Raw genomic sequence first — 71,157 nt, forward strand, 5'->3', positions numbered from 1 at the left:
GTGCTGGGACCCTTCGCTTTTAATTAAAGCAGCCCTGCTAATGCAAAGTGAACTGAGCTTTAGAGCCTGAATTAACAGTATTTGTAACGGGCCCCGGGTCATAAATAATGGCTGCGTGCTGTCATGAGGAACTTGGGAAAGCCATTAAAAGATAGTAAGAGGTATATCTGCACATGTGTGGCAGCAGGCAGACAGACAGACAGAAGGGATGAGCCGTGGTGGTCTCGGATCTGCCAGGAGTAACCTTGGCAAAGCCGAGTCTCACACAAATCATCCGGCTGGCCTCACCCCCCACCCCCGTTTTACCTCGTTCACCTCCTCCCCTTCACATCCGAGGGATTCCCGCTGACCTTTGGCTTCTCTGGAGGTCCCTTCTGGCCACGGTGCTTTGATTCCCAGCTCCAGCATTGATAGCAGGGGAAAGATTCACTATTGATCTTTTTGATCTTCGTTTTGAATATAGCAGAGCACAATGTTGAGGTTTTGCTCTATTTTCGTCACCCTCTTATCTATTATCGATGCCGCTTGTCGCCAGGAAAGGGAATATAACTGCTGTAACAAGAGTAACAAGACCAAACTTGAATTCATGTTGTTGCCTCTGGATGTTATTATAATGTCAGCAATAAAGCCCTGGAAAAGACATGAGTGAGGAAGACACCCCACTAAAACATTGTGTGTGTGGGACAATGCCAATGAACGTTCCAAAGTAGTTTCCAAAATAAACAGCTGCAGCTTACTTGTTATTAAAATAGCTCCTATAACTCAACCTTGTATATGGGTCTAATCTCGCTAAAATAAACTACAATACATACTTATTTGCCTATTTGGCATTGAAACCAGCTGGCCAACAGCAGTGCTGCTGAACAATGATGGAGATGTGTACCGCTTTAAACTGCCCACACTGCAGATAAGGGATAAGGAGTGGTGCTATAGGCTTCAGTGCAGATGGAGAGCACCTTGTGTTTTCTCCTCTTGCCTGCTCCATCACCAGCACGGCTCTTGGTATGCACAGCAGTGTCCGAATGCAGGTTCCACTATATAACATTTAAACACCATGCAGCGGCCACTGCTGACTGCTACAGAAATATGTTTCACCCAGAAGTCTTTCACCGGAAGAAAAAAAACAACCTCTCTCACCTCCTGCCGAGCAGAGACCATGCAGGATCAATAAAAGAACACTTTATATTCGTGTGTGTGTGTGTGTGTGTGTGTGTGTGTGTGTGTGTGTGTGTGTGTGTGTGTGTGTGTGTGTGTGTGCGCGCGCGCGCGCGCGCGCGCTGGGTTCTGGCTCTGGCTCACTGTTATTGCGCATTCTCGTAGCCCCCTATACGTTGGGCGATTCTTTCATGCATGTCGTTTCAAGTCAGTGTCTGAAGACGCCGCTCTGTTCACCGTGTCGGCTATTAGGATACTCTCAGAACTGTGTCCGCGTGCTCTAAACGTTTGGACGCACTCGCACGAGCGTATATCTGCGGCGCACACACGGGAGTCTTGATGGTGATTCACGTGGCATGCCTAAATAAGAAATAAACATGTAAATTGGTGATTGCAGATTTATTCTCACGCCGACATGAAAAGATTAACTCATTGTTGATGCACGTGTCCCAGAACGCGTCTAATTATTAAATCCTGGTCATAAGATTAGATAGCCCTCTTTTTTTTTTTGAAGCCCTCTCCCTCCTCCGCGCCTTGCTTTGTCCTCCCTCCCTTTGCAGATGTTGCCTCTCCGAGCACCTCATCAGGACCATTTACCTTTGCGGCTGTCTGCAGCCACAGCTCGTGACAGTCACGCTGGCGCGGAGGGCAACAGCGGAGGCAAATCATTCTGCTGATCCCAGCACCTTTTGGTTAGTAAGGGAAGCACCAGCACCTCCTTGATCGGTTCCCTCCGCCCTTTTTTTTTTTCTTTCTTTTTTTTTTTGCCAATCGCCATCCCACAACAGCCTACCCGGAGGAAAGGAGTCTGGGAGGGGAAAGCGAGGACACACCCGCACATACTGTACCCGGTGTACACTGCAAGGATGCTGCAGACAACATGAGGTGACTATCATCGACTGCCCCACATTGGATTTTTTTTTTTACCCACTTTGGAGACCTGATTGTCGCAGCTGGTTATTCACCTTCCTGGTACCGGGAGCATCAACTCCCACCAGATATGAAAAAGATGCCTGCAGGTATGTTGAAGATCAAGATAAAGCAGCTTATCATCTCTGATTTCAAATATATATAAATATATATTTTAAAGTCTTGGCATTTTGTGATATTAGGCCATAAGCAGTTATAGATTTGTTGTATGTTTCATAAGGATGTTATTTTGGAAAACGGTGCTGCCACTCTGTGAGTGGAGATGATGCAGGCAAGAGATACATTTTTTTTTTTCTCTTGGATAAATTATTTATAGATGTTTTTGAATATTTCAGAGACGGGCACCATTTCAAGACTAAAATGCTCCAACAAAACAAAACTGAAGTCAGTTAGTATGAGGTGTGTGTGTGTGTGTTTTGTTTGGTACAGCAGTACATCTCGAAAGCGTCTCATACATTTGGTGTTCAGACCGCAGTGGATTTCTATGATATTCTAGACAGGATGCTGTCTGTATGAATTCGGTGCCTGCTGCATTGCCATATCCATGCATGGCTTTACTGCAGAAAAGCTAGTTCCATTCATTTCAGTGGGTTTTGTCCATTGCAGCAGATCAGTGTCCTAATTTACGAGTGTCCGTATGCTTTTATGTGCCAGTTAGCCCCAGAGTTTACCTGCATTGAAGCAATTTATATGCAAGGCGGATGGCTTATTTGCATATTCATTAGCCCGAGTAAGGAGCAGGACTGTCAGCCTCAAGTTTCCATGAGCTGATTCATTGTTGCATCGATTGCCTTCTCAGGACAGTATAACTTTACATAAGTCATATCAAATCTACTGACATTGTTTCAGAGGGCGGCTTCATTTGCACCTATTTTCAGTTGTTAAAAGCATTCCTGACATCTCCGGACTTAATGGCAGAAGTATTGAGTGCTGAATCATGTCTCCGGTTTACCTGACCTTGTTGTCTGTCTTTGCTTTATCTGTCCTGCATGCAGTCAGGTCCTAGGTGACATCCTGTGGCCGTCAGGTCTTTACGGTGTCGAGCCCCCTCCCTCTCCTGGCCCCTGCCTGCAGCTCTCCAGGCTGCAAGACCCAGACTCACTGAAAAGTGCAGGCCCCCCCCCCCCCGCAGAATGACTGTAGCCACCGGCGACACCTCTGACGAGGCGGCTGCACACCCGCAGGACTACGACCCGGAGGCCGACCATGAGTGTTGTCAGAGGGTGGTCATCAACATCTCAGGGCTGCGCTTTGAGACTCAACTCAAGACCCTCTCCCAGTTCCCTGAGACTCTGCTGGGGGACCCCAAAAAGAGGATGCGGTACTTTGACCCGCTGAGGAACGAGTACTTTTTCGACAGGAACAGACTCAGCTTTGACGCCATATTGTATTATTACCAGTCAGGGGGCCGGCTAAGAAGGCCGGTCAACGTCACCCTTGATATTTTCTCAGAGGAGATTCGGTTCTACGAGCTCGGCGACGAAGCCATCGAGATATTCAGAGAAGACGAGGGGTTCGTCAAGGAGGAGGAGCGGCCTCTTCCAGATAATGAGTTTCAGAGACAGGTATGGCTGCTGTTTGAGTATCCAGAGAGCTCAGGTCCTGCTAGGATTATTGCCATAATCTCTGTCATGGTTATCCTGATATCTATTGTCAGTTTCTGCTTGGAGACCCTCCCCATTTTTCGCAATGACGATGACGATTTGCACAAGTCTCACACGAAAGTCTATTCACCCGAGACCAACACCACAATCTTCACCTATAATTCCACCTACTTCACTGACCCCTTCTTTATCCTGGAGACTCTCTGCATCATATGGTTCTCCTTTGAGTTTCTAGTGCGCTTCTTTGCCTGCCCCAGCAAAGCGGGCTTTTTTGGTAATATAATGAACATAATTGATATTGTTGCCATCATCCCATACTTCATCACTCTTGGCACAGAGCTCGCAGAAAAGCCAGACGATGGTCAGGCGGGTCAGCAAGCCATGTCTTTAGCCATTCTCAGGGTCATCCGCTTGGTGCGAGTCTTCAGAATTTTCAAGCTCTCCCGTCACTCCAAGGGACTTCAGATTTTGGGTCAGACCCTGAAAGCCAGCATGAGAGAGCTGGGCCTGCTCATTTTCTTCCTCTTCATAGGGGTCATACTTTTCTCGAGCGCCGTCTTTTTCGCCGAAGCAGACGAGCCCGAGTCACACTTCGAAAGCATCCCGCATGCGTTCTGGTGGGCGGTGGTGTCCATGACAACAGTCGGCTACGGCGACATGGTCCCAACGACGATCGGTGGCAAGATCGTGGGCTCCCTCTGTGCCATTGCAGGTGTGCTGACCATTGCCTTGCCCGTGCCTGTCATTGTGTCCAACTTCAACTACTTCTATCACCGCGAGACTGAAGGCGAAGAACAGGCGCAGTACCTGCAGGTCAACGTGCCCAAAGCCGATTCGGCCGAGGAGCTGCAGAAGAGCCGGAGCGGCTCCACCATTAGTAAATCGGACTATATGGAGATCCAGGAGGCGGTGAACAACAGCCGCGAGGACATTCAGGAGGAGAACCTTAAGACGGCCAACTGCACGCTGGCCAACACAAACTATGTAAACATCACCAAAATGCTCACAGACGTGTAGTCTTCTGCTTTTTTCCTCCCCGTCACAGCGGGAAATGTGGAGCTGAGCAACTGGACGGGACAGGCTCCCATCTCACGTGTGCTGGAAAAAAATAAAGGCAATAGAATTTAGGATGTTGATGATGATGATGATAGACAGTGAAAAAAAATGCAAAGACCATCCGCTCACTCCTTGCTCATCCTGTCTTCCCTCCTCACAACTTGCCCTTAAAACTCCTGATAACTGTCAAACAGAGTGAAATTTCTAATTTTACATTTCTGCATGGAGTTTGCTTTTTTGTGTGTGTGTGTGTGTGGCTGTTTTGAAAAAAATAACAATGCCTAAAAATGTCCTGCTCACAACAGTAGCTAATAGTAGTGCACAAAAAGAAAAGAAAAAGGGAGAACAAGGCAAGAAAAAAAAAAAAGAAGTATTGCTTTCAAAAAGAAAGAAAAAAAGCCACACCAGCCCTGCTTTCGTCCCCCGTCCCTCGGCCTCTCATTTCCCAAGGCAAGCTGCTCTGCCATGCGCTTTCTGAAGAGCCCTACTTGTGCGCTACATATGCTGCTTCCTGGAGCCAATGAAACGAGAACTGTCTTACGCTACCATTTAGAAATAAGAGGATGTGTGAGCATAAAGCAAGCTCCCTTCAGCGCTGATATAGCCTGTGAGCGACTTGTGACGAGGTTGGTGGTTAAGCACACCACGTTATTTCAAGGATGAATGACAGCCATCAGCGCGTAGCTTATGGTTCGACACCTTTTTTTCCCAGCAGACATCAGTATCTGATGAATGACTGAGAATGGCCTTGACTTTTCACTGCTTTGGTCTTACTGTATGTATTGCAATGCAAGCTTTCCTCCCTTCCATTCACCCTAAACTGGTCTTACTGCAGAGCTTTGAGGACAACTTGAATGTTTCTTCTTGTTTTGTTTGTTTTTCACAGTTTCACACACGCACACAGTACGTATTCAAATAGTAGGTTAACTGTGACTTAACTGATAGCCGGTAGATAGGTGCTGTTAGTAGTAAACAGTTAGTCAGTAGATTATTGCATGACATTTTTATCTGAATGAGAATTTCCACTTGTTTCTCGACTGCCACTTGCTTCATCACACCACTGTGTATTTGTCTGTACACTGCCTTCTATACAAATCCACACTTTAAAAAAAGGCCGACTGCAGGTAGCGGTCACGCATAAAGCTGTATGTTAGAGGATTTCTTAAGGAATAATCATAAGTCGAAATACCCCCCTAAACAGGATGCGGTATCCTCGCCTTGCGTTAAACTTTCAGCCGCAAACTCACACTCTAGTTTTTGACATCAATCCCAGTTGCACCTGTGATAGACTTGCAGTGCTCTCTTTTTCACAGGTTTGTCACACGATCGTGTCCTCATGATGAAAATAGCAACTTTTTAGGATTTGTGTATAGAACAAAGCTCCCCCCCCCCGAACTGCCTTTTTATCTGGGTTTACGCTAATCTCCTAGTGTTGCATGACCTCAAAAACATTCCTAGAAGCATGCAATTAAGATCAAAGAAGAAGCCACACAAAAAAATGTGTAATTAATACAATAGAAATATTTATTGCTTATATGAAATATATGTATACAGACAAGACACATATAACAGTACACATATACTTTTATCGGAGAAATAAAAAACTTAAAATAGCAATGTTTAAGAGAAAGCAAGAGCCTTTCCACAATGCGCAGATCATTGCCATGTTTTTATTTTCGATGACAATAATAATTGTTCTGAGCACAGTTTCTATGTTCTCCTGTTTCAGAGCCTGTTCAGAGTGCCAGAGACACACTCTTACTCGCCAATTTAAAAGCATATTCTTTGCTAGCGGGTTTTCCAGCAAACCTGACATACGTTTAGATACTAAACGTTTGCTTTACTCTGTATAAAAATGCCTTCTGTGAATGAATTGTTGAAAGGCAGGTCGGTGTCCAAAACGGTATCACCCCATACCAGAGTCAGAGATTTTGTATTGGCGTTAAATTGTTCAGAATTGAAATGGAGACTGGCTGTCCTCTAAGAAGTCTTATGATGCCAGAAGCTCAATCTGTCTGTAAAAGTTGGCATCGAATGTGAACTAGGTACTGAGTCTAGGATTGTGTCCAGCTGAGATTCATCCACCGTTCGCTCAACACTGCCAAGGTAACAGTCAAAGGCAGTAACGTCAATATGGGAAATGATAATTAGCAGCAGTGTAGCAGGTATTGGCTAACCGAGGGGGTCCTCTGACTTCACTCGCGAGTCTCTTGCCTTTCTTCATCTTTTCACAGACGTGTCCTAGGGAATGAGAAAGGTGATGGATTAGGAGAAGGCCTGTAGCAACAACTGTCTAAACAAATTCTGTCATGCCAGGATGTACATCTTTAGTCTTAGGGTTTCATTCTGCTCTCTAGGGTCTATAACCTGCAGTAGCAAAATGTTTTGACACCATCGCTGTCAATATGTGCTCATGATGCCTCGTCCAACTGCCTGACATGAGGCTGCTGACGTCTACTGTCATGTATGTTGAAAGGGTTGTGGAGCACTTCTGTTTGTTACTTTCCCGAGAGTGGCATGAAGGTGGATTGAGATGTTAAAATGGTCTGTGACTCGAGGTAGGACCAGATTAGATAGTTATTTAGCAATATTCCTATAATCCTTTGGGTGGATGGGTCTGTGTGGAGAACAAAGATGTTGTTGTTTTTTTAAAAGAATGAACCTTATCGGACCTCCACCGTCCAACCAAGATCTGGTTGATCATCAGTTGAGTATTGTTGTGGGTATGTGGATGCACAGCTCTGTAGGAGTTGTCTGTGGGTGGGCATGGGTGAGTGTGTGTATGTGTACAAGTGTGTATGGGCGAGAAAGAGAGAGAGAACCACTGAATGTCAGCGTCTTAGCCTGGTTGTACAGCTGCATTTATGAAACAGCCATTTGCATATACTTGTTTATGTGGGGAAAAACAACCACTCACAGTCTGACCAAAAATATTTGTCTATGCATGCAAATGCATTGTATCTTTATTGTCTGCATTCCATTTGTTTTGTTTTTCTTTACATATATTAATGATAAATGTTACGGATACATGCGACATTTATCTGTTACGTTTGAAATTGGGCACGTCACTATACCTCAGCCAAATTCATTGTAGCAACTCGCACACGGGAGCCCACGAGTTGTGTATCGACGGTCATTTCTGCTTAAAACACAAAGACGAGTAGAATCATCCTCATCTGTAGACCTGCAGATTTAATCTGTGAAATGTTTTTATTCAGTGAAAACAAAGTCCATCCAAAAGATGTTGTATCGCTTTAGAAGGAGCACCACAGCCTCTAAAAAAAACTAAAATACAATAAAAATAAAAAAATCATCTCTCACCTGCTGAGGGACCCACCAGCAAATCCACTCCATGAGAAGGGTGCCCAATAGTGAATACACTGAGACATCTATGCAGAGTATGCTAGCTGGTAGCTGAGAAGGTTCAAATACTGAATGTTTTATGTTTTATTACACAGCCGACCCTGAGAGCTGACGCCGCATTTGAAAAACGAACCACAAGAGAAACGCTTTGCAATATTCTGCTGCTGGACGTCAAACACTCACACGTTGGCTGAATGTGAATGTGAGCTTTTCTGACCTTCTGTTTGTTGAAACTGCGATGTCAGCTCTTTGAGACAACTCACACATAGAAAAAAACTCATACATGTGGGGAAACAAGAAGATCAATATGCAATCTGTATGCATGTGTGCGTTTGAGGACGAACGTTTTTTTGCTGTTGTTGTTGTTTTCATTTGACCCCTCCAGAGCCTGGTAGTGAGGCATCCACTGAAACAATATGTACAGTTCTTCACCCTTCCCCACCCCATCCCCCCCATATCATAGAGGCCTGAAAACATCCATCAACAATGGTACAGTGGATAATGGATTTTCTTTCTATGAAATGAAATGTGAGAGAATAATGTAAATAAGAACCAATGGATGATGAAGCAAAAACCATGTACTATATACTGTATGTGAAGTCTGGATTTAAAAAGTAGTATTATCTGCACTTTACAAGACAAAAAGGACAATCTATGGACAAGAAAAACATGTGAAATCTAAGATGCATATACTCCTTCCAAATGATCATAACCCTGACAAAGTAATATCGGTAATAAAGCCAATAATAATTCAACTGAAATGTTGTGGTCAGTGTGTTTATTGTGTGTCACCTTTTACTGCTCAAGTGATCTTCACTATGAAGAGGATGCACATGAGAGGTGTTCATCAAATGTTTCTGCAGCCTTCTTCACATTTTTTCGCGAGGCATTTATTTAGTCAGCCAAATGATCTGAGGAGCTAATTTTAGCCTGAAGAACGTCTGCGCTGATGCAAAATGCCACGAATCGATTAAAGGGCCCCTTTGTTGTTATTTTTAGGACACCCAGAGCTTTGTAGCCACGGGTAGTGTGGTGGACATTTTCAAAACGTCTCCTGGTATCTTCAGCTCCTTCCTCCCTTTAAGTGCACGGTGTGTGCTCCTTGCAGTTTAAAAGAGAGAGCAGGGTGTTCTATTAATAGCGTTTTTGTTAGAGAAAGAGAGAGGAGCAGGAGGATGAACGTGAGCGGAGGTGGAGACGGGGTGGAAAGGAGATGGCAGAGGAAAATAAATCCTTCACAGTGAACTCTTCATGGCAGCACAGTTACATCCATGTGTAACAAGCCACAATGGGGGGGGGAAATGTTTATTTCTTTAAGATCCATACATTCTGCAATTGCAATTTGGAGATACAAGCAGACGTCTCTTGTGATCTTCTGCTTTCTTCCTATGGTTTCTTTTTCGCCTCTCCTCACCTCACGGTCACATCCACACCTGCACGGTTTTGCGAGGTGACTGCCGTCATGTTCTGTGCTTCCTGCTATCTTTAGTCCGCCCGTGGTTTAACTACAGCTCTGCATTGCGAGCGGGAACACTCGGGGCCTCGGTGCTGTAGCTACATCTCTGCTGTAGTCATTATTCTTGCTTTGATCTGCCGATGCAGTGCAGCACTCTGCAGCTCGGGGAGAGAGGCAGGCGGGATGGAGCAGCCCAAACCAAGGACAGGGGCCGCAGGAACACAGGCCTGCTGCAGGTGGCTTCTGATGCCTGTGGTGAAACATGTATCTTATTCATTTCCCTGTGATAGGAAACACACTTATCACTGCACAGAAAAGAACTAAATGATAAATGGCCACAACAATGCCTGTTGTTGTTGTTATTGTTACGGAGGAGTGTGAGTGTGTGTGTATGTGTATGTGTATGTGTGTGTGTGTGTGTGTGTGTGTGTGTGTGTGTGTGTGTGTGTGTGTGTGTGTGTGTGTGTGTGTGTGTGTGTGTGTGTGTGTGTGTTTTGTTTGTCAGGGATGGTAGCATGCCCACATCGGGGGAACGGTTGAGCAGACATACAGGCTTGCACTGTGCTCACCAGCCGGTAATTAGGAGCCAAGCGCAGTGGGACTTGCTGCTAATCCACAGGGCTGCCCCGTCACCGGACCACACCTCGTTATTAGGAGGTGTTCAGATGTTTACACTCGTTAACTTCTGCCATGATATCAGCCACCAGTCATCACCCGAGGAGCCCTGCAGCCAGTTGAAATGGTTGCTTCTTTAGCAGACTAGCTGTGACTGGGCCCTAGTCGTTTGGCTCGAGGTGAAGATTAAAGTAATGGAGATGGATGTTCAGTTGTATGTGGAACCTTGTTTGTGCAGTGATGAGGAAAAATGGAGAGAGCAACAATACTGCCCTCTAGGGGAGTTGTTGCAGAAAAGCCACAATGTACCTCAGTCGTCCATCAGTTAAACTAAGAGAGGTTATTTTTGTTCAAAGGCAAATTTAAATTGTATCTTTACCAATAGAATGATCCACAAATACTCAATTACAAGTAAAAGTCCTTACTTAAGTTAAGGTACAGAAGTATTATCAAAGAATACTTCAAGTGATAAAAGTAAAAGTACTCATTATGCAAATAAATGCCCCCCTCTGAGTATATATGAATATATTAATGGATACTATTATACTAGATTGTTAATATGATGCATCAATGTGTAAGTATAGCAATTTTCTGTTGAAGCTGCCCGAGGTGGAGCAAGTTTTAACTACTATATATCTTTTTGTACAATTTCTCTAATCTTTTCTACTTTTGTGAAATGCTCGATAAATATATCTCTTTGGGCTTCAAACTCTTACATAAAACAGAGAAGGTTTATTGGGAAAACAACTCATAGATATCTGAAATGTGATAAGAGGCCCCCGACTAGACACTGCAGGGTTTTTTTGTAAGAAGCCAAAAGAAAGAGAGAGGTTGGGAATCACTGGATCAATCTGAAAAGTATAAAAGCTGCAGATGTCAAATAAACATATTAGAGTAAAAAAGTAAAACTATATATATTTTAAAAAGGGTGGAATTATAGTCAAATAGAATTGCAATGAAAACTGCAATATTTTACATATACTATAGGATTGCCTTCTACAATCAGGATTTATTCTGCATAATCACTGCATGTTTTCATGGGTCTGACCAGTAATTGAGTCTCTTCTAGTGGAGAGATAAGTAACAGTAGTGTTGGGTTTCCAGACACAATGGGACACATGTCCACGCCTGCTCCCTCCAGAGTCATACGGAGGATCGATACACTCACATAGTGTGATGCCCCCATTGAGAACTAACACACACACACACACACACACACACACACACACACTAATGACCAATGGGCTGGGTTAAGGTCAGCCAACATGCATCCTTTCTCATAGGGGATGGTGAACTTGTGAGAGCACAAACTGGACAGATGCTCCCAAGCTCATAAGCACACACAAAACCAGGAGACATGGCGTTATATGAAACACCAGACCAGTATGTCGAGTAGAGAAAATCCTCTTTTACATAATGACAAGGTGGGCTGAATAAACAAAGTGGGGAATGGTCACAGGAAACCCGGTGATTATCAGGCGGCAGGACTTCGATAAGCTTCACTAGCAGGTGTCAACGTGTGGTGTTTGTGCGGTACACACAGAGATGGGCAGTATTTCTATTACTTGTATTTGAAATACGTATTTCAATTACTTTTGAGTATTTTGTAATTTGTATTTGATAGGGCCGATAAAAATCGAACGTAATTTGTAACAAAATACTTTAGAGTGGAGTAATTTTGTATTTAAAATACTCAAAATATTGTCTCCACGAATCAAAAAACAGTTCACGAGTTCCGTCTTCAGATCTTCAAGTTCAACGGATTGTCTGTCAAGGTAAATAGTTTATCTGAGTGCTAGCTTGATGTATAATGTATGTCTGGGTCTGGCTACATAGCCTATTGTATATACATGGTGATGGTTATAATATCAAGCTCGATGCTAACATGCTAATGACACTAGCATGCTGTCTTGGCTAGTGCATAGCCAGTGTTTAGCAAGTTAACTTATCAGTCGAGTAGCTAGCTATAGGAGGAGGGAGATTGGGAGCTTGTGTGTTCATGATAACCTTATCAAGAGACGTCTGACCATCTAATCTTGCACTGTATTACAAGTTATGCTGTATCTTCTCAATGTGAATGTCATAATGCCATATCAATTACTGGCAGATAGTATAGTTCAGAGTTAGCCAGGCTATGACAGTAGATGTTAAACAAAAAAACATTAAATATCCAATTTATTTTATTTAAAAGGCATATTATGAAAGTATTCTTAGTTTTATTATTTCATACATTCTACAGTTGGCCAAGTGGACAACATGTCCCAGCAAGATGATGTTCAAGAAGGACCATCAACAAGCACAGATGTGCTTAGTTACACTGACATTCTGTGAATGCTCTTCCTTTTTGTGGGCTTCACCAGAGCTTTGTGTACATTATAGCCCAAACCTGAATGCTCTGCTATACCAAATTGTGAGAAAACGGAAAATCCAGAAAAAAAATAGTTCCTATATTTTAAATACAAAATACATGTTTTGTATTTTGTTACATTTTCTGGCACCAGTATTTTGTATTTTATTTTGATACATTTATTTGAGGGGTATTTTGTATTTTGTATCAAAATACATTTTGATGTATCTTTGCCCATCTCTGGGTACACGGCGGCCTTCCTCGTGGTAGAAGTTTAATCTCAGTGATGGAGGTGAGGTTTGGCAATCCTCTGTCATCTGAGGCAGCGACATATGAAGTACAAATGAAGCGAGTTCATGTTTAGGAGCCCCGGGCTGTTTGTGCCACTGTTGGAGGGTTAGAGAGATTATAATGAATGGACAACAATACAATACAACAACCACCTCCTGGGGCTGTAAAAGTGGAACAGGGTGTAACTCTGTTACTTGCTTTCTAAATTGCAGGGAATGGCTTTGTTCGTGGTAAATTACTCATTTTTGGGTTGTGAAAAGTCCTTCTAGCTGGTGTTCATCCTCCTACAGCATTACACTTGACTTTCTTTTCAGATAGTTCTTTACTTCTTCTTCAGGACGTTGAACAGTGTCTGGACTAAAATCCATTTCGTCCAGACAACGTGATGAAGGAAAAAGTAATACATTTTTGGAAATATGTGCTTTCTTGTTGAGAAGATCAATACCACTCTTGTGTCAGTGTGTTCAGTATGAAGCCACTACACTATCACCAAATATAAACAACAGCGATAGGGAAACCTCTAAGTGTATAAAGTATTAGCAGCTTATTTAGTAACTAACGATAAAGCCACTAGTTACATTAACACTTAACAAATGGTTCTTATGAGAAAGTGGTTCGAAAAATTCTAAATAATATGAAAAATGAACTTGCATTAATTAAATGAAATACCACTGTAGTCACAAGGACTTCCACATTGTGTCTTGACCAAGAATACAGCGCCTAGAAATGGCATTTACACCACGAACATAAAACATTCATGAATAGAGGCAATTTAGTGAATATCCATGAAACCGGAGAGGAGACGTGAAAGCCCCTGAAAGCATTAAAGAAAACGCTCGTCAGCTCTCTATTGTATTCAAAATGACAGATATTAATGTGACGGCCAAAAGACACTTATCAAGTTACATTTTAAACTGTACAAACATTGAACTTGCAGTCACCCCAATCTGTGATGAAGTGAGGGAAAATGACTGGAGTAAATCTTTGATCAGGGTCATTTATTTTCTTGATCACTAATTATCTTGAGGTGAAAACTGCATCCTTGCTGCTGGCTACATCTGGTGGAGGCCATTTCTAACATGTCGACCAGGGAGAGAATGTCAGAGGCTTTAAATATCCTGTGTGAGTTAATATTTTATCAACATCTCAGTCCCAGGGCCTCCCCCCTCTTACATTCCACTTCCACTTCTGAGATTGTGCACAGAGAACAAACGGGAAATCTTTACCACCTCAACTGCATTTTGTTTAACTTCCCTATCCACCTCGTCCTACCTCATGTATGCTGCTTGTTATGCAAATAACTTGGCTTCTTTCTGCTTATCAGTTCAGTACTGCATGTTCCCCTTTTATAGAAAACGCCACGGCTAATGTGAAAAACTGTCTTATCGGAACGATTAGAACAGAGAGGAATCGTTTAGAGAAAAATGAAATCCTAATGAAACGAGGACATTCAAATGTGCTCGATAAGCAGTCCAATTTAAAATGACAAACAGAAAATGAGCTCAGCAGCAGAAGGAAGGTAGCGTCTCCTCGTGTGTGTGTGATGGTGTGTGTGTGTGTGTGTGTGTGTGTGTGTGTGTGTGTGTGTGTAAGGGGGTGTTATGGTGAATGTGTCCCACTCCGCTCACGAAGCTTATTCATTATGTATGCAGTGATCTCTTGATGAAGAGTCAGCCGCTTGCCTCAGAGTCGTCATCACTGTGTGGATGACGCTGATTTTGTTCCTTCGCCCAAATCCACAAAGATAGAAGACCAGCTGTGAGTGTGTGTGTTTCTAATCCATTTTGGGTTTGGAGGAAAACCTGCATCCGAGGCCCTAGAAAGGCACACGCCTTAAAGGGGACATATCATACTCATTTTCAGGTTCATATACTTGTATTTTGGGTTTCTACTACAATATGTTCACATGCTTTAATGCTCAAAAAACACATAATTTTTCTCATACCATCGGTCTGAATATACACCTGTATTCACCCTCTGTCTGAAACCTCCCTGAACTATGTCATCTGTAAACATCCAACAGCAGAACAAGCTGCATTGTAAAATAAACACTGGCTTATTATCACTGCATAATGTTGTTACGGCGAAAGGGTTGGCTAACAGTTGCCTTCTACACTTCCAGAAGATACAGAGTAAATTTAGCATTCATTGGAGGAAATTTTTTACGACCTGTCAAATGTCCAGTATTCCATCTCCTTTTTTAGCTCTGTTTTGGTCTCCACCAAAACCAGGTAAAAATCTGGCTCTTTAGCTGTTAAATACCGCACTGTGTTCACCAGCTGGTTGCTAACTGTTGCCGCTGTCAATGAGGTTGTTGAGAACGGAGAATGAACCAAAACTGTGACAGGCCGTAAAACTAAAACACCAGACTCTAAAACACTCGATAGAGGGGAACTGCCAAGTTTATTCTTGCGACTCCTCTTACATTACATTTGACCCATTGTTGATATGAATTCTTGCAATGCAGCTAAATATTTTCTGTACTGCCTGACCCTTAAATATAATAATAAAAAGTGAACGTCTGTATCATGATGTAAGAAATTGGAGCCGGTTGCCTGCTGGCATAATGGGGTTCCTGGGTGGAGCGTTCATGTCAGGTGCAAGCAACAGGGAGGAGAGATAGTGAAGGAGGTTTAGCAGCTTGCTTTCATTTATTATTCATGTTTGATCAAAGAGAGTGATGCAGTAGAAACCTCCTGGAGGTGAACAAAGCCCTTAAGTGGCAATCCTTAGCATTTCAGTCCTGGTTGATTTAGGATTTCTATGTGAGTGAAAACAAAGCAATTGAGCTCAGAGTTTAGCAGTCGGGAGTCTTTGGCTGCGTCCGAAATATACCACGCTAACATGCTATTTATGCACACACTATTTAGAAGTGTGTGCATCATTCCATTTTATCTGTTTACAATGGAGGAAAACTGTAATATGGCATTGTTTTTTTGCGGGAATGTTAAAACAGACACATACTGCAAATATATATATATATAAGCATTACAATACTTTTGTCAGTGGGTCATGGGTTCAATCACCATTGTGTTACCTGTTACAATAGATAGTGACTTAACAGCATTTATTTATATGAAAATCTTTAATATTGCCTCTTTAACAGAATGGATGAAATTATGTCATGTGTGTTACTACTATTTCTAAAACAGTGAATATTATGTGTTGGGCAGTGATTCATACAGCAACACAGCGGTAATATGCCTGCTTATCAATAAACTATGTTTGACCCATTTATTTTTGCATTAGACCCATACTACAGTGTGTGAAAACCAGTGCCATCACCTCTGCAATCTTAAAGATGTATAGCTTTTCTATTCTCCCAGCCCATGGAGCCACCGCACGGCAACAATGGCCGACAATGTTCCACTGGATAAGAAGATACCCGGTGTTCAGAGTTGAATACAGTACCTGTCCATCTGTCTCCAGTGACATGGCAGTAACCAGGGCTTTTCCAGCACACATGCCATCTATTTCCTGCACATACCAACACACGGAGGCCACACGGGGCAACCAGAGACCTCACGAGTATTCAGCACAAGCGTTTGGTGCAGAAATATTTTATAAGCCAAGAAGAAATGTTGTTCCAGGAGAGTTTACTCGCAGCAAGGGATTGCATGATGGTTATTGTGTGGGTAATAGAGCTGCACTGTGATGATAAGGCATATATTGGCCTCAACGTCTTTTTTTGCAGGTATTTTGTCAGAAACAGTGTTGTACAGTATTGGACAAATTTAAATGTTGACCTGATGGTGGCGCTGGATTAAAAATCGGGGAATCGTCATAGATATTATTATTTATCATGGGGACATACATTTCTGTACCAAATTATGTTCCGATCCATCTGGAAGATGTAGAGATATTTCACTGGTTACGTGAAAAGTTTGATCTGCTGCTGGCAATACTTCATGGTAATCCATGAAATATTTGTTGAGATTCCATCTCCAATTCAAATGTTTACATTTATTTTAAACCGCAATTAAAGCAGTTGACCACCAAATCAGAAAAAAAGTCACGATGAAGTAAAGCAAAGTGAAGCTCTGTGACACCTCAACACATAAACATGTCATTCTCATTGTTGTGTTTTTGGCCACCAAACCCCACTGACTTTCAACAAAGACTAAAAGAGAGAGGGCAAGGAGGTGAACACGCACACCGAAAAGCTGGCGTGTGACCAGTGAATCCTACGCACCCGTGTGAAATATGATAGAGAGCCAAGAAAGAGCACCTGGCAGGCAGACAGACAGATTCAGGACTGCACTAGCGATGAGAAAAATGAGACATGTGCTGCACAAACAGAAGTTTACTTCAGTTTGTGAATCGTGATACTGATGGTGGGGGGATGGGGGGGGAACAGACTGGTGAAGGGAACAGGGATTCTATTCAGAGATGACAAAGAACTTGGAGGTTTCAAGTGACATCTACTGTCCTCATGTGGAGGTTGTGTGGATTGTGTTGCTGTTGATGCATTAATACAGTATTGCAGGGTATTTCAAAATAAAAGGGGTTGCATGTTTAAAAAACACCATGTGAACAGGGAGCTCGTTGAGGATTTGTTTATTTGCATGTTAATCAGACGGACCGAATCGATTGAAAAACCATATGGTTGTTCAAAACATCTGTCTTGTTTATGGATTTAACTGTATCTGCCGTGCCTTCTGTCAAAACCTCTCGCTTTGGAGAGATTTACAACTGCTCCTTAAGACTCTGCCATTGCCTGTTTGGATATTTAATCTAAGAGGATCCATGAGTGAGTTAAGACACGCTTCTTTCACTGCTGAATAACAAGGTAAATTCAATTTGATGCTTTTAAACACTGTTAATATTTGAATAAGCACATTTAATCAAATTATAAACCTTGATTTAAAAGATGCTTTTAAATGTAAGCAGTAAAGCTAATACATGCTATGCATGCTCTGATTATTATATTTTGTAGTCCCAGTAGTAGTTGCTTAAGTATTATAGTTGTTGTCATATTCCTAAACTTCCTAAGTTCAGTGCTGAAGTCCTTTGTTGTGGATCAATTGTTCAACTAAGTCTTTCTTCATCTGATCATCACAGTTGAATGTTAAAAAGCAGCTAAGTTTAAATGTGATGAATCTCACCGATAACTCCTCACTATCATATTGTTTTGTACCTAACAACAGGCCATGTGGAAACATGAGGAGGAGGCTCTGAACCTCGGGAGGCTTTGGATGAGCTCGGAGCGCCTGCGGCCACGGATCCTCCCCGTCCAATGGTGAGCAATGTTGATGTCAAAACAGTGGGTGGTGCATTCAGGCATTCATCCTCACTGTGTTGTTGCCGGATGGAGAATTGTGCTTGTGATGGAAGGAATCTCTGAAGGAGTCTACAGTGTGTCACAGCATCTGTAGGCCGAAAAAAAAAAGAATGGAAAAAGAAAAGTGTAATTTAATCAGTGAGTTTAAACCATTGCAGTATTAAACGTTGCGGCCGCTCTCTGATTGTTTTTTTTTGCGAGTGCTCGCCTCCTCCCCTGCCGTGTCGGGTCCAAAGAGTCATCCAAGATTAGCACTTGTCTTTTGATTAGTGAGGCTGTGGCAACAATCCAGACATTTCTATTAAGTCGGTAGTATTTAGTCCACACTGTGATTCTCCGGGCTGATCTCCTGTGTTGCATAATCTCCATAGTGGAGTAACTGCCCTCGGAGTCAGCTTCGGGGCAAATCCTCCGTCCAAACAGTGAATAGAAGTGTGCACTCGCAGAAGACAAACTGTTTTCAATCATTATTATTCCATCAAAAATGTACTGACACAGCAGCTGACCAGCTTGTTGATCCTCACTGTGCAGAATGACGTATGTGCTGAGTTTTCCCATTTATCTGCTGAAGAGGTAAAGTTTCTCTGTGATCACTTCAAATCTGAATTTCACACGTGTACAAACGAGCAGGACTTCGTGACATGACAACAGAGTTGGAGACTTGGACTTGTGACTTGGACTCCAGTCGCACACACAGTGACTTGACTTGGACTTGCAAAAAATGACTTGTGAGCATCTCTGAGAGCATCTTTGAGAGGCTAGATTGATGTGTTTTAAGTAACAGTAGATTATAAACTGTCATAGTACCCAGTGTAAATATAGTGAGAAATAAACGTAATGATAAAGCTCTCAAATGTCTTTGTAATTCATTACCAGGCCTTGGTAGGTGATGCTGTTTTCATGGAAGAGGGTTAGGTTGTGAGGTCAGGATGGTACTACAGCAAGTCAGACATAAGCTACATTTGTTATTTTGGTTTGCTGAGTTCGTCTACATGCACACAATATTCAGAATTAAGCGATACAAGTTACATCTAAAACGAACAACATGATAAATTGCCACAACTAGTCTGGAAGTTTAACCAGGTCCAATAGGACTTGAAACCTCCAGTGCATATTTATTCAATGAGGGAGAATTACTAAATGTAATTCTAAGAATTTCTAACTTTTAGTGAAAAAAACATGTCGGACACAAACTATTATTCATAGCAGAGTATTTTTCCTTTTCAGGGATTTGTAATTATGTGATCAACTATGTTGCAGTAAGGCTGAATATATGGTTATTTACACTGATGCAACAAAGGTGAATTGTAGTCACAGAAACAGGAAGTGGTTGCTTTCTCTTCTGGCTGCCCGTGTTCTGGTGTTAGAATCTTGATCTGTCTGAATAAGTTATTGTTTTGGATCCCTCTTAGATATTTTTGGATGTTTTAAGGTGCCATGCAGGTTGCTTGTAGGATTAAATATCTTCCATGATTGTATTAGAAATGTTTATTATACAAGGGGGATCCCGAGCCTGTGATTGAGAAACCCCCGATCACTTGTTTGACACTGAATCTTGTCTTGTCTTGACTCTTGAGGTTTTGGATGAACACATGCCAGTGTTTTGAGCTGAAGGGGGTTTTCTATACTGTGGCTGTTTTGCCCTTGTGTGCTACTGACCCAACCGTGTATGTTATTTGCAATGAGGAGAACCTCTGCCGCAATATATAGGATTACTAGACTGGAATAACCAGCTGCCTTTACAACTGCTATAAGATTACCAGGCTGGAATATCTAATCCGTGCTACCTGACATGCACTTTGAAATCCTGTCATCCTTAATGGATGAGCATATGGGCTTTTGAGGTAGAATTACTTAGATCATGTGCACAAGATGAGTAGAGCACATATTTTGTTACTTTGTCTTTAGCGAAGACAAACAGAGAGTGTAGGGAACGCACATGCAGAAAACCTCAACAGGTGCTGCATCAGAAAGTCCGAAAAAACATCTGCACGCTGCACTGAGAGCTGCCAGCTAATTTAATCCAACAGAGCTCTTCATCATCTGCCATAACCAATCACTATAACCAACAGCAGTCATAAAGCAACATACACAAACACGCAGGTGGTCGTGATCTCTGTGAGTGGACCAATCAGAGCAGAGCTGGATACTGTGCGATACTCATACTGGAGAATAAAGAAATAAACATGAAGAAAATATTGTAAAAGAACAACATCAAATCTAATACAACAAAAATCAGGTCAAGGTAATGTAAAGTAGGAATCACATACATTATCTACTACTAACTTCTATATGGAAAAATACATAAAAAGAGGAGAGAATGATAAATGACTTGCCCAAAAGGGTTGAAACAAAAGCAGGTACAACCTGGCAATGGGCCATTTGTATTGATACCTACAACATTTTAAACGCGTTAAACCACAGAGAATTATTACTTGACGCTTTGGCAATATTGTCCTTGTGCCATTCGTGCCAATAAAGCATATTGAATGGAATTGAAATTATAACTTATGGAGAGTTCCGACTCATTGTTTAGCTGTCCAGCCTGCAACTTTCCTGTTTTAGTTCACTCTCACTGCTCTCATAATGTCGCTTTAGGCTCTCTCACTGTACGTGCTACACAGTTAGCGACAAGCTGTTGAACAAAGTGAAGCATTTAGCAGCTCAATAACCAGATATTTCCTTCAGGAGTACATGGAGACAGTTTCCAGGTGGACAGAAACATGACTCCAGATAATTGATAATGTTTCTCTGTAACTGCTGAATCGGTACACCATATCATAAAATCTGTCGATGTATGTTCACGACTTGTTTCCAAGTGGCCCCCATAAAAAGAAATTCTCATGTACTTTATTGAAGTGTTTCCATTTGATGTTCGTTTATACTACTACTCAGCTACATTTCAGAGAGTATTGTACTTTTTGCTCCACTACATGTATTTTACAGCTTTAGATACTAGTTTACACATTTACAGATTACGAGTTACTGGTTCCTTTAAGACGCTGACCATGCTGACTACGATCTTTGTCACATGTCATCCCTCCTCTTCCTTCCCTCATTTCATCTCTCTACTATCGCTGTTGAATAAAATAAGAAAAAAAAAATAGAAAACTAAAGTTGATATTAGAAACAAATGATAAAAATTGTAGATTAAACCACCCAAAAATCCAAAGACATCATGTTTTGTTTAAGGGTTTATTTTAGACTCTTTCTGTTCATTTATTCATTCATTGATTGGTTGGTTGGTTGGTTGGTTTAGTGCACATTCATCAACATTGCTGTAAATATGCCAGAACTGGCCAAAAGTCTACTTTTCATCTGTTGTCCCTGGACAGATGTTCTAAAGTCAAGCTAAAAAAAGAATAAAATATAAAAATATCAGGGTTTTATAAGCATGCCGAGTAATACTAAAAAGAGAGGAGGATATTAATATTAGTAAAAAATAATACTGCATGTTCAGGTACTAAATAAACTAACTTAATACTTCCTTCGCTGCAGTTCAGTGTTTTTTTCTTATCAGGCGTCCATGGCTCAAAGTCGAGCTCTGTAAACGTGTGCAGGAGGGGTTTGTACCAATAAAGCGTCAGTATAGTTCACACACAAGCGTGCTGATGGTGAAATTGCTTTGTCGACACATTCTGTTAACGAGTAAGGTGACAGTGTCATAGAGGCTGGGGCTGGACGCAGTGAGGGAGGGATGGAGTGGTGATGGATCGAGGGCTGCGTAAAAGGAGGAGGAACGTTATCCCCCTGTACACGCTGTCAGGAGTCCTGAGACGTGTAACACTGCAGTAGCTGCAGTCCACCTCATCTTGCAGCTCATATCTCACCCCTCTCCCTCTTTTACTGACACAAATCGTTTAGCAGGGGAATGGATCGATTTTTTACCCTCTCAGTCTGACTCTAATCTATGATCCCCCCCACCCTCCCGCTGTCCGTCTTCCTGTCTCTTCGCCTGTAGCAAATTCCATTACGAAGTGACGAGTCATGCCTCAGCTGACTGCCTTCCTAATAACATGTCCAGAACATTGCAGCATCATACGAGAAAAAGAAAAATGCCCCAATATATATGTATACTGTATATATATATATGGAGTATGTTGAGTCAGCTGAGTGATGTTTGTGTGTGCGCATGCACCTCCCTGCGTCCCTGAACTCTCTGCGTTCATGGGACAAAACCTGGACGTTTATCTCAGGTACAAACATGTGATCTTTATATTCACTGATGCACATGAGCGTGATGGTCCCGTGAGGACACATAATGAGATTGTTGGAGGTGACTGTGTGTATGTATGGCGAAGAGTAGACTGCGAAGTCCTAAAACAGTCTCCTGTGACCTTGAAGCCCTGTGCCTGCAGTGGCGCTGCTCACGCCGCAATGTTACAGCCAACTCCAGGCTGCAGCAGGAGGCGAGTGACACGAGGGAATGATTTGTGACTTCAGGCAACTGGTTCTCTTATCAGGTAACACAATATTCAACCTTTGATGCCAAATTGGCCGCCCTTCTGGAAAAGTACTCGATTAACTTTGATTAAAGTTTGAGCTCCTCGAGAGAATTCAACAGAACTAAAAAAAAAAGGAGGTGCAGCCTTTCTGTAATTTGAATTGCACCTTTTAATTAGGCTCGTCACACTTCCAAAGCCACAGAGCCACTGTATTAATCTGACAAACATTCAATAGCTGGCAGGCAATGAAAGTGATTTTAGTGCAGTGCCTGATTCTTGTTTTTCCAAACAGGAACTGCCGTCCAGGGCTGATTTCTAAAAGAATAAAAAAGCTTGATTGAGATTTTGAGGAAAGATTTGGAAAACATTTTTGACAGTTAAACATTTTCATAGGATATTAATGTGAATAAGACTTCACGTCAGCGTGAATCACCGAGGATGTAAACAAGAGAAAGCTGAATCGCCTGGGTACATGTGCGCTGCTGCAGGTGTTGAGAGCTACAGTATATGACAAGTGCTGTAACAGGGGAAGAATACATTATAATCCCCAAGGTGAGGCTGGATTGGATGATCCCGCATGTGGATGCTTACTCTGCAGGAAAGAGGGGGAAAGAGTGGGTCCCACTCTCCCTCCGCCACGTCAAACAGCGATTGGCTCCTGCAGCGATTGGCTCCTGCAGGGAGCTTCCTATAACATCCTCACTTTACCCCACTGGCGGAGGAGGGAGCAGGGAGAACGAAGCCCAGGAAACCCCCCCACATTCTAAATACAGTGAGTTTCCTGCGTGTTTGTCTCTGTTTGTGTGTATGCGCGCACACGTGTACGTTTGTGTGCGGGTACCTCTGGCATCTCTGGTTTCGTATAGGGTGTTAAATTACCCAATGGGAGCTTTAATAGAGCTACAGGCACTCTTGATTGTGAGATGAGGGAGAGATTGAAGGGAGCAAGGGGGATCAAAGCGGAGCTGCAAGGCAAGGTAGAGAGGGCACAACAACTCCTGCAGAGCCGGGGAGAGCCTGGTGAGTGGTGCGGAAATCTGCACACAGCTGGATTTAAACTTTACACGTACTTAAAGATATATTTGCATGTAATTGCGGGTGATAAGAGTGATGTGATGCCAGTGGGTGTTTCAATGCTGTGTAAGATGAGGCTAAGTTGTTCAGTGGGAAGATTTGAGTAGCTATTTAACAGCAAGAAGTTGCATTTAGACACAATTAAATGTGTCTTAAGAGGGTAGATCTATTAGCACTGCTCTGTCCTTTCTCTTGGACTGCGTAACCTTTCTTTGCTGACACGGCACAATCAATATGTATTTTTTGCACGAGCCGCATCACAACATCCTTCGATAAGAAGATGCATTCCCACATCCTGGACTGTTACGTTATCTGCGGCAATGCAAGTGGAAATAGAACAAGATGAGTCTCTCTGAGTGCGCAGGGCCCTCGGTGTCAAGTGGACACCGTTGCAGCTTGAAAGCGTGTGTTGGGATTTGGTTACCTCTCTGAACCAGACAAATGGAATGATAAACCGTTACTAAACGTAATGCTGATGAGAAGAGGTCGTAAAAAGAGGTCGTATTTTTGGTTTTGATGAGTTTCTGCTTCCAGTCATACAAGTGAAACCTCAGAAATTTTTTTTCTTCTTTTTAACATGTTCAGTTTCTTAGCATATGATCAGCAATAATGCCAATACCCTGTGTAAGCATTTTCACAACCGAACCTGCAGAGCTTGTGTTTTTGTTTAGTTCATTGGAGAGAATGTCGGGGGGGGAAAAAATAACTGTAGAAGCACAGTACCAGATGGCAGGTTCTGTGCTGATGCAAACACGAGCTGACAGAAAAATCTCTTCACCCACAAAACTGTATTGCACTATATAACAAAATATATAACTGCTTTTTTCCCTCTTCCTCAGATTACAAACTGAATCCAAACGTAGCATACAGCTGCCTGAATGATAACCAGGAGGAGAGAGACCCTGCCAGGATCTTCAGCGTGGCACTGGTTGAGGTGTCCCCTCCGTCTCCTGCTATCCAACCAGGCTGATAGGCGGCGCTAGCGACCACACAGGCGATGGAGGTGCCGCTTGTTAATTTTGAGAACATGGACGATGTCGGCATCCACCTGGGAGACCCAAGTGACTCCGGGTACCCGACGTCACCCCCGTCAGAGCTCCCCGATCAGAATCTGTTAACCCACCGTCTGAGCTCTCCTCACCAGTCGCCACGCAGGGGACGACGTAGGCATCATTCTGGTCAAGAAGGGCCGTCGCCATCCTCTCCTCCGACTCTGACCGCTAAAGCGAACTCCAGCAGCGGCAGTTTGATCTCTAATCTGAAGCTCCTGATCAACAGCGAGTCCCCCGCCGACAGTAAAATGGTGAGGGATTGCTACGACAACGAGGACTTGTTTGAAAAGCACTTCATTGAAGAAAAAGACGAGAGAGTTGTCATCAATATTTCAGGCCTGATGTTCGAGACCCAGCTCAGCACCCTGAATAAGTTTCCAGAGACGCTGCTAGGTGACCCCATGAAGAGGATAAACTACTTTGACCCGATGAAAAACGAGTACTTCTTTGACAGAAACCGCCCGACTTTTGATGGTATTCTGTACTACTATCAGTCAGGGGGGAGAATCCGCAGACCAGCCAACGTTCCTTTAGATGTTTTTGCAAATGAAATCGTTTTCTACCAGTTGGGTCATGAAGCGATGGAGCAGTTCCGCGAAGACGAAGGGTTTGTCAAAGAGCCGGAGGTCCTTTTGCCCACCAACGAAATCAAACGACAATTCTGGCTCCTGTTTGAATACCCAGAAAGCTCCAGTGCAGCCAAATCTGTCGCTCTGGTTTCTGTGTTCGTCATCGTCATTTCCATTGTCATCTTCTGCCTAGAGACTCTGCCAGAGTTCAGGGACGACACTAACTTTACCCCGGGTTTAACCCAACTCATCAACAGTACTCAAGTCGGTTCTGCCCCTCATCCCGCCACTAAAGACGTGTTTGCGTATCTAACAGACCCATTTTTCATCCTGGAGACTATTTGCATCATTTGGTTCTGCTTTGAAGCTGGTGTCCGCTTTGTGGTGTGCCCCAGCAAAAGGGATTTCTTCAATAACATCATGAACATCATTGACATTGTCTCCATAATTCCCTACTTTGTCACCCTTGGAACAGAGCTGGCTACGACCCCCGATGAGGATTTGAACTCCAGTCAGAACATGTCCCTGGCAATCCTAAGAATCATCCGTCTGGTGAGAGTTTTCAGAATTTTTAAGCTCTCCCGACACTCGAAAGGGCTTCAGATCCTGGGGCAGACATTGAAAGCCAGTATGAGGGAACTTGGGCTGCTCATCTTCTTCCTTTTTATAGGAGTCATCCTATTCTCAAGTGCTATCTACTTTGCAGAAGTGGATGAGCCCCAGACGCAGTTTGTTAGCATCCCTGACGGCTTCTGGTGGGCTGTGGTGACAATGACCACTGTGGGGTACGGAGACATGTGCCCGAGCACTATAGGAGGCAAAATGGTCGGCACCCTCTGTGCCATTTCCGGTGTCCTGACCATCGCTTTGCCCGTCCCCGTCATCGTCTCCAACTTTAACTATTTCTACCACCGTGAGACCGAGCAGGAGGAGAAACAGGTGGTGGATGCAGCGGCAGAGGCTGCCCTGAAAATGTCAGCTGCGAACAAGTATGGAAGCACACCCTCTTTAAACAAAAGTAACGGCACCTGGCAGAATGAGAAAAACGGCACACACTAATAGAGAAAGCATTCATATGTATCAAGGGCATGAAAAACATATCCAGTGGTGAGTTCATCTTTCTCACTGTTTTGTACTCCGAAAATGGCAGCATTTGTGCGTATTATGACAGTATTAAAAGGCCCCGTGTGGTGAGACAGCCTTGACACAAGTTGTCTGTCTGCTTGTGGATGTGTCAAAGTGCAATTAACACAACTCAGCAACTACTGTATAATTATCATCTTTCATCCAGTGCAATTTGAAGAAAAAGGTGGTGGCTCATTTGAGCTATTAGCATTTCAAATGTAGACGGTGAGAGTAAACAAGCTGTAAGTGTTGACCAGAATTATCCTGGAGGGTCTGTATAACGGCACGTTTATCCCACAAGAGAAAATGAAAAAGAATACGGTCTAAACTGGAAGTATACTCAGAGCTCAAAGTTCGTCTTCCCTTCTTCGTAGTCAGCAAAACCTAGATAGCACTTGGCTGGATTTTCAAGGGCAGGCGAATGCGTCCTGTGAAAGGCAAGAGGATATGAGTGCACACATTGTCTTATCAGCAAATCAATACTTCTCCTTATGACACAGCATAACAATATCTGTGCAATAAGTAGTTGGCACGTTTGCACTTCTGCTATTACTCTTGTAGCTGCAAAATATAAATCTGCACTAAGTAGTTGCATGCAGCTTTTAAAGTCACATGTTATTTTTTCATGTAATCTATTATTTGGCATTTTGTAACCAGATTATCACCTTCTGATTATCATTGTATCACAATGTGAATTTACCCTTTAAGAACCATATCAATTCATTGCAATGGAAGCTTATTTTCCAAATATCTCTTGAGCACTTTTTTGGAGCTTTACACCATCATGAGATGAGATACATATATACATATATATATATATATATATATGTATATATTCATGATCAGACAAAGCACCAGGCTCATATGTATTGCATGGCATAGTGTGCCGAGAAAAGTTCTCACTCCTATTATCAGTAACTGAAAGTTTGACATATTCATTGTACCTAAATATATAGTCTTTCAATCGTATTGTGATGATCAATATATTCCATGTGATAGGGAAAGCCAATACCTAAACTGGATTTGTGAAATGATGACAACAAGTGATGAGGTTTGTCTCTCATCAGGAAATTGGTTCTATATATGCATGCCACATTTTGATCTTAAAAATGTACTGTATGTGAGTTTATTATAACTATAAATACAGCTTGTACAGGAATGGCAGTGCGGGTAGTTGTAACACAATCAATGCCTTTCAAATAATCCTACAATATGCAATAACGGAAAAACAAATGTGTTTTTCACCTCTGGAAAGAGCAATAACTAATTAATTAAAATGAAATGCAATATGGTGACGTCAGTTAGTCACGTTGGTACTCAGCACTTTACTATGTTATGAAGCACTTAATATTTGAGGACTGTTACTGTACGTGTCAACATTGTCCAGTATACAGTGTCATAATGTTCTATTTATCCTGTAAAGAGTGCCTTCCATTAAACATGTATCCTAACTGTGACGTTTCCCTCTCATGATTTCTCTGATAAATTGGACTTGTGACATCAAGTGAATTTAAAGTTTCCAAACTGCTTCTCTGCTCAACAATAATAGTGATGGATGGAGGTTCCAGTGTGCATGGCCGCAGGGCTGAATACTCATTATCACCTCATGTTAGTTGTTAAAACGCCCTCTCCGTGCTGGTTCTCTCTCTTTCTCTCACTGTTTCTCTTCATCTTCATCCAAAAATTCGTCGGAAGAGGGAAAAACAGCAGGGATACTGTTTTTTTTTAAATTATATTTATATAAATATATATCTCTGGTGTCATGGTGTAGGTGGCAGACTGGAGGAGCAGACGTTTTCTCGCTCTGTGTTTCTGTAACAAGACTCATCTAATTAAGAAATGAAGAGGGTAAAACCTGGCTGCAAATAGATGGAAAGATCAGAAAGGATTGTCAAATCATGCTGACATGTTGAGTTGTGTTTGTTGTTGTTGTTGGGGATATCGATCAAATTAGCGTTTTCTTTCTATTAAGTGGGGGAAATCTTGTATCGTGAGCTTGACAATGCCTTTGACTGGGATGCCTTCAAAAGCAAATGCACCAAATTAAATATGCAGACCAAATGAATCATTTATAAGATGATCTATCTTGGCCTTCAAGGCTGGGGGCTGGCTGTTTCATTTGATGCTGTACTGTCCCAAACAGTCCCATCAAGGACATATTATCAGTGAATACTCTGAAGCAATGTCTTATTTTGATCTGGGCTCATTTAGTGATTTTAGGATCTCTGAGCTGATTCCTTCCTCAACGAGACAAAGCTGTTAGAAGTCATTTCCTGCTGAGCCATACTGGCTGTGTTTTTTGCAGCCTGTTCGTCTTGCCGCTGGTTAAAGGTCAGGTCAGCGGGCGGCGCCCTTCTGCCCTGCTGATCACTGATCGTGCGGCGACACCACGAAGACGAGGTCCGATAGCATTTGAGCATTTCACAGACAGGTAGCTCTGGCAAGGTCAAAGCTAATGCGAGGCTGTCATTAATAATTCATCGGGTGTTCCACAAAGAGATCACATCCATCCTGCCTTTGATAAAGATTCATCACAAGAAATCCATCCAACGACCGATGTGAGTGTCCAATCACTGTGACACAGCAGGCTGTACAATGCAACCCTTAATGGATCCAAAAATAGCCTTGTTGCATGAATCCGTTTGTCCCTTTACCCCTTTCAGAAAAGTAACTTTGGATGGGTCTCACACGAAAGCTCAGGCAGCCAGACTCAGATCGGGTTACTGTTTTGTCAGCAGACACGTTATAAGCCAATTTCAGACCTGCACGGACAGTAGGCTGTGTACTGTAATGCACGCCCTGCAGAGGGCAAAGTCAAAGTTGGAACTGGGCAGCTTGTGTTTGAATTAAATCCCTCTGAAGTCTCCGGTTTCTTCCAGTGACGGAAACTCTCCTGGATGCAGGACAGGGCTATACGGTGCCATCGGGCTCCATCACCGCTGTCGTGACCTTGCCATTACATTTTTGATGAAAGAGCGAACGCAGTGCCGCTCCAGAGCACAGAAGTGTACCATTGAGTGGCAGAGCAACCCTCATGGGCTTAACATTGATCAAAGTTCAGCAGTGCTCACCTACAGTATTACTTGAGCTATTGATTTTATGCCCTGACTTTGCTGACCAAGAACATTCAGACATGGGTTTTGCATTACTGCTATAGCTACTTTATTGACCGCAGGGCTGATTTGATGACGATGGGAAGAAGTTCAGAGAGGTGGACACACCTTGCTTCTTACTGGGGGGGTAATGGAGGATCAGGTGTCCTGACACAGTGTGATTAAAAAACACTTCATGTTCGGGAAGTCATTCTGTTTCTTATTTTTAGTTGTATTTGCTTCACACATGCTGGAAATCCCGGATATCACTGAGGCATCCAGCACGTGCTCTCATTTATTGCTGTGTCAGTTTTTAAGAGAATACATTTGTTCACAACTTGCAGAACACTTGACTTGTACGTTACCGTTTCATTCTATTTTATAGTTGGTCATTGGTGCTTTTTATATACATTCATATAATATAACCATACTAGTCGTGTCGATCCTTTATCTTCTTATGTCTAGCTTTGTCATCCTAGCTGTTGTTATATTTCTGTAGATGAAACCAGAGTCAAATGTCTTGTATTGCACATGTACTTGGCAAAGGAATCTGATAATGATTCTGAATATATCTTATAATATTAACTGGTAAATCCGTCTTTTACCTCCGTTATTCCTTAAATGGATAAGGCTGGTGTCATTCTTTATTTCTCTTATTGTCAACAAATCCCATAAAAAGACAAAAAAACATAAATGAATTGATCCCACTAAAGTAAGGCAGTTATTGTGTTTTCCAGCACAAAATAATTGAGAAAACCATTTAGAAATATATAGATATGGACGAGACAGGGTTATTGTCTAACGCCTCATTCCTCTGTGCTACAGGTGTTTATTGTTGTCCAAAAACTATATTTTAAAACGAAAAGACCAGTCAGCCTCAATGTTCTTTCGTTACATGACCGCTGTAGTTTATTTTTGAACTCATTCACACCATCTTGCTGCTGGGAATACTGCCGGATCCACGACTGAAAATAGTCTCCAACAAATACACTCTTTACTAGTATGACAAACCTTTGCTAAAAACGGCAGTGCCCAGCTGTTCTTGAAAATGATTTAGCGTTTTTATATATTGTGGTGACCTGATTTTATACGATTGTAGTAGGAGCCAATGCAGGATTATTACAAACCTCATCATTTAATGTCAGTTATAAAAGGCATTTTCTGTATTTGTGTTATCTCATCATTTTAAGTTAAAATTTCCACCAGCTGTTCATTTTTTGCTTTTATGAGATTCGGATGTATATGGAAATATAAAACCATGTTGCACATTAACAGATTATCTTTTATTCTCTCCTTTTGGTGACATAACAAGGAACTCCTGCTAAATTTAGAGTTTGTTGCAGAATGACTTTGTTCCTAACAATTTCCATCATTCAAAAGACATTTTGGTCTGTTTTTAATAACTCAAAGTGACTTAAAGTAACATTTATGATCTCCAGCTCTCGATATGTCAAATACACCATTATAATGAATATCATAGCAAATCAATTAAGCGTTTTGAGTCATTCATAATTTTGGGTGCATACATTAATGGAGCCATTGTATTCTCCAGTATCCGTCTGAATATGATTTGTCAGCTCAGTTCTGCTCCGCCTGGATGCACCAGTTCCCATCTATTTTTTTTTTTTAAGATTGGAGAGGGGAGTCCCACGAGAGGGCGGGTAATGATTCAAGGAGATAAAGATTTATGACAGCCAACTGCTCCGCTGCAGTGCGCCAGCCCTGGAGGTCAATGGCCAGACTTTGTGGGACGAAACGTGAGTCGCACATTTGTCCTGCTTAACGCCCATGAAAAATGAACAAGGTGACCTGAAGTATCAGCCGGCACCAGACAGGGTTGCCTTCAGGTGACCACAGGCTGCCCTTCACATCTGGGACAGACAAAAATGTTTGCAACGACTATTTTAGAGAGAAAAATGAGTGTGAGTGAGGGTCATCCAGCTGCAGTGCATTACAAAGATGAATCTGGATAATTATTACCTTCATTATTCTCACAATGGAAAAGACTGTACGTAAACCAAAGCTTCCAGAATGAAGACATGTATTCATTTAAATACTAAGTTATGAACTGGGTTATCTTACTTACATTTCACGTAAACATGTATACAATTTCTGTAAAGGTTCATCTAAAATCTCAAAATTAACTGAGAGAGCAAGGCAAGTAAAGAATTCAGATAATTTACTTAGAAGTGCCAAATTTAATATTCAGAGCATTAATAAAGCATCAAACAACTATTTGTAAAGATAAAGCGGAGTAATGTCTACCTGAGCAGAGAATGAAGCCACTCTGTGTGTGTGTGTTGTAATCCGAGTTTCTCCGTTCTTTGCTGACATAGCCGGGCCGGCCGCACATGTATGTTAGTGCATGTTAGCGTGCCCCGCTGGCTACCTAATGGCCACCGCTCTGCACTTTGCTCAGACAGCAGGTAACAGCTTAAAACTCTGGGTAGCACCCACCTTCTGGTTCCCCTTCCATCCAGGTATACACGGTTAGCTCCGTCAGCATTGTTGCCGTTTGTTTCGTTGTTAGCGCTGTTAGCGTCGTTGGAGGCGAAGGAGGGAGGTCTGACAAGAGAGCGTTAACATTCTTTAATTTCATGATTAGTCCAAAATGTTCAACGCTATTTCAGAATTGGCCTTGCAGGATTGGGACATTATCAACACCAGCATTGATGTGTTTTATCAAATTGCAATCATATCTTTTAGTTTACAAAAACTTGTGTGTGCAGCTTTCAGTATAACTACCAATACTGCAACATGAAAATAAATGATGACATGACCTGCATTGAAAATCTCAATTAGCTAAAAGTACATAACGTACATAACATAAGCATTGTTATAGTATTATATTATTAGTGATGCATCAATGTGAAAGGGACATTTTATGTTGTAGCTGGTCGAGATGGAGGTCATTTTAACTAGTTAGATCTATAACAGTGCTTCAAATTTGATACGCTCACCATTTGTTTTCTATGACAAATATGAATCTGTAAAGTAACAATCAGAGTAGAGTAAAAAGTACAACATCTATAGTAGAGTAGAAGTATAAAGTAGCATGAAAAATAAATACTCCAGTGAAATGTACTTGTTTACAGTCCACGCCTGCTTATGAAAGTGACATGTTTGATAATATACACTATATTGATTTTATGGGGACAGGATTGGATTTGTTGTTCCACAGAGACAACACTGTTTCACAGTGTTCAGCGTGACACCTTGTGGCGTTATTGTGGTACTACACATAGGCAAACTGGTGGAAAATGTACACTAATTTGTTTGCTTTTGTGTACTTTTGTTGGCTTACATACAGGAAAGGATTTTCTTTTTCCTAGGCCAGTTACATATAAAAAAATAGTTCAGAATTTGTCCGAAAAAATATGATGAAGAGTGTTCAGGCAGATAGGGGTCACAAGGTCACACTCATACTGATCACACCACAGTCTGCTGTTGACTCTCTAGACCAGCACAAACAAAGACAAGCGGCTTTGTTACCTCTAAACCCAGCTGCGCCTCAAGCTGAGCGACTACCTGGTAATGTTGCTTTCGGTTACAGAAAACGTCTCGTGTTTCCAGTCAACAAGTCAGATAAGGGATCACTCATCGATAGGAAAATAAGACATCAGGTTTTCCTTCTGTGAAAATAGTTTTGCTCTGAGTTTTACAGTCACTGCCTGAAACTCTCAGCCTACAACTGTACGCGGCGAATCCCAGTTCATCTCTGAAGGCTGAACAGTGGTTACAAAATGTCAGTAAAACCTGTCTGAGTCATAATAGCTTGGTCCATTCAGCCACTGGCATGTTGCTCATGCTCTTCTCTCTGTCTCTGTCTCTCTCTCTCTCTTCTCTCTCTCTCTGTCTCTCTCTCTCTCTCTCTCTGTCTCTCTCTCTTCTCTCTCTCTCTGTCTCTCTCTCTTCTCTCTCTCTCTGTCTCTCTCTCTCTCTCTCTCTCTGTCTCTCTCTCTCTCTCTCTCTCTCTGTCTCTCTCTCTTCTCTCTCTCTCTCTCTCTCTCTCTCTCTGTCTCTCTCTCTTCTCTCTCTCTCTGTCTCTCTCTCTCTCTCTGTCTCTCTCTCTCTCTCTTTCTCTCTCTGTCTCTGTCTCTCTCTCTCTGTCTCTGTCTCTCTCTCTTTCTCTCTCTCTCTCTGTCTCTCTCTCTTTACCTGTATATGTATAAACAGGTACGTCATTGTATTGTGTACTGTGTGGTGTTGTATTTTGTCTTCACTCATTGAAATAAATAGGGTGGACAACATATTGGAAATGCCTCCCAGCATAATGAAACCCTGTTGAACTGCAGCATCTGAGTTGACCATGAAATGAAAACAACAAAACAAAATTATTCAACACACAGTCTGGCTCTATTCTCAGACCTTAAGCCTATTCTAGTTATTAATGCCTTTTGATTTGATATATTTATGGATCTACAAAAGCGCTGCGATCCAAGGGATAAGATGTTGAAATGAGTGAAGCAAAACTATATTCAACACTAAACATTATGTCCAATATGGTCCAACAAGATGTTGAAAGACCGATATAAAACATGCAACGTAAAACCAATACAGCTAATGCAAAAGATTAAAAGAAGATCAATAATTCAGTTACAATTTCATTTATAACCTGACACCTTACCACACAAGCTCTAACCTCTGAAGGTACTGCTGTTTGTTTGTTTTTGTCAACTTCAGCCTCTTCCTCAGTAAAACACCAAAAAATAAAAAGCCTCTGGCTACATTATTTACTGAAGGCATCTGTTTGTGTGATGTTCTTGTAGTACTGCAAACCAATTTCCCCCTGGGAAGATAATCAATCAATCAATCAATGTTGACGATTTACCATGGTTAACTGAACACGGATATTATTACGGAGTATGCTTATTGATAATATTGTATGCAGCTTGTGTTGTTACAGCAAACTCCTAACTGTATGTAGGTACATAGCAATAATTAATTGATTAGTTGCCAACTTTTAAATGAATAGCCAAATAGTTTAGAAAGAAAGAAAAAGTAACAATTCTCTGATTTGAGCTTCTCAAATGTGAATATTTTCTGGTTTTGTTACTCGTCTATGAACTGAATATGTAAAACAAGACATCTTGAGGACATCATCTTTGGTCTTTGGGAAACGCTGATCGGCATTCTTTCCTATTTTCTTACATTTTATTGACCAAACAAGTAGTCGATTAATCGAGACAATTATCACTAGTTGCAGCCCTATATCTGGGTTATTCAAACAGTCTATAATGGCATAGAGACACAGAGCCAGCCCATAAGAGGATATTAGCTCTGCTCTGCAGCTTTTACTTCCTGTAAAACGTGGCCAAACAACAGGGAGGGGAAGTTTTACAGCAGAGCTAAAGAGCCCCGACGAAACCAAACCCAAGTGTAAAAAAACAACATGACGCCTGTGAGCTCAAGTTTAGCAGGAAGAGCTTTCCTTTCCCGTCCTCCGCCCACTCGTTTAGTTACGTTGACGACAGGTGGCCCCAGGCGTGTCCATACATGGGCGGAGAATGCGAGCAGGTAGACGCGCTGCGCAGAGTCCCTTCATGAGACGCGTTATAACGTCTGTGTACTTACTGTAAGCGGATCTCTGCGGGGAACTAAAGCATTCTACTGCTGCTGAAGGAGACGAGGTGAGTTCAGAGACACAGCAGCTTCATCCACAAACATGTCATGGCTACAGACATTTATTTATTGCATTCGTTTTACAGTTCCTCATATTCCTCTGATTTTAGAGCAGTTTGAAGACGTTTCTGCAGAGCTACGACGTCCAAAGACAAGCAATTTAATAGAATACAATGCAGGAGTCTTTCTGCTCCACTTGATGAACAAGTTGTATTAGTTCTCGCCTCACAGGCTCCTGTGTATCCGGGTTATACCTGGACCAGGTCTTGCCTCCTGCCGTGGTTCTGTCATACATTGAATGTGTTGTAATTCACTTATCCTGTTCTACACATGACATCATTGCACTTCTGTCCATCCTGGGAGAGGGATCCCTCCTCTGTTGCTTTCCCACAGGTCTCTTCCTCTTTTCTCCCCGTTAAAGGGGTTTTTTTGGGGGAGTTTTTCCTGTTCCGATGTGAGGGTCCCGGGACAAGAGGATGTCAAATGTGTACATATTGTAAAACCCTCTGAGGCAAATTTGTAATTTGTGATTTTGGGCTATACAAAAATAAATTGAATTGAATTGAATTAGTTGGTAACCTTTTTGATAATTGTTTTGTGATACATACCTGAATACCTTTTGGGTTTTTATAACTATTTGAATAAGTAGACATGGGCTTAAGAGTTTTTCACTATTTTTTAAGCCAAATGCTGAATCGATTGAACAAGACGATAGTTGGCAAGTGAATTGATAATTAAAAAGTAATACTTAGATGCAACCTCTGCGACTCATTACTTTGATTATCAAGTAATCTGCTGACTGTTTTCCTGATTCTTTTTATTATTTTATTGTTAACTAACTTGTTTAATTATTAACTTGATGATTTTTATTATTTTATTATCAACTAATCTTTTGGTCTATACAATGTCAGAAAATAGTAAAAAAAAAAAAAAAGCCAGAATTGGCGTCTTCAAATGGCATGTTTTGTCCGGCCAACCTTCCAAATCCCAAAGGTATTCACTTTATCATCACATAAGAAAGTGAAAGCAGCAAATCCTGGGATAGAGCTATTTTTCTGAGGATTGACTTATTGATTAATCAACTAATTGTTTTGGATTCAAAGGCTTCTTCCAAAGAGCTCAAGTATTTTCTGACTGAAAATGGCAGAATTGGTATGCAAAACAATCTTGTTAACCTACCGTATGTGTGGTGTTTTCTCTTTCTTGTAGTCGTCCCACCATGGAAACGCACACAAAAACACAAAGGCCTAACAATGGCCAGCTGATTTACGTGCCTCACAAGGATACAATACGTCTGCTGGAGGTGTACGTCAAGCGCAGCCTCAGCCTCAATGACGGGGCACTGGGGAGTAAGAGGGCAGGGGGGAAAGAAAAGTGGGTGACGATGCCGAGAAAGATGAGACGACATTCCAGCGACCCTTCCTTTCACTTGGCCGATGAGCCAAACGACGAGGTGATTGGTACATTTTCTCCGGTCGAACCCATCGCAGACCAGCCTGAGACGCGTCCGGAGGAATCCGAGAAACCCGTGAAAAAGCCAAAGAAAAACAAGAAGCCCTCACTTTGGAAAAGCTTCCTGGATATTTTCTCTCCGAAGGTTAACGAGGAGAAAGATCAAGAGCGGGACAGTCCACCGGAGATACCCAAGTCCCCCTCGGCATCAGACGCCTCTGACGCTGTCACCACCTGCCTGCCCACAATTACAGTCAATAAACAGAAAAGAAAGTCCAAGAGACGTAAATCCCTTCGAAGAAGGTTCTCCGAAAGGCGGCAATCTATGAAAAAACCTAAAGATTTCAACCATGATGACATCACTCGAGTTGAAGGTAAGTTTAATGATTACACGTGTCTGGATAAATTGACCTTATTTGTGTGGTATAAGAAATGACAAATATGATTCAATTCTAAAACACCTGTTGACCAGAATCAGTGGAAATCTCTTGTAAAGATGCTTAAATGGCATGTTGTTCCTGCAGAAGTGCATTTACAGTAAACTGATCGTTTCTTTTTCCAGCCGTCAGCGTGGAACCGACGTACTTTTACTACGAGAAGGTATCGGAGGAACTGGAGAAAATTATACACGAGGTCCAAGAAAAAGAGGAAGCTGCACCTCTCTCTGATGGTGAGGAACAGTTTATTTTCACTTTCAATTTCAAGTGCATGATCGAAGCGCCATTATGAGGCTTTTGTTTTAATTTGACAGAAAACATTGTGATAAAACAAAGCCATGCGGTTTAATGCACACTAGACAATAAACAGCATTTCTCTGATGAATGTGTAATGTGATGAGCAGTGACAGTTTTGTATCAATGTTTATTTCTCTTGGCTGTGCGTCTTAGTTCTGCATGACTATAATAACTCCAAGATGAAATGAATCCCCATAACTTCATAAAGTGTTCAGCGCATTGATTATACTTCCCCTTGTTTTTGATTTCTCTCAGAGGAGGTAATCGACAGGATCATTGCTTTGACGAAGGAGGAGGGCGATGCCATAGATGACAAGGTTGGCATTCATTTCTGCTCTGAGTCGATGAAACTCTGTGTAGCGTTTAACAATTTGGGAATATTTACATGATCATTTGCTTTAAATGCTTCGGACAGAGTGGGGTTATTCGTGAGATTACATAATTAGTTAATGTACGTGTGAAGTATTTTGGGGCTTCAGCAGTTTCTACAGAAAGCAAAAGCACTTCAATAAACCATAAACGGTGTCATAAAGTCCAGATCATAAAAAGTACAAACTCCATGACACAAGTGAGTGGCTGAGACATTTTCTGGTGCAACAGCTTTTCTGCTCTTTACCTTCGCTCGAGTCAAATTATTCATCACCGTTTTGACAGAGGGAGGGTGTGCAACAGGGATAAGAGACAGAGAGAGTCACGAGGCCTGCTATCAAAACACAGTATTGCATGTGACTTGCGTTGTAAATATGGACTGTTGATCAGACAAATCACGCAATGTGATGACATCACCTTGGGCTTAAGGAACTTGTGATTCGCCTCCATTTCTCAACGTTTTTAAGATCGAGACAATAATCTGCAGATGAATTGAAAAGAAAAGAAAAAGGTGTTTGGTCAATCACCTGCTGGAATGATAGAAATATACAAATATATTACAGGCGATTCCATGATGTGTTTGTCCTTTTACAGTGCGTGTTTATCAGCAGTAAAATCCCCGATAGGTCAAAGTGTCCTCCTGTATTTACTGACGGCCTTCCTCTCCTCATCTCCTCCAGCTGAAAGACAACCCCACCCTGAGCAACTTCTTCAAAGGGATGTCGTACTCTTCCTTCCAGAAGTTGGCCGACGCGTATCTGGAGACGGAAGCGTCGCCGACCCACAATCCTCCCACTGTCCTACCGACGGCACCGGAGCTGGTCAAGTTGGCCTTTACGCTCGACTTTACAGCCAGAATAGTCGGGCTCTCCAAACAGCACATAGGTCACATTACTGGCCTGGGGAACCGTTATCTACACGACCGATTTGAATACCAACAGGTAAGAATCAGACCTGTTGAAAAGAGACAACACTAAACATTGGAGATAGACAGCTTTGGTGCTCTTTTTAAAAACATATTTAATCCGCATAATGATTCAGTTTATATAAAAAGAATGTGCAGCATATCTGTAAAAATGGTGCAGCATTTAAACAGTCACCCAAACAAAGAGGCACACCAAGAGGTTTGGCTTAAAATGCTTTTTTTTTGTCTTTTCCAGGCGTGTTCAGATCATCCAGGGTCTAACAGTGATGACTGAGAGGCAACCATGCGAAAACAAAAAAAAGAATACACTGCTGCAAGTGAAGCGCTCAACTTTTCTCGGCACCATAGATGTGGTTAAGGATGTGTTGCAACCATGAATTTATCCTTTTAAGAACACAAACACAACCTAACAAACTCTAAGCTTGTATTCATTTGCAAGATTTTTACTGTTTTGTGATAGAAAACAGTGTAATTCTGCTGCAACGGGATGTTTTCTGAAAAAAAACAAAAAAAACAGTTGAATGGCTTTGGTAGATTTGAATGTTTACTTCTCAAAAGTGTTAACTGAAAGAGCAACGTGGCAATATTTGAGAAAAGCTGATTTTACAAATCCACCCTTGAATTCGATGGGTTATTTCCATTGATTTGTGGTGATAAAAACAAGCAATGCAATAACCTTCGTTGTATATAAGCTAGACTCTCTGCAATATTTGTATTATATATTTCTAGAATTGTTAATAGAAGCTACACTGAAATGTGACACAATTGTGTTTGTTGATATGAATGCTGGCGTTCATATTGCATACTCAAATAAAATATGTTTAATTTAATGCTCAAATTTGTTTGTTTTTTTCTCATTATGAAACAAACTATACATCAATGTCAGGCTTTGTTCATTGGTAAATATTATCTCCGCCAGGAGAATCCTGTGATAACTTGTGTGTGTCCGTGAGCGAGTGTGCACCTCTGTGTCTGTCCATTCTGCTGCAGCAAGTTGCATTAATATTCTGCATGCTCAAGGACCTCTCATGGTTGCGGTGACTCACACCTTCTCGAAACACCTTTTTATTACCTGTTTTATCCTGCCATCGGCTACCTACTGACTCACTTCTCCTAACCGGCCCCCGGGCGGTAAGGGTCGCTAGTGATAACACCGCTGAGTGCAGCGCCGACCCCCCCCCCAGCTGCTTCTTTGCGCCCGAAAGACACAGTGGGGGAAAATAGTTCGCTCACTTTTAGTGTTTTGTTTTAGTCGGTGTGTTTGGCTAACAGAGTTCATCGCCACAACAGACTGCTTGGTGAGTTGAATTCAGTTTTTGGCAAGATTATATGATGTGTCTTATGCAATAACTTCGAGCCCGTTCTTTGCAAATGTCGCCGCTTGAGTTTGAAAGAAGTGTGTTATACAACGCCTTATAGCCCAGGGTTCTATTCAGTCAAAGACACACCTTTCTAGTTGAAACTTACTTTTATTCCAAGGAATCCAAAGACCTTGACTTTGCCACACCTCTGTAGTCTTACTACACACGCAGTGATGGCTGGCTCTCATCTGTGGAACAGGTTCCCCTACAGGCTTATATCCAGCCAGAACTAATGGGCTCACAAGGGATTCTTGTGCATTCGGCAGCACAGTGCTATGCAACACATGTACTTGCATACGTCAGGGGAAAAGGGGGGGGGGCACAAGCAAATGGAGAAAAAGATGAAGAGACCGCTCGATGAACACAATGATCCTCGCGTCCTCATTCGCTGCCACGTGAATGCGAATTGGTGTGAATGTGTTAAAAGCTAGATCTTTAAATTCATAATACATTCACGTGTCTTTTTTTCCTTTACGCTCAGAGTTGTTTCTTTTCATAACAGTAAAAGTGACGTCTTCACCTAAACTTATTTACTTTGACACAAATTCAGGTGGCTGTCAGGTAAGACAAAAACAGGAAGTGCAGGCGAACAGTTCGCGGAAAAATAATGGTCACATTTCAGGATTACTCAAGAGTGATGACGAGTTCAGTGACTAAGCTGTCATTCAAAGTTGAATTAAAATGAAATGACAAAAGATGAATTGTGATGTGAATGATGACTCACATCATTTATACACCACGTATCCAGACTATCATATCAGCTCAAATACTGGATCATAGGCCTATTTCAAAGCAGACTGAGTATTAGCACAGGTGTAATTAATAACGTTAATGACAGCTCTGAGAAACTCCTAATGGAGATTACATACCTCTATTTTCATTTTGTCAATAACCTTAGCAAATACATTTCAGCCTAAGTGAGCCTTTGTAAGACTGGAAATAAGGAAATTGTGAATTGTCTGGCCACAACAGTGACAAACCACTTAATTACACATATTTCTTCTGATTCATTTAAAAAGGTTTTACTGATGTCCACTAACAAGGCCAATGTAAAAAACAACTTTAAAGCCATTACAATACATTAACATTGACTGTTAAATACATGAAATGACAAAACTGTCTATAAACTGCAAAGCGGCAGCAGATTTTTGGATTGTGGTGGGACCCTGTGTGTGTTGGATCATGGCTGGTCCCTTTAAGCCGGAGCCATTATGTGGTTTTGGCCAACAGCAGGACAGGCTGACCACATGCAGGGTCCAGATTGCCTAATGACAACAGGTTGCCCTGTCTGGACTATTTTTAGCTGATGACAAAATAACTTTCAACATCAAACCCTGAAAGCCAGACAATATATTTCTGGAACCCTTCATGGTAATGTCTTTGGAATAATATTCACAATAACAAAATCATTTGTGAGAGCTATTTGAAACCTATCACAGAAGACACAAGGACAATGTGATCAGTGTAAACCCTTTACATTTTTATTGCTTTTCAAACACAGACAACACAGATTAATCAAAGAGTCCAAAGCCCATATCTTCGTCTGACTCTTCTGATTCCTCTTTCTTCTCTTCCTTTTTCTCTTCCGCTGGAAACGAGACAGAGAAAGACAACAGTCAATGCTTCAGACGGACAGAATATTGAGCAGCACTTATGTCCAATCTAGCCAAATGTTGCAGTTGACTGCTAAATGCAGCCACAGAGTCATTTGCGGGGGCTATCAAGATGCAATAATATGATAATGCAATTTAGAACTTCAAGCAACTCTCCTCCAGAAACTGAAATCATCAATATTCATCAAATGGAAGCTAAGAATGAAGGATGTGCACATACCAACAGCAGGCGCAGCCCCGGCCCCAGCGGCCCCACCAGCAACAGCAGCAGCGGCAGGAGCCGCCACAGCACCACCTGCTGGTACGGAGGCTAACTTACAGAGGCCTGTGGACGAAGGAAAGAAAAACTAATTTTAGCACTCCTCCATGAACAACATCTTGAAAGCTTCAGTGCATGTTCACCATGAGGCCTTTACCTGAGTTCATGACTTCATTGATGTTTTTCCCATTAAGCTCACTAATGACCTGCAGAGAAATAGAAGATTCAAATTCAGCCACAAAAATCTCAACTGTTTTTTTTGGAATTGCATAATATGACGTCGTTAAATGGCGTACCTTGTTTAAGCGTTCGTCATCGGCCTCGATTCCTACGCTGCCCACGATGGCCTTGATGTCCTTTGCAGAGGGGCTGGTGTTCCCACCGAGCACAGCCAGGAGGTAAGCGGCCACGTAACGCATTCTGTATTGACGGACGAGACGCACAAATTCAACAACTTGTGACTATGCAGGTTATGCAACTCTGACATCAAATCGGAGTGTAAAATAAAAAGACGACCCGCATCTCAACATACAGGCTGGAACGTTATCATCCATCCTAATAAATTTAGTTAAAATACACCACAAATAACTAAAGACGAAAAGATAAATTTTGCTGAATTTCCCTTCATCTTAAACAGCCAATTCCGTGATTTAGGAGAGACATTTTTAGATTATATTCATAAATCTGATGATTGACTTTCAAGCCAAGTTGCCAAACATTCCCTAGTTCCAGCTTTTCAAATCATTAAGCGGATGAGGAGATGCTGTCATCCCTGTCTCACATCATTGTCATGATCTTAGGGTTTTGGACTGTTGACTAAATAGGAAGCGTGAATATGAATATCAGTGAAAATGTGATGGACATTTGTCACTATTTTCTGACATTGTTAAACGATGAATTGTGAAATTAATAATTCCATTATCAATGAAGCTGCTGAGTATTTTCCCCTATGGCTAGTTTGGAATATTACATGCACAAGACTTTCCTAAAGCCCAAGTGTTTGTATTCAGATTGCTTATATTGTCAATAAATCAGACACATTCAGTTTTCTTACACTGCAGACAAGGGAGAACAGTAATATTCACATTTATTTTTTATTATTGTTTGCCAATTAATTCACCACGTGATGGACTATTCACTTCAGGTCCAACTGTGGTATAATGTACGACAGCGGCCTAATCATGGAAAGTTACTGAATGATTCTTGAACGAATACAAATATATTTTCTGAAAAGTACCCTAATGTAGTATTATCATGTTGTTATTCCTGATACAGGCCACTCTTGCATCAGCGCTAGTGTGATGAAATGCATGCGCGTAATAAGCGAGTGAAACGCTTGGGGGGAGCCCAGGTTGACGTTAGCTTAGCTACCGTTAGCTAAATATAGCTGTTAGCTTTTAGCTTTAGCTGCTCGTATATTGAAACCATGCTTAGACTTCCATCAAACACAGACAGGAAGACAATAACCAAACGCTCGGTGTTAAGAGTTTCACCGTTTTGAGCTGTAACGTTATTTCTGCAGCAGTGTCACTCTGTACCGCTGTGATGTATTTGTGATTTAGAGCGAACAGAAAAAGCATGGCGGCCAGTGTTTTTACAACGACAGCTGGCCTCCATTAGTGACAGCGGCTGCATGTTCAGCAGCACCACGAATTTCAGGAACTGGAACTAAAACCAACCCCCGAGTACATGCCGCATTGAACACACAGTTTGACGACAACTAATTTGCACACACGTTTTAGATTATTCAAATTCTGACTTACTTTAAGTCTAAACAGACACGAAACGTTGGTCACGCTAGGAAAAAATCCGGAAAAGAGGAAGAGGAGAAACCGGAAGTTATGGAAGAGAGTAACATGTTGATTTCATTGGTCCACAGACGTTTACGTCATCAGTTAGATAAACCAATGAACGAGTGTAAATACATGAATTAAAGAAATGTATCCATTTATCCCATTATTCACTGTAAGTATTTAAATAACAACTTTCTGAATATAAATGGTGTGTTATTAAAATCATTGCTTTATTTTATTATTATTATTGATAGTTTTTGCATTAATTTTGTAAATAATGCAATAAAATAACCCGCCACGATGATAAGCTGTAAAACTGTATACCACAAGTGTGTACTTCGAGTGTGCAGTAATTAATGAATTATTCAGATTCTTTACTTTAAGTAGGTTGGTAAACACTGTAATTCGTAATTCTGTAGAATACCTTCAGTCTTGCATTGAAAATAAGTATTAAAAGTGAAAGTACTCAATGTGGGACTTAACAGATAAATTAAAAGACAATCCAATCCTCACATTTGAGGAGCTGGAACTGTCAAATGTTTGTAAACAACATGTCAAAATTGTCACAAATCCATTTTCTGTCAGCTTGTTGAATGATGTAAAATATACTGCATGTCAACAGTTTATCTTATAATTATTTGATGTTAACAGTACAATCTATCCCTGAAGAGAAACTGTATTTCATCTGTTACAGTGGTGCCAGTGGTGCCAGAGTATATTTTACTAAAGTGAAAAGAGCAACAACTCAATGTAAAAATACAACTTTAAATGTAAAAAATCTTCATTCATAATATTGTTGAAGTACAGATGTAGTATTGCCGGTAAATTGTACTTTAAGTAACATAATAAGTCATTAGGCAGTATGATCCCTTTCAGAATGTTATATTATATTATAGCATTATTATTACTGATGCATTTTGTAGCATTTTTATAGCTGGTCAAAATGGATGTTATAACACTTGGGTTGGATGATTTATGATATATATAATATTTTTGCAAATAATAGCGTCTGATTGTAAAATGATAAGTAAGTGGTCACTATGTGTAAAACAAATGTAATGGAGTAAATACAATATGTGCCTCTAAAGCTTTAAAGTAAATAATGGAAATACTTAAATAATGATGGGAATGGACATTGCATACCAATATTATATATTCTGTGTCTACTCTGATAACGATTTTATAATTAAATTAAACATTTTTTCTTTAGAAACACACATACAGTTTGACACTGATTGAGTATTTTACAATACATGTTGCAATGTCCTCAGCCTGAACGGGACGTCCTAACCATGGTATTAATACACAAGGACACACTCAGGTGGAGATGGTGGTGTGTGCAGTATACTGTATGACAGAACAAGGATTCAGTTGATTGCGTTATTTATTTCCATTAATTCTCCATTAAAACATAGTTTATAAATCATCCCCAATACATTGCTGTATTTCCAAGATGGAGCTGTAATTATTTACTGGGCATTAGTAGTGCCACAATGTAGAAAACACAAAAACATGATTATACCATGAAGTGGTCACCCTTCATTCACAACCTACAATTCAAAAAACTCCTCCTGTCTCTCCTGGGTGAAGAGCCAGTCGAACAGAAAGACCACCAAATCTGACACAAACTCTGCAATCTTCTTCACGTCTGTCACATACCACATTTTAAAGCCAAATTCTCCCAGTAATATGATGAGAAAAATGGCCAAGAACCCGAGGAAGATACGGTCCATACAAAAGTTTGCCTTTTGTCTGAAGGTCCACTGCTCCCAAGGTAGCGCAAGCTGGGCTTCATAGTATTTACCAAAGTGTATCAGGGCTCTGTGTTCGCTATCCAGCTCTTCATCCGGAGCCTCCAGGTCTTGGCCCCCATCTGCTCCGTCTGTGTCAGCCATTTGATTGTGGTTCGGTGCTGCAACTTTCCCTCGGTTGTCTGAGAATATCAAAAAGATTTAAAAAATATATTGCTTTTGGAGACTAAAATACAGATATATGAAGCTTCAAAAATCTTTGCTTTGCAGCTGTTTTTTGGGATGAATGTGAAGGGTCTTACCTCAAAGAAGATTAGTTTAGGAAGAAGATAAGATGCTCACACAGAATTGAGACTCTTGGCTTTTTTTGTCTCCACAGCTATACCATGCTTGTGCGCCTTCAGCGTTCGACAGGCCACCAGCCACGGGAGTGTATGTTGCGAAGGTGGTAAAGGCCGGTTGGTTATGCAGCAGCTCCCTCACTAAGACGAGGGCTGGGGATTAGACCACACTCAGCAGTTTCAAATCCCTTATCAAGGATGAAGGCGACAGATGGTGACATAGGTTTTGATATGACGCCAGCATGTTCATGTGTGAACGTCTCAGGTGGGCGCAGGATAAATATGAGAAAAATAAATATCTCCGAGGGCCTCACTGCCACATCCACACCAAACCCACATGTCAAATGACAAAAAACATTCACACATGCATATTCTAAACCAGATTCAGATTAGACCTTATTTTCTTCGTCTTCCATTAATCTGTGAGCGGAAGTGATGTTACATGGACAGAAACAAGAAACAAGTCAAACCGATGACAAAAGCAGAACTGACGCAGCTTTAGCCGAAGCTTTGGCTTTAGAGTTGGAATAAATCACTTCAGCATAAAGCTCTCTGGGTAATTTACTCAAATGTCTGCCACAGCTATTGAAATATGCCTGAAACTAGCTGAATTAGCTGAAAGGATGCCGACATCCTGGGATAAAGACTCATTTCCGGATTGCTTTTAATGTTGCCAGAGTCCTGTTCCATTTGGTTTCATGAATTTATTGCTATTTTGCATTCTAGGCAGGGCCCTTCCACTTCTCATCAGAACACACTGTCCTCTCTATTGATTTTACCCAATAAATTTCCATTCTTGGCTCTTCTGCTTTTGTTCACGTGACGACTCAAACATCCTATAAAGGTTTTTGTGCCAAAACTCACTTTTAGCCATGCTAGCAGTCTTTCCGTCATTCAGTCCACCACTTGATCCGAATAAAAATATCTCAACATCTGTGTATCTGTGTGATGGATTGTCATGATAAATAGCTCAGACATATATGGCGCCCAGAGGGAGAATCCTAGCGAATTTGGTGATCTCCTAACATTGCTTTTGTAGCGCCACCGGCAGGTCAAAGTTTTCACTTATCCAGTGAAATATCTCTCTGAACATGATGGGTTGCCATGCAATTTGATACAGAACTTCATGTTCCCCTCAGTATGAACTGTAATAATTCTAATTTTAATAATTTCATTACTTTGGCTTATGATCAAATTCTTGCAAAACGGATGTCAGTTAGTGCTAATTATCGAATGTTAGCATGCTAACACGCTAAACTAAGATGGTTAATGGTTAATATCATACCATAGACTTAAATAAATATGGACGAAGTCTCTTTGACGTCACACATAGGTTTGTAAGGAGCCACTGTGAAGCTCAAAGTGGGTGTCTCTAGCCGTCGCCATCTTGGCAGTGATGAAACAGCCTAACTCTAAAAATGGGCAAAAGGGTGGATTGTGGGTGGAGGCGGGTTCAGTGACGCAGCAGAGCAGACAGATAGCAGATAGCGTCTTGAGACAGCACCCACCTGTCACTCAGAGCAGCCACGCCTTAATTATGCCTAACTTTAAGCCCAAATAACATGTTCATTTCTGCTGGAAAGTTTGGCTTTTTTGGGCTCGTTTTTGGAGCCAGCCTCAAGTTGCCATTTGATGAACTGCATTTATTGGCACTTTAGCGTTGGCTTCATTTCTCAGCACTGGAGGTTACTGCTTGCATTATACCTGCTTAGCATCAGCATGTTAGCATTTAGCTCAAAGCACCGTTGTGCCTACATACAGCCTCTCAGAGCTGCTGGCATAGCTGTAGAATCTTAGTCTTGTTTAAAATGTATTTGAATTGTTGTAAATGAAACATATTAAGTGAAGACGTTGCATGTTTATTCTGGTGTATTTCCCAACAAGCTTTTTGAACATGAAATGTTTGTTGCATCACTTATTATGTTGACATATTTATTAGAATTCAATATGAATCAATTACGGAAAACTTAAGTGAAAACAAATAATTCAAGTTGATAATATTTTTCCTTTGATTGCAGGCAAATTTTCTTAGAATCAAACAGTGTCAATGAATTAAGAATAGGTCAGAAATGAACTTGTCCATTGACTCTGCTTTTGTGTTCGTGAATGGGTTGATATTCCAAATATCACACAATCCCATGAGTGTCATTGGTGCACCATCTCGCTGTAAGCCACAGTGGTGTTCCAGTCCTTGTTACAGGAGTACATCCACTTTCTCCGTCAGGGCCGGTGTGCTGGGGGGACACGGGGTGGGCTCCGTGGGCTTACATAACATGCACCGGCGACTGAACTTGATCAGCGTGACACGGAACGGCTTTATCCTGAATGCATAAACCATTGGGTTGAGCGCTGAGTTCACATGGGACATGAAAATGCCGAAGTACAAGGCAAACTTGGGTATGGAACACTTTGGGCAAAAGAAGTCAATGCAGTTCATGATGTGTATTGGCAGCCAGCACACAGCAAAGAGAAAGACCACCAAGGCCAGAGATTTGGCCAGCTTCAGCTCCTTCCGATAGTACCTTTCTCCGTCACACGTGGCCTCAGCGCGCCGATTAAGCTGCCGCCGGATCACCCTAAAGATCTCGGCGTACAGGGCGATCATTATGGACAGCGGCACCACCACCCAGCCGAAGAAATTGAAGTACACCATGTAGTCCATCCTCATGACCGTGGTGAATTTACAGACAATGTCGCTGGAACTGCTGAAGTTTCCTTGAGCATGGCGGTTATTCCATCCAATCATTGGAACCAATCCAGTGAGGAAGGAGAGGATCCAACACAGACAAACTGCCACACATGCCCTCCTCTGGGTCACTATGGTGTTGTACCTGGACAGAGTTATTGGAACACAAATGGAGACAAGTTTTTTATAACTTAAATGCATACATGCATACTTTCCTTCTACATTCGATTTTTTGTTTTTTTTAGTACGCCCGTCCATAAATTATTGTTCGGAAGGATGTTTCTCAAGTGCCAGCTTTTAACATCAGCAAACAAAAAGTAGTATGGGTGACTGCCAAACTCGTTTAACAAACTGTGCCTACGTCAGTTATTTAGGCAGACAGGGACGTTTTCATTTGCTTAAAAGCTTTTGATGTCCAGCCCATTGATTTGCATTAAACCAGACAAGGATCTAGCCTCCTCCTGATCGACTCTCTCTTGTGAAAGCACACACTTAGCTCTCTGATGCTAAAAGCGATAACAAAAGAAACTGTCACTACTATTAGGGTAACTTTAGATATAGAAGGATTATCAGGAAATTGAGGGCTTTTGCTGTTTAAGGAAGGAATTCAATTTACCAATATATTGATTCTGAGAGACAATTTTGTAATTGTGGGTCAAAAAAGTAAAATACTCAATTTGACTTGTATGGCAGTGATACATGCCGTGTAATGAGGTGTTAATAGAATTCTCGTAAAAACAGGCTTGTGGATGAATATCACTTATGCCAGTAATATATTTCAGAGGCTATTTTTTATGATGAAAGCTGCAACGTACTGGAACAGGCAATCCAACCAATCATAGATACTGTGCACAAAAATGACATCCGCTTCCCATTGCTCTCACTCATGAATATTTTATTGTTCTTACCGTCACTAATTACAGCAAATTGATACTGTCCTACTTTTCGGAACAATATCATCACCACATTCATCATCCCACACAACCCTAACCAAACTAACCTCTATACTTTCTGTCAATATGTCTAAATCCTGAGAAAACTATATTACACCCCTTTAAAGTGAAAGTATAACCGACTGGTTTAACAAAAGTTCCTCACCTGGTGGGAATCATGACACGCAGGTATCGGTCGATGGCGATGGCCAGCAGGGAAAGGATGGAGCTCTGGGTGATGATCAGCAGCAGGCAGGACAGGAAGAGGCATGTGTAGAACTGAGTTTTAAATCCCTGACTAAGGATAATAGCCAGAGGGATGACCAAAACCCCCACAGCGATATCAGCCACGGCCAGAGACACAATGAAACAGAAGGTGGTGTTGCGGAGAGCCCGGTTCACACACACAGCCAGCACCACCAACACGTTCCCAACTACAGAGGCCAGGGCAATAGCTGTCTCAATGGAGATGTACATCATGTCCACATGTTCCTGACGCTTGATACCAGGAAAAGAAGACATTTTTATGATTCACAGCTTACCTTAGCTCAGATTGTAAAAAGAAAAAATCTAAATTGGTTGTTAAAACTTCTTGCCTCCACTTTGGGGTTTTTTTTCAGCAAAAAACATCTTCCATTATGTATGCTGTTAGCTGAAAGAAGTGCTTATCCTCTTTGCCACATTTACACAATGTGTTGTTCTTGTGGTCCTGAAGGGATGTTGGACAATTAATCCTTAGCATGTTGTTCAAGCTTTGCGCAAGACTGGATTCCAGCCCATCATTTCTGCTCTCTCTCTCTCTCTCTCTCTCTCTCTCTCTCTCTCTCTCTCTCTCTCTCTCTCTCTCTCTCTCTCTCTCTCTCTCTCTCTCTCTCTCTCTCTCTCTCTCTCTCTCTCACTAGTCGTAAAAAATGCTTCATAAAATCGAGGGGAGGGACTCTGCTTTCTGCAGTACTCTGCAGCAATAGCTTTGCTCACATTAAGCATTTGTATGTGTGTGTGGTTTCTGAGAGCATGCTGTGGTCTACGTAATAAATGACAGGATGCATTTTAAAACGGGTGTTGATAATAAAAAGCTCTCACCTGAAGATCGATGTGCACTAAAGCTACATTTTATCTTATTGCATATTTGTTGGTGTCAGCATGCAAGTTAGTAGATGAAAGTTCAGTTTGTAAAACTGACTGCACTGACCAGTTTAATTTTCAACTAAAATGTCCTGCTCGTCCTTGTCACAATTTGTCATGAACCAAACTTAAGAGATCCATTAAAAAAACGTTTGTTTGTAATGGGGACGTACCCCTACGACCTTACGTCCCCACACAACTAAACTGCATTTCATTTTGCTTAGAGGGAAACCTCCCGGGATTATGGGTTAGGGTTAGAAAACATTTTGAAACACGTGGTTGACATGGAAATTGAAAATTGTTAGGTTTCGTAAAAAGAAATATGGTTTGGCTTTAAATTACCACAAAATTGAAACAAAACAAAAACACAACAAAAGAACTTGGTTATGATTAGGCAACACAATGTGAAGAGCCACAAACATATGGGCTCTTATGCAGCAGTCTCCTCGGTGAAAGACTTGTGTTTTTTACCCATCCACCACCTTGACCTCCTCCTTATAGGCTGACTCATTTCAAACGTACTTGTGATAACTCAAAAGCAAAGGTAATGCACGCCAAAACACATTTCCCTCGAAATGTAATTCACAACGCAGTTTCGTTGAATGGGAATGTAAGTTTTACGAGACTTACTGACTGATTTTGTCACCTGTGGACAGAGCCAGGCTAGCTGTGTCCCCCTGCTTATGCTAAGCTAAGCTAAGCAGTTGCTGGGTAGCCTTGTATTTGATGGACGTATATGACAGCGGTATTAATCCTCTAATCTAACTCTTGTCAAGAAAAAATGTCAAACCACTGCTTTAAAATGAAGTAATCTGTGTGTTTCATCACACTATGAATGTTTGTTTGCTCTTTCTCACGTCAATTATTGTTGCATTTTATCTTCTTTAGTTCTCTAACTTGAACACTGCAGAGTAAACTGCAGGTAGGAATTTGATCCAAATGTTTGATTACTTAAATAAAAATGTAATCTAATTAACTGTCGGAGAACGAAAAGAGTTTGGCAGCAAGTATCACTGAGAAGGCAATCAATGAGATGGTCTTCAGTCGCTCAGGGAAGCAAATTCAATGTCTGCCAGTAAATCTACTCCGTCTGATACAGTCTGACGTTTTTTTTTATAAAGATAGCGATGACTCAGGATGTTGTTTTAGGACATATGATCTCAGGCTCTGGTCCAAGCATTAGAGGGTTCATGAGCTGACACTGAATCAGTTGTATTAGGGCTCTGCACTCATTAGCGCCAGCGGCATGCATTATCACTTCTAATCTGAAGACGCAATGGCTATATATGTCAAAAAGTACTGCTGCATCAAACATATTGGTTCAGCACTCGAAAACTATACACTGCATTTTTTGCACTTCTATTGTTATTGCAGCCTATTCTTCGTCGCAGTTTGTTCGTTTTCTTCCCCTCTCGGATCGATCCAGTAATGTAAAAGGTCTCTTTTGTAGTCCTGTGGTTACATATTAACAATGAATGTAACATTACTGAGAAATTATTGATGCTCAATTATCGGCATAACCCTTTGATGTTGCTACAGATAGAAACATGTTAATACACACTTGTATGGTTTCAATATGCCACACAATATAAGGGTTATTTTGACCTGTAAAATGAAAGAAAAGACATTTACCTTTTTGATATAAAGTGCCATTTTAGTAGTTTAATAGTTTCTCTTAATCACTGTGCCATGTCATCATTAAGGTTAGCATTGAGTTTAATTATGACACCAAACCAAATTTATTCCACCAATATAGACAACTTGCAGAGCAATATTTCTAAGAAAAAACATTTTCCTCCCATAATCAGGACATTGTTATTATATGTGACAGCTTATAAAAACATTCACATCTGGGTTGAAATCATGAACCCTAACAAGCTTCCAACAATCCTGTTCATCGGCAATAAACCGAACAAAAAATTCTGCAAAGAAGTCATTTAGAGGCAGAGCATTCGTAGAATGCGGCTGGGAAAACAAATCAATCAAACTAATGTTAATAACAGACCGCGCACACTGCCAATGTAAAAGAGGTAATTTGCCATGTGGATGAGAATGCATCTAGCGCTCTTAGCGCCATTGGTAAAACTACCGCGTGCCTACCCCTGCATTAGACATATGCCATCATAGATTACCATCATCATTTCTCCCGCTGATATTCCTCGACAGAAGACTCCCTTTAGTAGCACCACACAACATTATCTACAAACAGATGTAATGCATTCGATTATGGCCTCGCAGGGATCCGCTGGCGCATTGTGCCACGGGATTACATGACTTCTATTACCGGTTCCAATTAACAAAATAATTCTCAACATCCTCACAGAGCATCCCAGTTTACCGCAGAATTAATTTCACTCTGACATAATGAGTCCGCTGCTACTTTGTCTCCCTTTGTGTCGATATTAATCGATCAACCTCCAGAAGGATATAAGTGTTCAAATTAATAAGCTGATTGGAGGTGCAACTTGTATTTGGTCACATGATGTCAGACAGGAACTGCATGAAGTGAGGGTAACCGTGGAAAGTCACTTTTATGTCACCTGTGTGTGTGTGTTTTTTTTCATTTATGTTTAAACAGTGCTGTTGCAAGTTTATTCTAAATGACTTTTGACGATTTGGGGACAGGATGACTCCATAACAAACTAAAAGAAACTGTTTTTTTAGCTCTGGTTTGGTCTCTTCAAAGTCTTTCAGCATCATCGGTCAGCCTGTGTGCTGGAAATAGCTCGGCTTTAATGGACAGGTGGACGGACATTCTGATGAAATAAGACATGGCAAATGATAGGCAAATGATAGGTAAATGATAGATGATAAAAAAAAAAAGTAGGGCTGAAGATTTACACAATGCAAAACTGTTTCCTGCATACGCTCCATTGTTTCTGTCAGGACACCTCAGATGGAAATGGATTTTATTTCTCACAACTTTTCTTAATCTCTACAAACCAAATAATCAGTTGCTTAACCAAGAAATTAATTAGCAGATGAATACATCATTAAATATGTAGGCTACTAATTGCAGTCCTATATAGAATATACACAAATTAGTTACACCTTAATCAACTACTTAAACTTGTATATTTTCTCGATTACACTTATATGTTTACTAAGTGACATTTTTTAATGCAGGGCCATACTTGTAATGAAGTATTTTTTTTACAGGGTGGTATCACACTGAATACCTCCATGGCCCCTCCCCCCTGCACTCCTGCACCAACGTGCACCAACGTGCACCAGAGTGACGCTGATCCAGCGGCTCACCTGTTTACTCATGGAGATGCATAGACAAACACACCACGGAAACCGGTTTAGCACTCGCCAGTTTTTCAAATTTCTGGAGAATATTTGAGGATGTTACTACTGATGAAGATCTGGAGACACGGTGATCGGGTTTTGCCCAGTTGAAGGCGTGTTTTGGAGACACTTTCAGCGTTTTGTTGTCTGTTCTCCTCAAATCAATGTAAATTGTGCAGGGCCGAGATCCTTCTTGTGGCACTGGCACCTCTGTGGTACTCTGTGGCACTCAGCGGCAGGCGAGGGGTACTAGTTCGGCACCCGTCAAGAAGCTGCGGAGCTGAGGGGGCGGAGCCACATTTCCTGAGACATTTCCTGAGAACACACATTGTTGTTCCAACAGGTCAGCTTCCGTAAATCACTTTTATGATTTTAGTTGAGTCACCGGAGCCACCCGTTCTCTGTATGCATCCTTAGAGTAATTACGTTGTACTTTTTTGTTTCTCATTCATTTTATTTAAGTATGATTTTGCTGGTTTTGCAACAAAAGGGAACATAATACACTCTTTCCAAATTATTACTTTTATAGTCATTTACAACAATCGGCTAAAATAATGAAAATAAATCATCCGTTTTATTATCATTTAAAAGTATATATATAAAACATTTAAATTTAAAATTAAAACACATAAAATGTCCAATCCAAAAATACATGTCTGAAAATATCTTCACTCTTCCTCTGCTTATATATGTATGTCAGTAGGTGCCACAAGCTGCCAGAGGGTGCCAGGGGGTGCCAGGGGGTGCCGCGGGGTGCCAGAGAGTGCCACAGGGTGCCAGAGAGTGCCAGAGGGTGCCACAGAGTGCCAGAGAGTGCCAGAGGGTGCCACAGGGTGCCAGAGAGTGCCAGAGGGTGCCACAGGGTGCCAGAGAGTGCCAGAGGGTGCCGCCAGCAGTCAGAGGGATTAGGAATTTTTTGAATATTCTAGAGTCAAACTTTCTATATCTCAATGGCAATAAAACAGACTGCCGCTGAGTGCCACAGAGTGCCACAGAGGTGCCAGTGCCACAAGAAGGATCTCGCTGTCTCTCTGTAAATTGGTGAGTCAGTTTTGATTTAACGTTATTAAGGAGTTTTAAGGATTGTGTCAGTAAACATTTTCTGTTGGCTAATTAATTAACTATATTGTTGATGTTTGGTTTTACTTGAGCTGGCTGGAGTTTACATTTTTTTTAATGTAAAAAATAGGCTCCATACCCAGATAGCAAACTGACTCCGCTCCAGATCCGCCCTGGAGGTATCATAGGCTCCGGAACAGATCCGCAAAAAGGGTCCGGATCGGAGTCCACTTGCACAGCGGGACGGTGCCCAGGATCTGGTCTGGATCTTTGACGCGTATCCGTTCCAGATCCGATATGGACCCGTTCATAAAGCGGCTCATTTGGCCCGTTCATGAAGCGGATCCCTTACTCAAAACTACAGGAATATATCAAATCAAGCTGACCAACATCTAGATTGCTCTATACAAGTGTGAATACTCTATTAATAATAAAATGTTGAATTTATTCAAGATTTAAAATCTACAGTTACGCTGGAGAACATAAATGCATGTGTAAAATCCCATGTGCATTTATATCCAACAGTGGGCTCTGCAAGTAACAACAAGATCCTCTATTAAAAAAAAAAAAAAAAACTGTCCTTTCAGCAGCTGCTTAAGAAAACAAAAAAACTCACCACTCTTCTTCAGCTGAGAGTTGGAGGATCTTTAAGGCGGTCCTGAAAATGTTCCACTTCCTCCATTGAGTTAAATGGAAACTGTACTGGGTCAGTCTGTCACTTCGACTTCTTGGCCAGTTGTGTGTAGCTTGTTGGTGAGATAGTTTACTCTCGTGATTAATTGGTCTTGCTGGTGTTTAATGTTCTCCAGTAAGCTCATATATGAACTTCAGCAGCTGTTAAAAAAAGAACATTAGAATTAGGTTAAAAAATTCTTTGGACAACTGGACTAAGACAGATTTCACAAAAAATATGGAAACAGACAGTTTCTTTTTTAAGGTGACTCAAACAACACAATAAGATATGTATGCAAGAAGCCAAATCTACCATCCCCCTTCGGCACAGCAGCCCCACAATAAATTAAACAGAAAATGGCCCAGTCAATTGAATTGTTTAAAAACAAAACACACTAAATCTAATAAGCATGGGAAAAACAGTGGTTGGCTCCTCTAGTGTCTTTGTTTAAAAAAGGAACCTCTACACAAACATTTGATCATGCAATGTAAAAGTAATTATCCACCTTTCTAGACTGGCCACCGTCCCCTCTAGCAGATAACACATTTTTAAAATCATGCTTTTAAACATATTTAAAAAAGGAAAGAAGAGAGACTACCAAATCAGTCACCAAACAAAGGCTGGCCTTGAGGCGGATCAGCTGCTCTCTCAGGTTTGTTTGAGTTCAGGAGGGAAAGCCCAGGTGACCGTCCCACCCCATTGTATTGTATGCCCCCTGTTGCGTGGGTCCTAATGGTAGGCTGCCTGTTACCTGCCTGCAGTATTTGAACGGGGTAAAAGGGCGCGTTCGATGTGCGGATCCGCCTGGTGTCCGCAGCGAGTCCGCTGTTTGACGTAGCGCGATCCGTGGGCGGCCCGTATCCTGTGTGCATGGCCGAACTGAGTCCGACAGTACGGCGGATCTACCGACCTGAGGGCGGATCCGCCCCGGTGTCGACTGCTATTTGGGTACTCAACTGTTTAACCTAAATTAATGTGGTCCAAGAAGGGAGAGGGGACTTTTCCCAGTAACACGCTCCATATATTGTTCTGTAATACTTCAACAGTATACAGTCCAGACTATATACAGTGTCTGTGTCTGACAAGCATTCATCTCTTACAAGTACTCGGAAAACACTCTTTTAACGGAATGCTCTGTTGCTAAGTTGTAGCTAACGTTAACTCCCACCAATGTCTAACGTGATGCTAAAACAGACAAGATGCTAGCGTTAGCTGCATGCCTTTCCCGCCACGAAAAACTCAAGTTCAAGCTAAAAGCGGGTCAAAAAATTTAGAATAAACTGTGTTTGTGAAAATAACAATTGTGGTTCCATTTTGTCGAGCTGAACAGATGAAATGCACTTCATACACATCGTTTGCTGCAGTAATTGTCTCACTGAGTAACTTGGGCAGTTTATTATCTCTGGAGGGTTTGCAATTTTGATTGTATGATTTTGGTAATGGCCACATTATTCTTAACTCTCAACTTTCGTTCTCACTAGTATTGGCATGGTGGCTAAACCCCTTGTTGAATAGGCATAACGCGGTGTAGCCGATAGGCCTAAATGTAATTTATGCCAGCAGAGGTTTAGGCCTACCAGCAGTCAACAGGGGCAATTACGTCACAAAATCATAACATGCCACTCTCTTAAACATGCCAGTTGTAAACAACCTTTTGTCATCACCTGATCGGTCCGATACTATAAAGAGACTGCACTATGACATTTATATATATATATTTTTTTTAAATGTCTGTCCTCCCTAAATCCTCATTCTTACAATATAGAAAAGAAAAGAAGGAAAAGCAGGCAAAAAAAGAGAGAAACTACTAAATGTAATTAAAAATATTCATAGTAAGAGTAATTAGATGATGCGTGTACCACCACACTGCAACCAACAGCACAAAGACACTACATGAGATAGGATCAGGGTGACAGAAGCAACGGCTATTTCTCAGAGACTGTATCCGGTGCTTATAAGAAAGCTGACTAAATGTCATGTTGATATACAAGATATGATGCTATATGCTATATCTAACTGTAACTGAGGGGCAAAGCAGCATGACAGATGACTGCAATGCAGCACAGTTGGTCTTATAGCTGTGCTGCTGCCCCTGTAAGAAAGTAGTTTGTGTGGACCTTGATGTTTTCAGGATGTGATTGTGGTTAATCTGGCTTCAGAGTGGTAGTTTCTAACACTCTGTGCATCATTTCCTCCTGACAAAAGAACAGTGCCTTGCAAAAGTACTCACCTTGTCTGTATGTTGTTGCATTATAACCTAAAATGATATTGGATTTTTATTTGCATTTTATGTAATGTAGGTCCATTACATAAAATGCAAATAAAAATCCAATATCATTTTTCAATACTACAAATTGGTGAAGTGAAAAAAAAAACGTTTTCAAAAAGTCTAGAAAATAAGGACATAAAAAGTGGTGCTTGATCTTATTTAGGGGCTTCACACCAAAAGGGGATTAGTCCATGATTCATCTCCCTTTGGTGTGAAGCCCCTAAATAAGATCTGGTGCTACAAAATCAGAAGTTATATAAATTGTTAAATAAAGTCCACATGTATGCAAGCTATGTGACATAATCTCAAAAAGCACCATTAAAACTACTATTACAAAATGGAAAGACTATGGCATCACAACAAACCTGCCAAGAGAGGACCAAATACTCACGGAGCAGGCAAGCAGGACATTAATCAGAGACCAAAGACAACCCTGAAGGAGCTGCAAAGCTCCACAGGGGAGATTAGAGTATCTGTATATAGGACCACTGTTAGCCGTGGGCTTTATGGAGGAGTGGGCAGAAAAAAAAAGACATTGCTTTAAAAAAAAATAAGACATGTTTGACATCTCCAAAATGCTTTTTGGCTAAACAGCTAAATTGCACACAGGTGGACTTCATTTAACCGATTATGTGACCACTGGAGATCTGAGTTTAGGGGCTTCATAGCAAAGGCATTTGCACACACCACTTTTCAGTTTTTTATTTCTTAGAATTTTATTTTTTCCTTTTGACAATTTTCTTGTAGTTCCATCACATAAAATCCCCCCCCCCCCCCCCCCCCCAAAAAAAAAATCAATTTTAATTCCTGGTTGTAATGCAACAAAATATGATTCTATATCAGGCTGCCATATATAATGACAAACAAGTATAATTACACAAGCCTGCACAAAAAATCTAGACGCATAGCTTGCAGACAAAGTATCTTGGAGTGTCATCACAACTTGAAATGAAAAAAACAAAACAGGATGACCAAGGACTTCCTCAATGGTTTCACAATACCGAGATGAATGATAAATGTCACAGCGCAGCACATTCAGGCTCAGACTCGTTGAGCACCATTCACTATCAAACATCCACCAGAGAGGAAGCACAATGGATGTGGGAGCATTGATCTACACGTTGTTGGAGGTGCTCGTCGCTGTCAGCTGCTGTCTTGGTAATGTGCTGGTTGTTTTGGCGCTGTGGACCAGTAAAAGCCTTCAACAGCCCACCTTCTGCCTCATTGTCTGTCTGGCTGTGGTCGACTTCATGGTTGGCTGTGTGGCCATACCGCTGGCTGTGATGGGGAACGGACAAGTGACGACTTCGTTCCACGGCTGTCTCTTCATCAGCTGCGTGGTCGTCCTGTTGACCCTCGTCTCAGTATTGTGTCTCACGGCTATTGCAGTGGACCGCTTCCTCCGGGTGTATGTCCCGCTCAGGTGAGACTTTTTCTGGATTGTTTATTGTGCAGAGAAACGTGAAATAGTGCTGCTAAGTATGGCTTTGAATCACAAGGTTTATATTTTCATCCGTGTTATCTTAATCTTAATTTCTGACATTTTTCTTGCATGGCCTACACTATAAAGGCACTGATCTACTGTACATTGCAACAATGACTTCATGACGGTTTTATATAAATTAGTTTGTAATTGCACCGTGCATTTTTTTAAAGAATTAGTTATATCAGTAATTTAGTGTTTTTCTTTTTAGGTACAAAAGGACAGTAACGCAGAGGCATTCTCGGCTTGTGGTAGCAGCGTGTTGGCTTGTTGCAATACCACTGAGTTTTGCTCCCATGTTCGGATGGTACAACCACGAAACCTTGTCCAATTCAGTCAACTCTACTATTGTCTGCCAGTTTACAGCTGTGATCCCCATGTCATACCTGGTTTACTTCAACTTCTTTTTCTGCACCCTCACACCGCTGTTGGTGATGACTGTGTTGTACGGCTACATTTTTTGCACCATACGAGGAAACCTTCGATTGAAACCAGGCAACGGTCCCCAAAAACAGTCTCAGAACTACCTGAAGAAAGAGAAGCAGCTGGCCGGGTCTCTGTCTCTGGTCTTGGCTCTGTTTGCGCTGTCCTGGCTCCCTCTCCACATTATGAACTGCATCGTTTACTTTGGTGAGCTGAAAGATGTACCAGACAAAGCTTTCTATGTTGGCATCCTGCTTTCTCACGCTAACTCGGCTGTAAACCCAGTCGTGTATGCGTTCAAAATACAAAAGATCAAGACGGCGTACCTGAAGCTCTGGAGGGAGTTTATCGCATGTGGAGAAGAAAAACAAGGAACTCAGACAAGCCAGACAACAGACAACAATCTCAGTAACAGCAACGGCAACAGCGTGGCCAAAAATGAGTGACGGAAGTTTTCCTTGTTTGTTTGTTTAAGGAGCAGGTTTGATTAACTCTCGTGCACAATGAAACATTTAAACATATTAACATTGTGTGAAAGTTTATGAAGGCAGTTACAGTATGTGAAGTGTATTGATGAGGATGATGTTCTGTGTGTTCATACAGTAAGCACAGCTGAAAGTTCTGTTATCTGGCTATCTTTATTGTTATCTTTGGCTCAGGAATGAGGGTGAGCATGCATGTGTGACTGTTGTGAAAAAGCTGTCTTGCAGAGTAATGGAGCAACTTCCACTTGTCTTTAAAGCTTTGGTTTAGTTTCATATCACTGTTGTTTTTTTCTGTTTCAGTTCTTCATGTCCTTTTCAACAGAACAAAAACTGTTGGAAATCACCTTCACTAAAAATAGAAAATAACCTCGACACTAGAGGTCAATTTAAACATGATTGTCACTTAGCTAACATTCGTTGTGCTGCGTGTACACTTCAAACCCAAGTACAATCTGGACCTTATTTCAAGCCTCTAACCAAAAACCCATTCAAAAAGCCCTTCGACTTTGCAAAAATGCCAACACATTCCTGCACAACTCTATTTAAATGTTCCAACTGGTCGTGTTTGCAGAAATGTCAATTATTGGTGATATACAGTAGTTTGCTGTTTGTGCGACTCAACAGTTTCCTCGATGCTTGCGATGTATTACACTGAGTGCGTGGATGAAGCAAAGTTGTTAAATTTGCCTCCTTTAGCGGATAGCGAGTTAGCTAGCTAGCTTTCTAAGTCCACCATGCTTTCATGCTACACCAGTTACAGAGAATGAGCCAAACAGCGAGCAGCTGGCTGCTGTCTCAAAACAGTCCGTCCGTCCCTCCCTGCTGCTTCCTAGCTGTGGGTAGTGATGCGGAGGAACAATGAGGTGCGCTAGCTAGCTAAATATTTTCTCATTTGTGGTCTGATAAACAGTAAATGTATGAAATTCAGTGGGAACAAATGTGCAAATAGGCTACTAGTTCAACACTCACCAAAACAAGAAAGCAAACATTTCTTTTACAATAAAATTACATATAAATGGTATGCTTCCTGTGATTGGTTGGAGTGGTTTTCACACCAGAAATGAACTGCTCCAGAGTTCATTTGATAGCGGTCCGAGACCACCTCTTTGACGCGGCCCAGAGAGCGTTTGTTTGGTCCAAGCTGGAGTCCGAGTCGTGCAAACCGCACCAAGGGGGTAAAAGCTTCAGGGATCAGTTGAGCCGGACCAAATAAAGCAGCCTCAGAATCTATTGTATATACCACTTTATTTTCTTCTGTAAGCCTACATGCAGCATGTCATGAATCTGAAGTCAAATTAAACTTGTTTATTGTGAATGAATACAGTCTTTTAGTGAGCATTTACTTGCCTGCCGTAAATAGTTTTATGTAGTTTATGTACAAGCCACTATTATCAGCCATCGTATGTAAAAATGAATTTCTTTAAACTACAGTACACTGGTGCACATTCAAACTCTGTTTGCATAATTTAGCTCAATAACAGTATATTATTTGGAAGATCTTACACCACAACTTCCTTTTCCATTTCTGCGTGTGTTTGACACAGCTGTCTAACAGAAAATAAACTGATATCAATCTAATATTAATCCTTTAATCTGACTTCTTTTGGTTTATAGAGTGATTCATTTTATATCCTTTTATAACCTCAGTCATAATTCCAAACTACCTTGACCGGTATCTCTTGCTGTCCAGTTAATAAGAAATTAAATACTTAATAAAATGCTACTCCCACATTTGTGAAGGTTACATACAGTTTTATTGATTTTCATACAGTTACAATCATAAAGTTTCATAAAGTTAGAATCCCCATTTCCATGTCTCTTTATTTATGCAGAACTTTTTAAAAACAAAGTTATACAGTGCTTTACATGCTTGAACCAAGACTATAATAATTTAGAACTGATAAATAAAATATTACAAAAATAAAATGGAATAAAATACCCAACAATAAATAGGTAAAGCAGTAAACTGGTACGGCCTGTTGGAAGTTTGATACTTGTCCAACTAGCATAGAGTTGTGCACAGTCATCCCGTGTGTTGTTGCATCAAAGTATATCCTTATCAAATTGCCACCATCAAATACCATCTTTAAATATGCATTCAAACTTAATTATTATCCTGTTTTTGCAAAACACTTTACTAGCAGCACATTAATGACATTAGGTCTTTGTCCTATGGACTGCCTCAAACTTCTCTAAGTCAAAACTTTAGTCCTGCAGTTAAGACTGACACAGCTCTTAAATTTCGGGGTTTCTCCTAACTCTACCAGCTCGGAGCTTCTTTCATTACATTACAGTCATTTAGCAGACGCTTTTATCCAAAGCGACTTACAATTCAGAGTCTATCACATTTCTACACCGTAGGCACAGCTACGGGAGCAATTTTGGGGTTAAGTGTCTTGCTCAAGGACACATCGACATGCGACTAGCGGAGCCAGAGTTCGAACCGCCGACCCTCTGATTGAAAGACGGCCCTGCTATCCACTTCCTGCTAGCCACAATCGCCACAATTCATCACAAGGATGTCTTGTGAATAATATGGTCGCAGATACACAGTTCCCAAAACTTCCAGAGTGATTTTTATTTCTCCAATTTCCAGAGTGATGGTAGTCTTTGGCCACAAGATGGCATCAGAGTGGCTCCGACACCACTCGTCCAGTGTGAGTGAGCTTCATTCCAAGCACTCATTGTACCTCTCAAGGAAGGTAATTGGCTGTATAGTTAACCCCTGAGTAGGATTCACTCCATCCCACAAACTATACAACCTACTACCTCACCTTGCTAGGCTCAACTTCAGGCACCAATAAATGACTCAATATGTGCCAACTTCAGTACATCTTAGAAGAGGCCAGTCCATCATTGTCTCGTAAAGTCGTTGTGTCCACAGTCTTCTCCTCAGAGGTGAGGCACGGATCATTGCTTATTTTTTTTTTTTTAATAAGCATGCTTTTTATTGGTTTCTGAAGAAAAATGACTACAACAACCTAACAACAATAACAGCAGTGACATATAATAACCAATAACCAGATAGTTACTGCAGACTAAAAACTATTCAAAAAGGAGGGATCGGGTTCTCTCTTAATCTACTTTACTCCATGTGTTGGTGAGTTCCTGTTCCTGGAGCCTCCCGAGTGCATCCAGAGCACATCTCCACAGCAGATCAACCTGTCTCCTTAGGAAAGACAGTAGACTGTATAGTTATCTCAGAGGGAGGACAGGGACCCCACAACTATTCAATCTACTACCTCAGCCTTAAGGACAGACGCTTTTGCAGGGAGCAGTGGAAGCTTGTCGGTCCAACTGTGAGACACAAATAGAGAGCAATTAGGTGAGGTTTTATTCCACCTGGGGCAAACAACAGTTGAACTTTTTTTTTTGTTGTGTCGGGACCAAGATGTGAAGCATGGTATCATCTTAGATTATATGTAGTAGCAGCACTTCACAGAAAGTAGACTTTCAAAGAATTTCCTGTGACTTTTTGTAGAAAGCTACTGGAATTGCTTTGATAATACTAGCATGCACATGTACACTGGTAAACAACATTATTCAGAAGACCCCCCCCCATGAAATCAGGTAGTCTGGTAACAGTTTTATCAGGAATTACCTTCTAGGAGCAATTTCCTCTCCAGACTCACCACATCGTAGCCTGAGTTGTAAAATCAAGGTTTGGTTAAGCAGACTCTCACCAGCCTGACTGTGCTACCGTGTTAATGTAAGTGTTCTTCAGTATCTGATCACTTACACTGGTCTGTGTGAATATATCTGGCCGGTGTTGAAGAACTACAGGTGATGGATATACTGCACACAATGCTGCTTTCTCAATGACATTGACGAAGAAATACTATTTGTCACCGCAGAGAGCTTAGTTTCATGGAAACTGGCTCATAAAGAAGGACAGCTGTGCCAAGAACTAGTACCTATTTCACTCTTAAACTTCCCAACAGACTGAAAAAGTTGCTTGGTTTAAGCACCGCCCCCCCCCCTAGTTCAGTCCCTTCTGTCTCAACAACCAGAGAGCGAAGGGAGAAAGATGGAAAAATGGCAGTACCTCGGCCATTTTAGGGAGTCGTTTGGCACCCGAACCCAACATCTGTGGTGCAACCTGTTAACTTCTGCCTCCTCCTTCCAATCCCAATCCATAAAATAGACTTGTTTGTTGACCTCCAAATAATGCTACGAGTGGCTGAAGGAATTGCGTCTTCATCATTTATTTCAGAGAGGTGGTTGTTGCTGCAGGTTTGACTTCAGATTATTGCCCTTTTAGCTCGGTGTGAAAGCCACTTCAAGTCCATTGAAAAAAAAAAAAAGTGTGCCGTGCCAGCTAGAGTCTGGGACACAAGCTGGGCAGAGCTGTCTGGGCCCCGACAGAGCCTCACTTTGGCCCCAGACACTGTTATGGTAGACGACGATGGTCGACCCATGCAAAGGCTGGGCCGCTTTGCATAAATTAGCATGTGAACCACCACGGTGGCTGAAAAGCAGCTGGGCAGTTCGTTAACATTCTGAATTCCTCTTTGGCCTAATTAATGCCGACAGTGATTGAAATGTTTTGGCCGGCTGTGCGGCCTGCGGTGCCAGGGCATGCTCATTTGGGCAGAATGAAAAAGGCACAAGGGCATCAGAGAGTGGGAGGCCTTAATTGAGATGTTGAATTAATTAGACGGTAAATGGTATCAAACTACTCTAACTGGCTGGCCAACGCAGAGGGGATGGAGTGAAGCGGGAGTGGATTCAACTTTTTGTACAAAAAGAAGTTGTGTGGACTTCAAACTAAATTTAGTTTAGTGGATTGATACCTGCTTATCCATGTTAAGTAATTAAACCGCTAAAAATAAATACACACAAGTAGGTTTTGCATTGTTTCATTAAATTATCAGCAGTCCGTCTGATTCAAGCGTCCGTTCTTACCTTGATTGTTTCCAAATATCCTGTTCGTGATTGTGCATTTTACCAAAAACTGTCCTAGAGGTAAACACCAATCAGTATCTCCGTTATGATCCGGTGGGTGGGTTGGTAGAACTAAAGCAAATGCTTTTCTTTTTTTTAACACCCGGAAGTGATGGTTTGACTTTCTCGCTATATCCGTAAGCTGCTGATGATAAGAAAATGGCTGCTCTGTTGCAGAGTATAACAAAGGAGTAATGTTATCAATCCGTGACGTTCATGTAAGACTCACTCAGAACAGTCAACACGGTCGTTCACCGCTGCTTCAGAGCCGAGGGCAACTCGTCTTAATGGCGAAGGTTGAACTTATCAAAGATATCCATGTTGTTAAATGGCCAGATGGCGAAGAAACTGCGAATTTAGTAGATGAAGGCACAAAAAAATATACCCATCACAAGTTGGCGTCGGTCCATGATGATCGGCGGAGTAACGACTGTGAGGGGAAAAGACTGAGGTTGGTTCTCTTGAGCGGCTCTCTCCAATATTTGGTGCCAAGAAATGGGCATTGTCTGCGTGCCAAGCTGAATCTCAATGAGACAAAAAAAAAGGGGGTGATGCCGTGGATGCAGCATTGCAGAACCCACCACCGAGGGGGGAGGAGAGTGTTGGCAGCCGAGCAATGAGAGGATGCCATGTCAGAAAGGGGCTATGATACCACACAATAAGGTATGGTGGCATAGCCTGCCGCCACATGCTCAGTGCAACGTGAGCTAGGTGTTCGCACATCTTGAGAAAGGTCCTTTGTTCCCAAAGCACACTTTGTCCATATGTTGGGTAACTGGTTATGTTTTGTACGAGCCCGAGGTTTCACTTGAATCTCTTCATCTGTGATGCAGCCTGTTCAATACACTCAGGTCAGCAGGAGTTTACCGCCGGCTAGCAGGCCGACGTCCTTATTCAGAACATCATTTACAAATTAATTATACTTTCAATAAGGGGTGTGGCAATATACCCTTATTGACTATAACAGTGATATTTATTAATTTAAATATGTTAATACTATGTAAATAATCCATCCCTTAATGACTTAACGACGATGTAATGGTGGCAGATGTTAGGCTTTGTGGATGTTTTTGTTCATCAGTCGCTATGGTGGCCTTTTCACTGTCCGTTAGTGTAATTGTTCTTTTTGTACAGTTATGATTACAGACTCTCTCTCTCCACCTCCTCACACTTTTGAGTATATATTATATTATTATTTTGAGTATAATCCATTTGCTGGAAATGGGACAAAATGCACAACATACAAAGTTAAAGCGAAATTGAACTGATGCCATTCTTTGTTTGTTTGTACATTTTCTATAGATATCACGATAATATCGTTATTGTGAATTATTTTGGCCACGCTAATCGATACCACCACAGCTGTAGTTTCAATGGAGCATAAAATAACTGAACTATAGTACTATATATTTTCTTACAAAAGTACACGCACATCTTTTCTTCCTGAGAAACAAAGCAAGACGCGTGCGAACGTAAATTAGTACCAACCAGTTTAAACCAATAATATCATGACATTCATCCACCAATACACATACAGACCTCTGTAGCTCCGTATCGCACTACATTTGAAGCTCGTCCACTTTTTAGCGGTCCAACCCGGAGGCAGGACGTTTGATTTAAATCCCTCTTGTAAGCGTACACGGTTACACGGCAGTACAGAAGCTAAAGACGCTCTAACTTCTGTTTCTCTGAGATTCTAATCTTACGACCCTTTTGGGGGTCCAGACCCCGGGCTGGGAACCAATGCACTATTTTATATCTGGTCCCAATTAGAAAGAAAATAGCCCCTTATATTTAGTCAGGATGTCATTAGAGGGACTGGCGTTGGCTTTGGGGCCTCAGGTCAAACCTCAGTGGGCACAAGAGAATGAGTCTGTAGAACTGGCATGTGGCTGGACATGAAGTGCATTTGGTGCAGACTTTGATTTTAGTCTTGAGGTACCATGCCACTTCTACGATGACATATATATATATATATATATATATATATGTATATATGTGTGTGTACTACTGCCACTTCTACCTCATGCTCGTTGAATAAAGGGCAATGTGCAAACCAAAGGTGCTGGGCATTAGAAATATCCTTTTCATTTATTTAAGTGTGATGCAGCTTGACAAAAATACTTTTTAAATGGTTGGCGCCGCTGTACTGTACTGTGTCTGCCACAGTACACTATTTTTTATCTAAATTGCTATTAATATAACAGTTTATTATTGAAACTATCTTTATAACTTCATTATATTCTGATCAAAGTACAAAGTATCAGAAGGGCAATGCCACTGTGTATTTTTGAGGTATGTACTTTGGTGTTTTATTCGTGGTGTGTATGCTGTTTCGAGCTGTGGAAACTGTCTCTGGGCGTGTTTGTCACATCCATATGCTGCTGTGTTTACCACTCAAGTGCCACAGATGGATCTTTACTATTCACACAATGACTCTCTCAAGAGACCAGGGTGAAAAAAAAAGAAGCGGTTTGTTGTATTCAAAGTTAGCAGCTTGATGTCAATACAGCGAGCGGCTGAATGTTTAGACGATCTCAGGAGAGTGAGAGGGAAATTTAGTTGTCGTACGTGGCTCTGTCTCGTGACGGGGGAAACCTGCCAATCCAATATTCCACACATTAAAACAAATGCAAGGACACTGGTTGAACATCTGGACCTTCCAGATGTTAATCTCAAGATGGATGTGTCGTGGCTTGTTGCTCAAAACCAGAACAGTTCTACAGTGGTAGTTTATGTAAAACGTCCGTAGTCTAAAGAATCCGATCAAATGCTGTTTATAGCCCAAGAGATGTTTGCTAACAAACAGGAAGACCCGAGTGTGTGTATGCAGTATGACCTGCCAAAGGCAACAACCAAAAGAAGGCAGACTTTGATCCTGGTAACCACAGAAGAGAAACGCAAATAGCGGAGGATATGGCTTTCCAAACAACATGTCATCAAGCAAGTTCATCTGAGGAGAGCCGAGGGAGGGGAATAAGTTCATTTTCTCTCTTGCTGCCCATCATCGCTGAGCCCTCCCCGCCTCTTTTCTTCATTCACCCTTTATGTACGACTGTCGTTATCACGACAGATTACAGTATGCAAACAAAACCTCACACAGCTGCACACCGAGGAGCATGTGCCAAAATGTTCACACAGTTCAAACAGTCAGTTCGCAATAAGTTTGGTTCATAAAGGAGAGTAATCTGTAAAGACAAAAAAACACGTTATTTTTGTAAACGTACCATGTTTTTATAGCTTTCGTGCTTCTTGCGTTTGCAACACAAACCGATGAGGCTGGATCTAAAACCGAGACCCTGCAATCTCACGACGCTAGTATGTATGGAACAATGCTTGCAACAGGGGGATCCGGTTCAGACTGGTTTGTGAACAGGTCCATCGAACCGCAGCGTTCGAGAACACGTCAGAAAATGCTACGGTTTGCCTGTATGCTAGCACATATGAAAGCACATATTGTTCAAGATGCTTATTCCACCTATGTCGGATACTTTTTTTTTAACATTTTGTGGTCAAATAACGGGCGAACAACAGCCACAATACAGCTGAAGGTTATTTTGTGGTGCCTCTGGTGCAGATTTTCTCGCACCTTCGTTGCAACCGTGAAAGACGGAACACAAAATGTTTGATTAAAAGGGCGAAATGCCTTTTATCTCCGACATTTTCCTGTTTTGAAACTTAGAGGTAATTATCACTTTTGATGGGGGGGAAATTTGTTTGATCGAGTGTCTTTAGGCTCCGACTTGCAGTAAATTCTAATTACATGTTGCTTTTTACTAGTACTTTTAAGAGGCAGTTACACAACCACTAAAATGTCTTTTTATTCAGGGAATGTGTTTAGTCGTTCCGAGCTATGTAAATAGACTGCTCATTACGGTAACTATATACAAGCTTTGGTCATTATTTCTTAATGCATTCAACCCAAGAAACGACATCATTTCAAAAACTAAATCCCGGCGTGTGTCGATCCAACAAATGGTGGAGATTTAGGCATCGTGTTCGGTGCGAGCAAAGCAGACAGTGTGGAGGGTGTAAAAGTGCAAAAGAAATGCATAAAGGGAGACTTCAGCACAAAGAGGAACATCAAGGCCCAAACAGAAGCAGAATCAAACATTAGAAATACCTGGAGGTGAGGTTTTTTTTTGTACAGGTCAGGCTAGTGTTCACCCGCAGAGAATTAGGCCATGGTGGAGGCGAAAAAAAAAAAAAGGCGGATCAGAAAAGGAGACAAGAATGCCTTTCCACATCCCTCTCTTTCTTCCTGCAGGCTGAGTAGTTCTACCAGCGAGCAGCCCCACTTGAACAGGGGCTGGGGCTTGAGAGCCGTTTGTAGGCCATGCCCTCCTCTCTCCCTGCCCACTTTCACCCCGCTGCCAAGAGGGAGAGAGAGAGAGAGAGACGGCAAGGAGAAAGGGAGGCAGGAAAAGAAATCACAAAGTCACACAACTGTGCTCACGCCGTCCCACTAAGAATACCAAATCTGCCGGGGATGGTGTTTGAAAGTACACACTCGAGTTCTGAAGTTGACAGAGTCAGCTCGCCGCTTAACCAGTCACACGAGCTGTAGATTGTGTGTCATCAAATAGACATCTCACTTGATAGTAGGATTAAGAGCTGGGGGGGGGGATGATGAGCCCAGGAAAGGGTAAAGAAATCAGAAGTGAGTACTTACTTTGACAGATTTATCCAAGGGTTGGCCAAACAACTCGGTGCCAGATATTCCCGAAGCATCTAACCCTAACCCAGAGCAAATTAGTTAAAGGCTTCTCTCAGAATCGTGCAGTAAAGCCTTTTGTCAGCACTTGGCATCGTTCCCAGGTGGTACATGCCTCATAGTTCCCATTTTCGGAAGTCACTCCGGACGTCTTTAGTTGTTTCGGCACCTGCCTGTGTTGCTGTTCCTTCCATAGAGAAGAACAAAAACCCCACTGAGGTTGTGATTTAATTTTGACTGTTGCAGTGAAAGGAAACCAGTGTTTGCTGTCAACACAGCAGACCAAACGAGTGGTGTGGGATGTGCATCCTCAAGTAGCAAACTGTGTCATGGAGCTCTGAAGTGAAAAGAAAGGGGAGGAAAAGGGTCTCTGGGCAAAAAGCAAATCCAAAGACGATGTTTAGCGTGGGCCATCACTAAGAAACACAGGAAAAACACTCAAATAATCCAATGTGCGAGTCCTGAATAGAGCGCAACACTGAAATGTTCAAATGTTTCCATGCCACAGACGCTCATTGGTATCTTTCCTCAGGCAATATCCAAGACAGCTTCCTGTGTGACGTCACTAACTCCTCTTTTCTTTAAAAAAAGAAAAAAAGCAATTATGTCCATGCATATACTTTAAATCCTTTCCCTCCCCGTGCCGTCTTCTTTTCAGGACATGTTCCGTGTCAGTTTTAAGTGCAACAAAAAAAAAAAACCCAAGCAGGAATCGTTGTGCTGACATCTCAGGCAGCTCGAAGGAGAGAAGAGAGGAGAGGAGCTGCAAACAAATCTTTACTCTGTCTTTCTCTTCCTGCTCACGAACACCGAGCTTGTAAAAGTTTCAGCTGCAAGGATTTGGGTCAGCCTCTATTGGCACTGTTTCAAAAGAGCACTGCCTGTTTTAGAAAAAAACCCAGAGGGGACAAGTCTGAGAGAGGAGTGCTGGCTCTTTGTACTCCCTCTCCTGTCACCCTCTCTCTCTCTCTCTCTCTCTCTCTCTCTCTGGGACTTGGAGCAGTGACCGCTCCCAGGACTTTTACTCTCTCCTCTCAGGGTAATGCCACCTCGTGCCAGCTCAGCCGTTGGGGCATCTGTTGGTCTGTTAGGTATCCGCTTGCTGGTCTCCATCACAGACGCCCAGAGAATAGGAAATGCAAGCTACAGCACTATTTCCTGGATACTTTGTCCTCCGTTTCAGAATGCGTGTCAAGCTCTCACGAGGCTCAGTGGTGCTTGTGTTACAGTTCGCACAAGGTTCTGGCTGCTTTTCTGTTCATGTGTGGCTCAGGGAATATCATCTGACCTTCCATGCTGCTCCCTTCCAGACACTTTAATGGCACTCCAAAAGTGCGTTTTATTTCTTTCGCCATGTTTTTCCTTGCAACATTTACTGAAAAGAATAATGCACTCAAC

General features: G+C 41.6%; 6 protein-coding genes across 7 annotated transcripts; 4 read left to right on the forward strand and 2 right to left on the reverse strand.

Moving 5' to 3' along the window:
• The first annotated feature begins 3,218 nt into the window (after positions 1 to 3,218).
• LOC142955349 (potassium voltage-gated channel subfamily A member 2) lies at positions 3,219 to 4,706 on the forward strand. The gene has a single exon (XM_076096842.1). It carries the CDS (start codon positions 3,219 to 3,221, stop codon positions 4,704 to 4,706), a length of 1,488 nt encoding a protein of 495 aa, XP_075952957.1.
• A 19,908-nt stretch (positions 4,707 to 24,614) lies between these two features.
• Positions 24,615 to 26,297, forward strand: LOC142955377 (potassium voltage-gated channel subfamily A member 10-like). Its single transcript, XM_076096876.1, has one exon. It carries the CDS (start codon positions 24,615 to 24,617, stop codon positions 26,295 to 26,297), a length of 1,683 nt encoding a protein of 560 aa, XP_075952991.1.
• Positions 26,298 to 34,796: 8,499 nt separating this feature from the next.
• On the forward strand, positions 34,797 to 39,387 carry LOC142955430 (uncharacterized). Its single transcript, XM_076096941.1, has 6 exons — positions 34,797 to 35,085; positions 36,287 to 36,903; positions 37,092 to 37,199; positions 37,519 to 37,580; positions 38,313 to 38,573; positions 38,793 to 39,387. The coding sequence occupies exons 2-6, from the start codon at positions 36,297 to 36,299 to the stop codon at positions 38,829 to 38,831; spliced, it is 1,077 nt and encodes a 358-aa protein (XP_075953056.1). The 5' UTR covers positions 34,797 to 35,085; positions 36,287 to 36,296; the 3' UTR covers positions 38,832 to 39,387.
• A 1,990-nt stretch (positions 39,388 to 41,377) lies between these two features.
• rplp2 (ribosomal protein, large P2) lies at positions 41,378 to 43,657 on the reverse strand. Of its 2 annotated transcripts, XM_076096960.1 has the most exons (5): positions 43,554 to 43,657; positions 42,087 to 42,210; positions 41,948 to 41,996; positions 41,752 to 41,856; positions 41,378 to 41,506 (listed from the first exon to the last, which is right to left on the reverse strand). In XM_076096960.1, exons 2-5 carry the CDS (start codon positions 42,207 to 42,209, stop codon positions 41,430 to 41,432), a joined length of 354 nt encoding a protein of 117 aa, XP_075953075.1. In that variant the 5' UTR covers position 42,210; positions 43,554 to 43,657; the 3' UTR covers positions 41,378 to 41,429. The 2 variants fall into 2 exon arrangements, with proteins under 2 accessions (XP_075953075.1, XP_075953074.1); XM_076096959.1 differs by having other exon boundaries at positions 41,948 to 42,210.
• Positions 43,658 to 47,869: 4,212 nt separating this feature from the next.
• Positions 47,870 to 49,815, reverse strand: LOC142955417 (adenosine receptor A1-like). The gene is made up of 2 exons (XM_076096922.1): positions 49,460 to 49,815; positions 47,870 to 48,506 (listed from the first exon to the last, which is right to left on the reverse strand). Exons 1-2 carry the CDS (start codon positions 49,813 to 49,815, stop codon positions 47,870 to 47,872), a joined length of 993 nt encoding a protein of 330 aa, XP_075953037.1.
• An 8,901-nt stretch (positions 49,816 to 58,716) lies between these two features.
• On the forward strand, positions 58,717 to 60,278 carry LOC142955471 (adenosine receptor A1-like). The gene is made up of 2 exons (XM_076096991.1): positions 58,717 to 59,133; positions 59,405 to 60,278. Exons 1-2 carry the CDS (start codon positions 58,727 to 58,729, stop codon positions 60,060 to 60,062), a joined length of 1,065 nt encoding a protein of 354 aa, XP_075953106.1. The 5' UTR covers positions 58,717 to 58,726; the 3' UTR covers positions 60,063 to 60,278.
• Positions 60,279 to 71,157: the final 10,879 nt, after the last annotated feature.

This window comes from Anarhichas minor, unplaced genomic scaffold (assembly GCF_050575085.1).
Source record: "Anarhichas minor isolate MPS153535 unplaced genomic scaffold, ASM5057508v1 ptg000023l, whole genome shotgun sequence".
Taxonomy (NCBI): Eukaryota; Metazoa; Chordata; class Actinopteri; order Perciformes; family Anarhichadidae; genus Anarhichas; species Anarhichas minor.

What these genes read in the sequence shown, in the direction of transcription:
- LOC142955349 (XM_076096842.1), top strand. Translation starts at nt 3,219, where the DNA reads ATGACTGTAGCCACCGGCGACACCTCTGACGAGGCGGCTGCACACCCG.
- LOC142955377 (XM_076096876.1), top strand. Translation starts at nt 24,615, where the DNA reads ATGGAGGTGCCGCTTGTTAATTTTGAGAACATGGACGATGTCGGCATC.
- LOC142955430 (XM_076096941.1), top strand. Translation starts at nt 36,297, where the DNA reads ATGGAAACGCACACAAAAACACAAAGGCCTAACAATGGCCAGCTGATT. An exon ending in GCGATGCCATAGATGACAAG is followed by an intron (nt 37,581 to 38,312) that starts GTTGGCATTCAT and finishes CATCTCCTCCAG; the next exon opens with CTGAAAGACAACCCCACCCT. An exon ending in ACCGATTTGAATACCAACAG is followed by an intron (nt 38,574 to 38,792) that starts GTAAGAATCAGA and finishes TGTCTTTTCCAG; the next exon opens with GCGTGTTCAGATCATCCAGG.
- rplp2 (XM_076096959.1), bottom strand. Translation starts at nt 42,209, where the DNA reads ATGCGTTACGTGGCCGCTTACCTCCTGGCTGTGCTCGGTGGGAACACC. An exon ending in CAATGAAGTCATGAACTCAG is followed by an intron (nt 41,857 to 41,947) that starts GTAAAGGCCTCA and finishes CTTCGTCCACAG; the next exon opens with GCCTCTGTAAGTTAGCCTCC. An exon ending in CGGGGCTGCGCCTGCTGTTG is followed by an intron (nt 41,507 to 41,751) that starts GTATGTGCACAT and finishes TCTCGTTTCCAG; the next exon opens with CGGAAGAGAAAAAGGAAGAG.
- LOC142955417 (XM_076096922.1), bottom strand. Translation starts at nt 49,815, where the DNA reads ATGTCTTCTTTTCCTGGTATCAAGCGTCAGGAACATGTGGACATGATG. An exon ending in CGTGTCATGATTCCCACCAG is followed by an intron (nt 48,507 to 49,459) that starts GTGAGGAACTTT and finishes AACTCTGTCCAG; the next exon opens with GTACAACACCATAGTGACCC.
- LOC142955471 (XM_076096991.1), top strand. Translation starts at nt 58,727, where the DNA reads ATGTCACAGCGCAGCACATTCAGGCTCAGACTCGTTGAGCACCATTCA. An exon ending in CGGGTGTATGTCCCGCTCAG is followed by an intron (nt 59,134 to 59,404) that starts GTGAGACTTTTT and finishes TTTTCTTTTTAG; the next exon opens with GTACAAAAGGACAGTAACGC.